The 71,842-nt window shown below is 40.0% G+C and overlaps 4 protein-coding genes and 1 pseudogene across 5 annotated transcripts; 4 read left to right on the top strand and 1 right to left on the bottom strand.

Annotated features, from left to right (window-relative positions):
• LOC118454055 (sodium/glucose cotransporter 1-like) overlaps positions 1-763 on the top strand; it is a 2,999-nt pseudogene extending 2,236 nt beyond the window's left edge.
• A 10,500-nt stretch (positions 764-11,263) lies between these two features.
• Positions 11,264-32,334, top strand: LOC102781846 (sodium/glucose cotransporter 1-like). The gene is made up of 15 exons (XM_087844468.1): positions 11,264-11,410; positions 12,168-12,239; positions 15,300-15,404; positions 15,591-15,650; positions 15,742-15,846; positions 15,940-16,045; positions 16,465-16,545; positions 16,636-16,844; positions 25,666-25,801; positions 25,919-26,026; positions 26,109-26,259; positions 26,346-26,514; positions 27,551-27,766; positions 29,960-30,065; positions 32,123-32,334. Exons 1-15 carry the CDS (start codon positions 11,264-11,266, stop codon positions 32,332-32,334), a joined length of 1,983 nt encoding a protein of 660 aa, XP_087700594.1.
• A 1,880-nt stretch (positions 32,335-34,214) lies between these two features.
• Positions 34,215-42,946, top strand: LOC102788716 (sodium/glucose cotransporter 1-like). The gene is made up of 15 exons (XM_087844467.1): positions 34,215-34,387; positions 35,179-35,250; positions 35,529-35,633; positions 35,791-35,850; positions 35,994-36,098; positions 36,188-36,293; positions 36,741-36,821; positions 36,922-37,130; positions 39,416-39,551; positions 39,692-39,799; positions 39,889-40,039; positions 40,123-40,291; positions 41,010-41,225; positions 42,470-42,575; positions 42,672-42,946. Exons 1-15 carry the CDS (start codon positions 34,241-34,243, stop codon positions 42,881-42,883), a joined length of 1,983 nt encoding a protein of 660 aa, XP_087700593.1. The 5' UTR covers positions 34,215-34,240; the 3' UTR covers positions 42,884-42,946.
• Positions 42,947-46,807: 3,861 nt separating this feature from the next.
• rnf208 (ring finger protein 208) lies at positions 46,808-65,038 on the top strand. 2 transcript variants are annotated; one of them, XM_087843645.1, is made up of 2 exons: positions 46,808-47,623; positions 62,870-65,038. In XM_087843645.1, the coding sequence occupies exon 2, from the start codon at positions 63,893-63,895 to the stop codon at positions 64,667-64,669; it is 777 nt and encodes a 258-aa protein (XP_087699771.1). In that variant the 5' UTR covers positions 46,808-47,623; positions 62,870-63,892; the 3' UTR covers positions 64,670-65,038. The 2 variants fall into 2 exon arrangements, with proteins under 2 accessions (XP_087699771.1, XP_006788854.1); XM_006788791.3 differs by having other exon boundaries at positions 46,808-47,627.
• Positions 65,039-66,893: 1,855 nt separating this feature from the next.
• LOC118454060 (uncharacterized) lies at positions 66,894-70,440 on the bottom strand. The gene is made up of 6 exons (XM_035907031.2): positions 69,768-70,440; positions 68,081-68,242; positions 67,665-67,839; positions 67,454-67,536; positions 67,246-67,343; positions 66,894-67,045 (listed from the first exon to the last, which is right to left on the bottom strand). The coding sequence occupies exons 1-6, from the start codon at positions 70,377-70,379 to the stop codon at positions 66,964-66,966; spliced, it is 1,212 nt and encodes a 403-aa protein (XP_035762924.2). The 5' UTR covers positions 70,380-70,440; the 3' UTR covers positions 66,894-66,963.
• Between the last annotated feature and the right edge of the window lie 1,402 nt (positions 70,441-71,842).

Below are 71,842 nucleotides of genomic sequence, written 5' to 3'. Positions count from 1 at the left end.
ATATAAGTAGATATTTCTAAGCATAAATGACAACCAACATTACAAAACCTAACAACAGTGTCATAGTACAATAACAAGTGTTATCGTACTTGAGAAGACTATGCCCAGTCATGGTACGATAATACTTGTTATCGTACCATGACTGGACATAAAGTCTTCACAAGGCCATGTGACTACACATGGCCTTGTGAACACACACACACACACACACACACACACACACACACACACACACACACACACAATCTCTGAATTTCTTCATTGCTGGTTTAAACGTGCTGACTTGTTGTAGTCAATTGCCCGTGGACTATGATAACCATGAATTGGCCTTATGTTGCTTTTTAGTAACAACACATCCACAATTGAAAGTTTTACAGAAGGAGTAGTTACATAATTAATTATTAATAATTAATAATTATTATTGTGTTTCCAATAAATAAATAATATATTTTATCCAAGGTGGACTGATCTACACAGACACTTTACAGACCATCTTTGTGGTTATTGGATCATTCCTTTTCATGGGCTTTGGTAATATTTTACTTACAATTTATTTGTTGGACAGTTTAAAAAAAGGTGGGTGGTGGTGATTCTCCTCAGCTTTCCATGAAGTGAAGGGCAATGAAAACTTCAAGAGACTGTAGATGCATGTAATGTCAGTGCAAACTGCTATGAGCCCCTGCCAGACTCCTTCCATATCTTCAGGGATCCAGTTACAGGAGACCTCCCATTGCCTGGCATGGTGATCGGACTCATTATTTAGGCTACCTGGTACTGGTGTACTGATCAGGTGAGTAAAGAAATAAACAGAAGCACTGGGCAGCTCAGGTGCAGTTTTTAGCAATCATTTACAATTAGTCTGTTGTCATAACCAGAGACTCAAACAACTGATTTACAGATTAACTCATTAACATATACACATTAATGACCCCTCATATTGATTTTTGAAGCATACTCAACAAGCAGTCTACAATGGGAGGATAACTATGCTTTTAGTTTAGTAAGATTTTCTTGCAAAGCTGCAAAATTAACAAGGACTTCTTTACCAAGTTTCATGAGGAACACTCAATAGCAGCTTTCTGACTTCACACAAAACTACAAAAAACAGTAAGCCATTTTCTGATGGGAAGTTTATCAAAGATTGTTGATGGGCTCTGATCTGCTAGCAGGCCCATAGAAAAAAAGAACGGGCAAGAACACTGAATCATAGACAGTTAGTTGGACTTTGAAGCACGTGAAACTGAACATGGTGACATAGGCTTCCACACAGCTGTCAGGTGGCTAAGTCTGCGTAAAGTGCTAAAAAAGAGTATGGGAGCAGAAACTCAAGCATTTTGTGAGGAGAAAGGCAATTGTATTTCAGATCTCTCATATGACAAATGCAAGGCAGATCTTCCGGGGTTTTTTTTTTTTTACTGATGTGCACTAATAAATGAACTAAATAGCAAACTACAAGACCAGAATCTAATATGTGAATTGCACACCCTGTGATGACGTTTATGAGAATGTTGCAATTTATTTCAAACCAGTTGGAGAGCAGCATTCGTACTCACATGTCAACAGTGAAAGAAATTGTACCATCCGTTGATCGCCTCAGCTGGTACTCATCCATGTTTGGAACCTTGCATGTTAACTTTTTAAGGTGATTTGAAGACTTCAAATTAGTTAAGAGTGAAATGCACATGATTTTGTCTCCCTCCACTTGCATTTAATTTATACTACATCCAGTGATGTTCAGCTTGAACTCACTGACCTGCAGTCTGATTCACTGCTGGCAAAGCATTTCAAGTCAGTATGCTGACAAAGTGTAAAATATATACTCAAGTTTTATCCCACACATTCATGTTTTTACACACTGGATTATTCATAGAGTAAATAAAGGATGTATGTTAGTTACACAAACTGGTAAAAGCTTTTGTGACCATGTATCCAAAAGTTGTATTTCATCAAATACAACATTGTATAACAATAATACTTTTGTTATGTATCTATTAATATATGCATTCATCAGCCTATCTAATTCCTGTTTGTCCTTTTTATTTTTTTGTTTTCAGGTGGCTTTATAGGGACTCATAATTGGGGGTGTATTGGCTTGATTACCAAGTTTATTTATGGGACAGAGTAATATATACAGTATCTCACAAAAGTGAGTACTCCCCCAAATTTGTGTAAATATTTTGTTATATCATTTCATGGGACAACATTGAAGATATGAAACTTTGATACAATGTAAAGTGTCAGGGGCTGGGTCTGTCACCCAGTGTTTTCAGCTTGCTTTGAGTTCTTATGTTATTTTTGGAGATCATGTTGAGTTAATAGGATTATTATTTGTTTGCCTTGAGTTTAGTTTAGCATGCTTCCCCTAGGTTGTCTGTGTTAGTCTCATGTATATGTTGTCTGCGTGTTTCATTTTGTCAAGCCAGTGTTGTCATGTCTATGTCTCTCCATGTTTCCTGTTTTATTGCGAAAGTCTTGTGTTTCTTTGTTCACTGTGTTTAGTTTTACCCTTCTCCTGTGATGTCATTAGTTTCATTTGTGTCAGCTGTTTCCCTGTGTGTTTCCACTTCCCCTGATCACCTCCTGTGTGTATTTAAGTCCTCTCACTTCCTTTGTTTGGTGTCAGGTTGTCTGTTTTCCTACCCTCCACTTCAGGTTTTCATGATTCTGCTCAGGTTGTGTTCATGTTCTTTACATTTTCTTGCACATTTCTGGGCAGAATCATGTTCATGTCTGTTTTTCATTGTTACCTCAGTCTCGTCACAGTTTTCACGGTTATTTAGTTTTCCCATTTTAGGTTTTTCAGTTTAGTTGTCGCTCCTGTTCCACGTTTGCTTGAGTTTGTTTATTTTTACCAGCCATAATAAATGGCTAGCTTTCGTTTAAAACTTGTACTACACTGTACAACAGTGTAAATTTGCTGTCCCCTCTAAATAACTGAACACACAACCATTACTGCCTAAACCGCTGTCAACAAAAGTGAGTACACCCATAAGGGAAAATGTCCAAATTGTGCCCAGTTAGCCATTTTCCCTCCCTGGTGTCATGTGACACGTTAGTCTTACAAGGTCTCAGGTGTAAATGGGGAACAGGTGTGTTGAATTTGGTGTTATTGCTCTCACACACTCTCATACTGGTCACTGGAAGTTTAACATGGCACATGATGGCAAAGAATTCTCTGAGGATCTGAAAAAAAAGAATGGTTACTCTACACTAGAAAAAGTTGCATTTCCTGCGAAAATGCAGTGTGAATGCTGTGTAGTGGAATCTGCTGAAAACAGCTGAAAAGCAGAATTATCTCCTGAAAAGAGGTGTAGAAGCAGAAGTGCTTGCTGAAGATGGCTGTATGTGAAAGGGTACACTGAAGAGTGTCAAGAAAGCAGAGTGCATGCAAGCAGGGAAGATGTGTGGCAACTGTCACAGGTAGGATTCAAACCTTTGCCCCGGGTCTCACAGCAGCTGCTCAACCCTCTGAGCTAAATGAGTTCTGGTCCCAAACAAAGATATGAGAGAAAAACATGTGCACTGTGGAGCAGAAGCTGAAATTTGCTGAAAAGAGGTGAAGAAACTGAAATTTGTGCTGAAAACAAGTGAAAACCTGAACTTTTAGCTGAAAAGGGGTGAAGGAGCTGACATTTTTACTGAAAAGAGTTGAAAGTCTAAACTTTCTGCTGAAAAGAGCTGAAGAAGCTGAAATTTCATTTAAATGAAACTGCTGATCCAAACAACCAATGATTTATGAAGGAAAATCGTGAAAATTATCAAGGGTGCCCAAACTTTTGCATACCACTGTATTATTACATATTAGACTTAAAACACGTTCTAAAATGTCTGAAGATCATTTGGGCCAAGTATGAATTTTCTTCTTTATCTTAATGGTAAATTTGAAATATTTTGTGAATGAAGCTGCAGGTTAGCCTTCACTTGTAATGAACAATCCAGCACTGTGATCTGTGATCATCTTTGGGCTCTTGTTTGTGTATTCTGAACCATTATTACATTTAGCTTTCATTGCAGTGATCACCAAGATATATTTATATATTTAAAAAAAAAAGTGTATAAAATCACTATTCACATCAGACAAAAACACTTCAAAAGTTTATCCTAAAATAATGTATCATAACGTTTCTTCTACCTCCATCTTTTCCATTGTAGAACTCGCTCATAGAGTAACACTCTGATGCCATATCTTTTTCTTATATCTTCTCTGGCCTTCAGGCAATATAAAAAAGACAATATAAAAGCAATAAAAACTTAAACTAAGCAAAAAGTAACTACATTAATAACTTTATTATGCCAACATAAAAAAAAGGTTGCCGAGTTTGGTGAGTCGTGAGATCAAACGTAGGGTGTTGCTTTTTGGGAACCACACATATAGGATATGTTTACTGGTCTCTTCACAACCAAACTTACTGCAAGCTAAGAGAAGAGAATGACAGCCGAACGACGTTAAGAAGGATCCATCAACCATCACCATTTTATTTTAACACAACCTGTTCTTCACTGTGAAGGTTCTCAGTCATCCAGGTCATCGTAGTCAAAGGAGCTTGCAAAGAAAAGCGTCTGGACTTCTTTAAGTTACTTGAAGACGTTTCACCTCTCATCCGAGAAGCTTCTTCAGTTCTAAGGTCAAATGGTGGGGAGTCCCTTAGGCAGTATCATTACGAAAGTGTAGCATACATTTTCATTGATATGCAGATGACAACCCGCTTTACATCTATCCATGAAGCCAGATGACACACAATAATTAGCTAAACTGCAGGAATGTCTTATAGACATAAAGATCTAGAAGACTCTAAATTCAGTTCAATGAGATGATTTATTAAAGTACAGATTTCTGAGGTTTGACCATGATGGCCCAGAACAGCAGAACAGAATCCCAGCAGTGATCAAGATTAAGGCAGGACTTAATTGTGGCAGGGAGATTTGACCTACAGGGAATGGATCACATGAACATTAGCAGTAATACATGGCACAGGGCAAGGCATAACATACATAAGCACCATTTTAGTAAAAAACTGCAGAAAGGATCTGTTTAGCAAGAGAATGCATCTGAGACAAGGCTGGAGGGCCACCAGAGGCCCTCCAGCCTTGGAGGGTGGAGAGAAACGGAAATAACATGTGAGGTCAGATTAGAGCTAAGATAGAGAAGAGGGATATTTGTTAGGATCGGAGCTGATATATAATATGAGAGAGACAGAGATTGCAAAGATAAGCCTGAAAGTTGACAAAGGAAACAGGAGAGCTAGGAGGGCAGAAAGGAGAGCCCGCATTAAGGCTTAAGGTCACTGGAGGCCATTCGGCAGCAGAAAGGTGAGGGAAGATAAGAAGAACAAGACAAGCGGGGACAGGAGAGAAGCCTGCATTAAGGCTCAGGGCCACTGATGGCCAACAGAACAGTGGGGCTGTGAAAGGCTGAAAGTTGCAGATATAGAAAAGGACATGTCATTCAAAATATTGAGGACGTATGACAACCCTTCCAAGACCATATTTAATGGCAGAAGGTAGTTGCACTGGAAAGTGAGGAAGAATAATCTTTTTTTGTTTCTTCCTTTTAAGATGGTGAGAAGGATCCAAACTTCTTGAAGAAAGCAGTAATGTGCTTCTGTGGCCTGGAAACCAAGAAAGCTCCTAAACTGACTAAAGAAGAGGAGGAAGAGCTGAAGAAGAAGCTGACAGACACCCAGTGGCGCCCTGGGCAAACACTCCCTCTGACCCCCCCCCACACACACGCACACACAAAACATATTAAGGATTGTACATTAACATAAAACTGTTGTACACACACACACACACACACACACAGACACATATGAAGAGAGAGAGAGAGTATGCATAGTATGCAAATGGCCACCAAACAGCCATCATAATTCGTCATACAATGAGAACAGGACAAATCAACAATTGACAATGACTAATTAATATTAAAATCTGTAACATAATGTATTGTTTGGAGTTTAGTCTGTTACTGTTACTGTTTTTACCATTTCTTTTTGGAGCAACTGTAATCCACATTTCCCAATTTCCTTAGGGATTAATAAAGTATTCTGATTCTGATTGTTTCAGGATGACCTGCCATTATCCAATGACACATCTGCTTACCTGTATCTTTTGCTCGTTTCTCCTCTTCTTTTCTCTTTTTTCTAAACTGAGCACCTGATGGCTTTGAACTTTTCTTGTCCATCTTCCATCGGTTTTAATTTTGCACTCCAGTATGAACACAAATCCCCCAACTCTTGGATCACCACAACATAACCTAACAGACCTACACCTTAGTTCACAGATTCGCTTTGTCTAGGGTGTATTTCTGGGATTTCACACAACCCAAGGTTCAAATCATGAATACATAATGGACTTGGATTTACATCATTATAAATGAAATGCGCTCTATTTGGAAACAGCCGCCCCCCTCCCCTTTCGACGGCTTGTGTGTGAGACTTTAAATCATCAAACTGTAAATTTTAAATTGTTATTGTTCCCTTTACCCCGAGTCCTAAAGTGTATATTTATTTTCCTACTCTTCTTATATATATTGTTTGTTTACTTGCACTGCTGTAACTGGAGCCTTGTCTCTCTATATACTGTATGTAGCGGAGATGACAATAAAGTTTACTTTGACTTCAGCAGCGAGCAGGTGCACTGAGGGCTCTCGCGCTCACTTTTCGTGTATAGAATTTCTAAAAAACATCGGTGCAAATTATAAGTCTGTATCATAATGTCTGGTGTTTTCGTGTTTGTTGGTTTGTTTTTTATTTTGTTTTACTTTGCGAGATGGTTATTAGATACATGTTGCTTGCTGATAGTACTTGCTCCTTTTTACAGAGGTTCACTTCATAGATCATATCCCTAAGTTGACTTTGTGACGGAGATCAGCGCAAAACTACAAAGTAAGAGATATTTATTTTGTTCTGCATAAGTCTCCCTCTTTTTTAGGGCTTTATTTTTACGTACAAAATTATATTTATGTTCTTTTAATGGAAAAAGATGAAGATCTGTCTTTGATGTTTTGAGAGAGATCGATAGATCTATCACTCAATTTATAAAAACATTTTTGGAATTGGATAAGCATTAGAAAACAAATAGATGGATGGTTACACTCTTATGTGAAGGCTGTGTGCAGGCAGGAAATGGTGGACCCAAAATGCAGATGCTCGGAGGCACAACGTGAACTCTAAACAGCTTTAATGCTGAACTCAAAGTAACAAACTTCCAAAATACAAACATTAATGCAGGCAGGAAAACCCAAAACCCACAGCATGGGTGAGGGTAGATAAGAGTAGATCACGACACGGACACAGAGAAACACAGGGCTTAAATACACAGAGAGAGCAATCAGGGAATGGGTAACAGGAGGGAAACACAGCTGGGGCAAATCAGGCCTAACGAGACAAAGGAAGCAAATGACATGACACACCCACTTTCAAAAAACAGGAAATATAACACAGAGACGCGAACTTGACAAGGGAATACAGCTGACAGGGGAGACAGAGCAACTAGAGAACACAGAGACAGAAACCATAAGACAGAACTCTAACAAAGAAACCAAAGACTAGAAATGATAAATAAACTCAAAATCCTGGGTCAACGACCCAGGCATCTTAACATACACATTTACACTTAAATAAGAAACTTTTTTTTTGCTGCTACAGCTTTATGTTAGCCTGCTGTTATCAGAGAATGATAAGATGAAGGATTTGTATGCTTTACTTGACTGTTTTATTGCACTTATCAGAAGGTAAAACACCTGTAGGTAAACAATGTTGTGAACAAAGACCCTTTCTGATTTTCTTATTGTAATATTTATCAGACTCTCATATTTCAGAACATCAAACACATTTTTTTTATATTCAAATACAAATAAACATAAAAATGTTTAATTCATTAACCAGATTTATTAAACATCCAAGTTCAATATCACAAGCCACGACCAGGCCTCATTACACCTGCTACACCTTCTGAATCAAGAAATCACTGAAACAGAACCCGTCTGACAAAATGAAGCAGTCTAAAAGATCTCAAACATCACGCCACGTGAAAGAAACTGAAAAACAGATCAGAAGCACAGTAACTGACATCTATCAGTCTGTCAATTGGCAGGCTGGACTCAAAGACAGGACTCTGACAACAGGGTAAATTAAGCTTTTTAGAAGATAAACTATTTACAGCAGGAATTAATCCACAGTCTATTCACCAGATCTAGCTCTAACTATAAACTTTAACAAAAAGAAAAGTTTTAAGTCTAATTTTGAAAGTAGGGAGGGTGTCTGTCTCCTGAATCCAAACTGAGAGCTGATTACACAAAAACCTTCTGAGCTGTCCCACCATCTCTATCCACACTGGCCTCCAGCCAAGCCACCAGGCTGTTACTGTAGAGACACGGCAGACGTTGCCGGCTTACAGCCAATCCTCCTGAGGTGGTCCATCACTGCCGAAGTTGACCCGTAGTCAAGTTCCATCTCTGACGCTGGTGTGCTTGGTTTCAATGTAACTTTATTCTTTCATGAGTTATTTACAAGTTTCTGACCACTTATAAAACATGTTCAATGTGCTGCCCATTGTGTTGGATTGTCAATGCAACCCTCTTCTCCCACTCTTCACACACTGATTGCAACACTGCAGGAGAAATGCCAGCACAGGCATCCAGTATCCGTAGTTTCAGGTGCTGCACATCTCGTATCTTTACACCATAGACAATTGCCTTCAGATGACGCCAAAGATAAAAGTCTAAGGGGGTCAGATCGGGAGACCTTGGGGGCCATTCAACTGGCCCACGACGATCAATCCACTTTCCAGGCAACTGTTCATCTAGGAATGCTCGGACATAAAGAGGGAAACACATCATCATGTAGCAATTTCAAATATCCAGTGGCTTTGAGGTTTCCATTGATGAAGAATGGACCCACTTTTGTTGTACCCCATATACCACACCAAACCATCACTTTTATTGTTCCAACAGTCTTGGAGGGATCCATCCAATGTGGATTAGTGTCGGACCAATAGCGGTGGCTTTGTTTGTTAACTTCAAAATTCACATAAAAGTTTGCCTCATCACTGAACAAAATCTTCTGCGTGAACTGAGGGTCCTGTTCCAATTTTTGTTTTGCCCATTCTGCAAATTCTGTGCGCCGATCTGGATCATCCTCGTTGAGATGCTGCAGTAGCTGGAGTTTGTAAGGGTGCCATTTGTGAGTAGCTAATATCCGCCGAAGGGATGTTCGACTAATGCCACTCTCCAGTGACATGCGGCGAGTGCTACGCTGTGGGCTCTTGCTGAATGAAGCTAGGACAGCCACTGATGTTTCTTCATTAGTGACAGTTTTCTTGTGTCCACATTTTGGCAAATCCAACACTGAACCAGTTTCACGAAACTTAGCAAGCAGTTTGCTAACTGTAGCATGGGAGATGGGTGGTCTCGTAGGGTGTCTTGCATTGAAATCTGCTGCAATGACCCGGTTACTGCGTTCACCAGATATCAACACAATTTCGATCCGCTTCTCACGTGTTAACCTCTTGGACATGTCAATGGCTGTGACCAAAGAGAAACTTGTAAATAACTCATGAAATAATAAAGTTACATTGAAACCAAGCACACCATTGTTTTTCTTGTGGCATTACCAATAAGTTTGATGTGTCACATGGCCCTCTTCCTATTGAAAAAACAAAAGTTGTATCCAAGATGGCCGACTTCTAAATGGCCACCATGGTCACCACCCATCTTGAGGAGTTTGCCCCCTCACATATACTAATGTGTCACAAACAGGACTTTAATATCACCAACCATTCCCATATTATTATGGTGTATCCATATAATTGGCCCACCCTGTACTTCTCATTTTTCCCAACACTGATCATAGCAAAGAGGGGAAATACCTCCAACTATGTGTTATCCCACATTATCTGAATGATATCGACCTTCAAAATAAATAAGACATTCGTTTAATAAGCAGAGATCATATAGACCAACTGAACATGATTTATGGGGATAAAAAATTCAATTAATAAGCCATTTGATTTGGCAATTGGACTCCAATGACCCAACACAGCAGAACAGAATAACTGTTTATATTCATGGACTAGAGGAGCAAGCATTGAGTTTGGCAGTATGAGAAAGAGGAAGTGATGTAAAGAATGCAACTGCAACTGAACACACTGGAATACAAACAAATGAGTGATAACAGATCTTTCCTAATTGAACTCAAGCTTAAGCTTCATTTATTGCAACGGTGACACTGAGCTTTTGAGAACAAAAAGCTCTTTGTCAAATGTTTTTAAAGGTGGCCTGGATTATATCTATGCTTAAAAAATATAAGGGATTATTTAGCATTGCTCGCTTGAGATGCTGTGCAACAGAACTTTATGGCTACGACATTCTCCCGTTTACAGCTGCACACTGACTATTTTTCGCACCAGAAAAATGTCCAGCATGTAACAGTAGCACATTTATTGGTATCAGGTGATTTTTGCGTGCACATGTAATGATCTCTAAGCAAACAGTAAACAGCAAACAGCTTTCTTAAAGCGAAATGAATGAGATTTATGAAGCTGAACTCCAACTCTGCTCAGGTTTTCCTATCTGCACTTGTAAAATAATTTCACATGGGTTCAGATTTGTGTGCGAATTGGAGCATGTATTTATGAGTGCTCAATAGTTAAACACAAATCATTCTACAGATTTATAAATCTTGTTTATGCTTGTGGATCATATCATAACTAACTGAAACTAATTTAAATCCATAATCAAACATTGTCCTTGATGTGCAAATTATGAGTGTGACAAGTTATCAGTGAATGTGTTTAATAGCAATGCTTATTTTACTGATGGGCATAGGTGTCAAAATCCAAACAGATTGGACTGGATCAATTGGACTGAATTAAATTTTAGCTATAAGTCATTGCAATGCAAATATTTCCTGTAGGTTTTTGTTTTTACAAACCCTGGTGTATTTACTTGAGGTATTCCCTTGTAGGGTTTATAATTAACAATGTTATTTGGTAAACAGTTACACATTTTAACACATTTTTCAGGTCAACATTCTTGAATCAGTAACGTTCATATGTGCATCCACCTTCAGCCAACTGGAGTATGTGTTAATGTCTTAGACAAACCCACTCTTTGTTTTCCCTTCTTTTACATCTACACTATCTACGCCTCCTGCTTTCATCTCCCTCTCACATGCACACCAAAGGTTATAAAGGTAATTGCTTTCTGTAAACGCTTCAAACAGAGCCGACTCAAACAACACTGCTGTTGTCTGCCTCAGCTAAAATGTCTCAAGATTATTCTTATTTTGGATTCTCTTATATAAACAGAAATGCAGAAAATGATGCAAAAAACACCACGGCTCTTAATAATGCTGCAGATATCTCTGTTATTGTGGTGTACTTCCTGGTCGTCTTGGCAGTTGGAGTTTGGGTAAGTTTTGCAATCACTTTTAAAACCAATTTCTCTGCAATTCCTCAAAAATTTTATAAACTGTTTACAGCTAAGAAGATTTAGTATAGTTTGTATGTTAATGTGTCCTAATGTGTCTTACAACCCTGATTCTAAAAAAGTCAGGACACTGTGTAAAACGTAAATGAAAGCTAAATGTAATGATTTGAAAATCTCATAAATGCATATTTTATTTCTAGTGGAAATTTCAAATTAACCTGAAAAAACATGCATCATTAAAAAAAAAAAATCCTAATTATGAATTGGATGGAGGAATTTTGTCCCATTTTTGTCTAATAATGTAGGATTCTACCTGCTCAACACTCCTGGGTGTTCCTCTTATTTTTGCCTAAATGGTTTGAGTTAGTGAAAGGTCTGGATTAAGGCCAGGGCAGATCAGTCTTTTCTACATCGAAGATATCCTGTTGTGATAGATGCAATGAGCATTGTCTTGCTGGATAATACAATGTTCTCACTGAAAAAGATGTCATCTGGATGGGAGCATATGTTGCTCTAGAATCTGCACATACAACACCTTGCAGCATTAAAGGTTCCTTTACAGATGTGCAAGCTGCAACGGCATAGGAAGTAAGACACCCTCATACCGTCGAGTGACTGAGTGCTGTTAACAAGCCATGTTTTTCTTCTCCTCTTTAGTCTGGATGTCTTTGTTCCTTCAATGTAGTCTGTTACAGTTTTGCGGATGGATTTTCTAAAACGTGCTTTTGTCCTGTTACAGTCTATGGTCCACACTAACAGATCCACTGTAGGTGGCTTCTTCCTTGCAGGGAGGAGTATGGTATGGTGGCCGGTGAGTATCTTTATATTTAGAATTAGATGCTTTACAGTATTCTTCCTGCATTTAGAGCCATTAACATTTTTTTTATTGCTGTGTAATAAAATGTGATGTAAGCTATCATAAAAGAAGCATTTTATGGCACGGTGGTGGTTATCATGGTCATGTCACAGCGAGAACGTCCCCAGGTTCAAATCTTGGCATGCAATTTAGGATAGCTGATCATTCTACTTGGACCATGGATGTGAGATAGATAATGTGCTGTATGAATATGTGGTTAAAATATGACTGCAAGTCTAAAGCATGTTGAATGCACGGGTAGGGCTGGGCGATATGGCCTAAAATTCATATCGCGATATAATTTGAAGCATGTGCGGTAACAATATATATTGTGATATATTCTTTTCTTCTGTATAACGTATTTTCCACACTATAAGGCACACTTAAAATCCTTTCATTTTCTCAAAAATCGAGAGTGTGCCTTATGTATGAATTCTGGTTGTGCTTACTGACCTCGAACAGATTTTGGCGTGCAGAAAGGCTGCTGTAGTGAGGAGCTTCACGGAGTAATCTGGGTCCAAAACTCCATCGTCTTCAGGTCCCAAAGTCAAACGAACACTGAGAGTTAAAAACGGTCTAAATTCTTTAATCTGTAATAAAATCATCAGCGTTGCTGCTTTATCGGGTGCAACAATTAAGTTTAACATCCAGGCATTCATGAAAACAGAATTTATTAAATTTAATGGAGTTAGAAGTTAGCAGGAAGTTAGCCCGCTAGTTTCCACCTAAACATGACATACCATGTTCTGACTGAGAGATTTTTGAAACGAAGTAAAACGTACAGCTCTGCTATCACTTCCGACATAAATAAAGACAGAAAACTAAACAGCAGTGGTGTTTGCAGGGTTACTGAAGTTGGACTACCTGGTATATAATGTTGTGCTACGTGACTGCTAGCGACATAGCTATGTTAGCATAACATTAGCACAGTGAAGCTGGAGGATGAGCGCTAACTTTTTCTCCACTCGATAAAAGTTAACGTGAGGGATTCTGGTGGTTAGGGACAAATGCAATCGCATAGCAGGATGCTGTACACGGGGCAAACTTCAGTCAGGAGAATAACTGAGATTATTCATCCACAATACGAGGTTAGTTATTAATATACTGCAACAACATGGGAATAGAGCAGCTGCGAGAGAATTCAACATTAATGAATCAATGATACGGAAGTGGAGGAAGCGCAGTTTTTGTCTTTGCCCATATTTCAAAAGTGCTTCATCTCTTTGCTATGACCGTCGGCATAATTTGCAGATGATAATGGTTGTAGCCGCTGCGATGCTTTCAACCAAAACAGGCGTAGCTTGATGACATCATCAACATGCACTATCGCGATAGAGCGTCAAAATCTCTATCGTTGGCCAAATTTATATCGTTTCTATCGTATATCGTTTATATCGCCCACCCCTATGCACGGGGTTTTTCCCAGGCACCTGGTTTCATCTCATAACCATAAAAAATGCATGTTAGGTTCATTAGTGATTCTATACTGACCGTGGATGTGAGGTTGATAAATGTGATGCATGATTGGGTTTGGTTACTAGTCTAGTTTGGAATGGAGATTAAGAACAGTAACGTCCCATATAAATATGATTTATGGAGTTATTTGAGGTTAACAAACTATCTTAATTACTTCTGAGTAATCAAATGTTTAAATCATTTAATATTTACACAATATACTGAGAATATGGGCTAGCATAAAAAGTAGGGGTGGGAGTCGATTAAAAAAATTAATCTAATTAATTAGAGGCTTTGTAATTAATCTTGATTAATCACATTTAATCGCACAAGAAGTGCAAATGTTTTTTAATTTTAAAGGGTTTTAGTGGATGACAGAAGAAATATTAGACATTGACATGAATATTGTCAACTGAAGCTCTTTTAATTTATGGGAAAAAAGGATTTAAACTGTATTTAAATGCAAAACAGAAAAAATAATAATATCCTTGGCCAAAACTGGACACACTTAAAAGTAGAGTTATTTTAAGTACTTTAAGTACATTTTTCAAAAAGGTGTTGTCTTTAAATAATAATAATAACAATTTCAACATAAAGTGGAGTTTTAATTCTTTAAAAAAAAATAAGGCAGAAAGGAGGATTATTTGACCAGCTTCACCTTTAAACTCTGAGTAACCTTAACCAACATTATTTTGTACATTAGGCTAAAACAGTGTGGTCATCGAACATTTTAGTGCAAAAAATAACAAACTCACTGGACTCACAATACCTCCATGCTTATTTACTGTCAACCTCTATCAGCCAGTTACTTAGAAAAAACTAGCCTGTTTACTTTTTCAGAGCTCAAAGCAGTTCTCTTTTTTGTTACAATGTAACCTGGAAGTGAGAACATTCTCTCACATGGGATAGAAGAGGCAGGACTTATCAAATACTTGCAGGCCAGGACTGGGTTCATCCCTGCTCGACCTGACCACCAGTCTGTCTCACTGATGGTGATTTTCTGCTCTGTACAAACTCAGGGCCCTGTTACACAGGGCTTCCTTATCTGAATCTGGAGCACAATTTCTAACGCCACTGATAGTGGTCTACAGTCCAGCGATCCATTTTGCGAGAGAATTTGTACATTTGTCCGATGTTGACTTACTAATTTTGGTCCCGAAACCAGTCATTTCATCAATTTTGGGCTGCTGACACCTTTTGTTGGTAGTCGAACTGCTAGCGCTAACAGCTCCCACGGTTTCTGTGCTCGCTGCAACATGTTTTTGCATTTAGATGGTACCGTAAGGTTGAAGTGCTTCGGTGGTATGCAAAGTCCCTTTTGCGCTTTCTTCTGATTCTTCCATTTTTGTAACCGTGTGCATCAGTGTAATTGGTATACAAGGAAATCGTGCATTGGTAAAAGTTCCCCTTTGATTCCACTTTGAAATTAATTAATCGCAATTCACAAGTTAAATTCCCACCACTAATAAAAAGCATAACCAAGTTGATTCTTGAATGAATTCTTAAGTCTCCTAAATTTACAAATGGACCTACTGACAGATTGAACTGTGCTCTCCACAGATCGGAGCATCGCTGTTTGCCAGCAATATTGGCAGTGTCCATTTCGTAGGAATTGCTGGTACTGGCGCAGCTGCAGGAATAGCCATTGGTGGATTTGAATGGAATGTGAGTAACTGTTCCTGAGCCACTGATCCATTATCGCTTGTTATATAGAAGAATTTCTCACCTCTGATACTGTATCAGTTCATGTCAGCTCATAGTTTATTGATTTTTATGAGCGCTCCATTGTGCAGAGGAAAAAAGGATGAAAGTAAACAGGGTTCCTGATTATTGCATATTTGTGTGTTTCAGGCTCTTTTTGCGATTGTTATCCTGGGATGGATCTTTGTGCCCATCTACATTAGAGCTGGGGTAAACAAAAGCCCTCATATATATATATATTTATTTACCCTTTCTAAATAAGCAATGATTAATGAGTAAAATCTCATGTGGGTGTATTTAGATCATCACCATGCCTGAGTACCTGAAGAAGAGATTCGGAGGACAGCGCATTTGCATTTATCTCTCTCTTCTCTCCCTTGTCTTATATGTCTTCACCAAAATTTCAGTAAGTTCCTGAAAGAAAAGCAGATAATATTTCTATTGTACCTGTTTTGGATGATCCTAAATGAAATCCCACTTTTTTTCCCTCCCCATTCAGGCAGACATTTTCTCGGGTGCAATTTTCATCCAGCAGGCCTTTGGGTTGAATATCTACCTCGCTGTTATTGCACTTCTGGCGATTACGGCACTGTACACTGTCACAGGTTTGTACACGGGGAAAAAAATCATTTCCTATTTTACTGAACTTACAAACAGACATTTTCCTCATAAACTACCCAAGAAGTAATATATAGGCCGTATATGGAGATGTAGACACACGCCACACGCGCACACACACACACACACATACACACACACACAATCGCTCTCTTTCTTCATTGTTGGTTTATCTTTGCTGAGTTGCTGTGGTTGATTGCCCATGGACTATGATAAGCCTGAATTGGCCTTCTGTTGCTGTTTTGTAACAACACATCCACAATTACAAGTTTTAAAGAATGAGTAGTTACATAATGACATGATGAGTTTATTGAAGAGGACTTTTTATGTATATTAATGCTGATAAAATCTCAAGTGATTAAGTGAAGATTTTCACAGACTGATAACATCATATATTTTATTCCAGGTGGACTGGCAGCAGTGATCTACACGGACACTTTACAAACCTTTATCATGCTTATTGGATCATTCATTCTGATGGGCTTTGGTAATATGAAATATTTGAAATGAAAGTATTTGTTGGAAAGTTACAAAATAAATAATAATGTTGATCTAACTTGCACATGATTTTCGTCAGCTTTTAATGAAGTGAAGGGATATGAAAACTTTGAGAAACTCTACATGCAAGCAATCCCCTCAATCACGGGTAACATCAGTGCAAACTGCTATGAGCCCCGGCCAGACTCCTTCCATCTCTTCAGGGATCCAGTTACAGGAGACCTCCCATGGCCTGGTCTCGTGTTTGGACTCACTATTCAGTGCATCTGGTACTTTTGCACTGATCAGGTGAGTTAAGCAAATAAGCATTGGGCAGCTCAACTGCAGTTTTTAGCAACCAGTCTGTAGTGAAAAACCGAGACAAATTCAACTGATTGCCTCGGTGTGTTCATATATTCATACTAAATTCTACTATTTCTATATGAACAGATCAATTGAAAGAAATTCATGTTCAAGGTGTTGAAAATGCAGATAGATTCTTGGGTCCATCTATGAGTAAACAGGGTGAAGCAGAAATGAGGAGGACCTGGGTTGCATGAATAGGAATCATAAAGGCAGAATGACAGACAAGCACTGAGATTTAAAGTATGCAGAGAGGGGAGTAGCAAGGATAGTATGGCGTTATTTTTGTGCCACTATTCTGAGCGCATGTAAAAAAAAATTGAGCGCACATAAAAAGATTTTGCAAGTGCAGGTGATGCATTTTGGGGAGAAATTTATTTTGAGCGAAGAAAAGCTAAATTTGAGTGAACAAAATTCATTGCTGCGTGCAAGAAATGCATTTCAGTGTTTGCTATTGTCCACACACACACACACAATAGCAGCCACTCTCGCTAGGTTTTTGCATCATCGCAATGTGTTGCTCGCACTCTCAACATTTCTGCCCGTGCGCGTTCAAATCTTTCTGTACACCATTATATTTGTGCCACAAAACCAGCCAATCACAGACTTGGATGCAAAAAAATCTGATTGGCTGTTTTGGTCTGGAACCTGGAAATGGAACCTGGGAATCAGCTGGAAATGACGAAATGCAATATCCCAGAATGCATTTCGTCCAAAACTCAAACGAGGCAGTGGTGGAGCAACACAGAGTTTGAAATATTACTCTTTCTGATCACAAAATAAACTTTTAAGATATTTTCAATCGAGAATTGTGCTGTGTAAACTTCAAATATCTGCTCGATTTATCAAGACATCACATATTTGCATAAGTGCTCTAATGTTTTCGGAGATGCCTGTTACCCACTAGCTGACCGCAGAGCTGGACTGGCCATTGGGCATACCAGTGCGAACGTTGTTCCTCTCACACGCTCCTGCACACCAAATCTGGAACTACTGTCCATCATGTGTCGTCCTTTTTATCTATCTCGAGAGTTTACATCGGTCATTATAAGTGCCGTTTATATTCCACCACAAGCGGACACGGTCGCCGCCTTATGCGAGCTGCATGAGGCACTCACACAGCTCCAGACACAACACCGGGACGAGGCGCTTATTGTGACGGGGGACTTTAATAGTGCCAACCTCAAATGCACAGCGCCGAACTTTCATCAACATATCACCTGCCCCACCAGAGGTGAAAAGACACTGGACCACTGCTACACTACGGTCAAGGACGGCTACAAGGCACAATCTCGCCCTCCATTTGGCAAATCTGACCACGCCGCCATCTTCCTCATGCCAAAATACAAACAAAGGCGGAAACAGGAAGTTCCGGTTCAGAGGAAGGTTGTGCGCTGGACGGACCAATTGGTGGCCGCGTTACAGGACGCACCAGACGACGCAGACTGGGACATCGCACCGCTGCCTACAACATGGGACTCACGACGGGGGACATGGACCCATACAAAGCCGCGTCATATGACGTGTGGAAGGCGGTGAAAGAGGCGAAGCAGCGCTACGGGAGGAAACTAGAGTCACAGCTCCAACAGAGTGACTCTACACAGCAAATCCAGCATGTCCAAATTAACACTGTCAGATTTGATTTCAACACTATTAAAGTGTCTATATGGGTCCACACCAGAGAGTGTTAATTTAACTCTTTTTGGAGAGTTGGTACGTTAACTCTGATTTAGTGTTAAACACCAAATCTGTCTGGAGTTGATAATTTAACACTTGGTGTTAAGAGTTTATATATTAACTCTCAAAGAGTATTTTAGTTTAACTACGTAAGAGTTATCTTCTAATTAATTCTAAAAAGCGAGAATTTTACTGTTCTGAACTTCTAGAAATTTCTTTTGGAAATAAACATTTACTAAAAAGATGCAATGGTTTTTGAAAAACATTTATTCTGAACTGTGCACCACAATTTCAAAACATTTTCTGAAAGATGTAACAGTGTACATGTTCTCACTTTCATTAGAATTTTGTTTATCAAAGGTCTGACATAGGTGAGCTGGTAAATGCAAATAACAGCCTTCTCATCACTTATTTTAATAAATACAAAATACAATATACATGTCCTTCATTCATCACTTTGTGGAACTTCAACGCACTTCTGCTCTCCCCCATATTCCATCTTCACAAGCATATCCTATGTGGCGATTGAATAAAATTAGTTGACACTAATTAATGGCACAAATCAATTGCAGCACAGTAAAAAAAAAAAAAAAGGAATCCTTTTTGAGACATTACTTGTGTAAAGTATTTTCCCAAAAGACAAGGACACAGGCAACAGGTAATACTGAACTAAATGTAAAACCTCAACCTTTTTCATTTTTACCTAAACCGTGTGCACAAAACTCTGGAGGGATCTAAACGCTAACGTAGAACCCAGTCAGGACATCTGCTACTGCTGTTTGCTCGTTTTTTTATGGGAGATCATTTTCAGGCTTCAAGTAGCACCATTATACCAACATTTCACATTCTAGACATTGTTTTAGGTGTATTTGACCAAAAAATTTAACTGAAAATTCACATGCAAGCTTTTTTTCAAGGCTGTGGTATTTGCCCGCAAACAATACCTTTCAGCTAGCTAAAACAGAATATTATGCTATCAGCGAGCAACATGGCTAATGCCTTTCACACAGCTTTGTCTCAACTCCAAAGAGCCACAGGAGTAAAAGCTAATAATAATAATTGAAACAATCTTTGAAAAAATGACTTACCAAGCATGGCAAACAACTCAAATATGTAGAGCAAAATGTTTTGAAACGGCTTCACTTCAGCTTCGATTGGAGCCGTGCTGGGGGCGGAGTCTGTGAATTTACTCTATTAGTGTCGTATCCCCTGTAGGAGTTCAGAGTTAAGAGGTCAAGAGTTAATGTTTCCATTGTAACACCTCCAGATTTGAAATAGAAACACTCATTTTTAACACTCGATTTTAACTACTATCATTTTACACCTCAGAGTTACATTAAAAGAATGTGACTCTACTTAGAGTAAAATTAACTCTAAGACTACTAACACCAAAACATTTAACACTTTTGAATTTGCTGTGTAGGAGCCTGTGGCGGGGACTAAGGACAATAACGGATTATAAAGCACCAACAACCGGTATGACGAACGCGGACATGACTCTGGCAGACGAGCTGAACACTTTCTATGCTCGCTTCGAGGCTGCAGCTAAGGACTCCAACAATGCTAGTGCTAGCGGCGCTAACGGCTGCAGACAGGAAGATACTGCCAACACCGAAAACATGCTCGTCATCTCCGAGCATGTCGTGAGAAGAGCCTTCAAGAGAGTGAACACCAGGAAAGCAGCAGGAACCAGACGGCATACCAGGTCGTATCCTCAGAGACTGCGCATACCAGCTAGCTCCTGCTTCAGAGATGTTGAATATCTCAGCTTCACTGAGATATTCAACATCTCTTTATCTCAGTCGGTGATCCCCACATGCTTCAAAGAGTCCATCATTGTTCCTGTCCCGAAGAAACCCCACCCTGCTTCTCTCAATGACTATCGCCCTGTAGCTCTCACCTCAGTAGTGATGAAGTGCTTTGAACGCCTGGTCAGAGACTTCATAATTTCTTCACTACCAGACACACTGGACCCACTACAGTTCGCTTACCGTCCAAATCGTTCCACAGACGATGCCATCTCTCATCTCCTCCACACATCACTTACTCACTTGGACACTAGAAGGGGGAATTATGTTAAAATGCTCTTCATAGACTACAGCTCTGCATTTAATGCCATAATTCCCTCCACACTCACCACTAAACTGGAGCACCTGGGACTCAGCTCATCTATTTGTCAGTGGATCTCCAACTTCCTAACTGGCAGACCACAGGCAGTAAGGATGGGCGGACATGTCTGAGCCTCCACCACTCTCAGCACTGGAGCCCCCCAGGGGTGTGTTCTGAGCCCCCTGCTGTACTCTTTGTACACATATGACTGTGTGGCCACTACCAGCTCCACCACCATCATCAAGTTTGCTGACGACACCGTCGTGGTGGGCCTGATCTCTGACAACAACGAGGCGGCCTACCTGAAGGAGATTAGGAATCTGGAAAACTGGTGCCAGAGGAACAACCTCCTTCTAAACATCAGTAAGACAAAGGAGTTGATAGTGGACTTCAGCACTAAGCAGGAGAGGAACTACCAGACCCCCGTCATCAACGAGTGCCCAGTGGAGAGAGTAGACAACTTCAAATACCTCGGAGTTCACATCACGCAGGACCTGTCATGGTCCTGTCACATCAACACCGTGGTGAAAAAGGCCCGACAGCGTCTCTACCACCTCAGACGCTTGAGAGACTTCCAACTGCCCTCCAAGGTGCTCAGGAACTTTTACTCGTGCACCATAGAAAGCATCCTGACGGGAAACATCTTAACCTGGTTCGGGAACAGCACCATGCAGGACAGACGAGCTCTACAGAGGGTTGTGCGATCAGCTGAGCGCACCATCCGCTCCGAGCTCCCTGACCTGCACTCAATCTACAGCAGGCGGTGCTGGACCAAGGCCAGGAAGATCGTGAAGGACCTCAGCCATCCCAACAATGGACTGTTCTCTCTGTTGAGGTCAGGAAAGCGATTCCGCTCCCTGAAGACCGACACAGAGAGACTGAGGAGGAGCTTCTTCCCGCAGGCGATACGGTCTCTCAATCACACCACCACACAGTACTGACCCACACATATAGTTCTTACACACACACTGGACATTCTGGACATTGTTTTCACTTCATCACTTAAGCATATTTGCACTGCACAAGACACTTAATAATGTGGACTGCACAACACTGGACATTATATCTCTTCATTTCCATTTAATACTTGTACAGCTGCTGTTATTGTGTGTATATATATATATATATATATTTCTCATACATTCTTATATATTTCTATACTGTGTATTGTGTATTTTGTTGTACAGTTATTTTATTTTCAACTTTAATTTATATATTGTATCTTATTCTTTCCCAGTTAAATTTACCCTTCATTCTAATTTGTGTTGTACAGTTATCTAATTTTTAACTTTAATTTTTATATTTTATTTTATTCCTTCCTAGTTAAATTTACCCTTTTTAATTTTTCATATTTATTTCCTATCTTATTCATAGCCTTTTCTTTTTTCTTTAGGTCACGAGCAGTTGTGTAAGCATTTCACTGCATATCGTACTGTGTATGACTGTGTATGTGACAAATAAAATTTGAATTTGAATTTGATTTGAAGGTGATACAAATCATACATATATACCAACAAGACAGTGTACATCACTGTCACAACAGCGTTTGTTTTAGTTCAAAGGCTTTATGGTTTTTCCTATAATACCTGGTGGTGTAGTCGGCTGATTTTTTGTCAGTTCAGCCTTATAGATTATGTTTAACCCGAGTGACCACCCGGTCAGCTACTGGGTAACAGGCATCTCTGAAAACATTAAAGCACTTATGCAAATATGTGTTGTCTTCAGATGTCAATCAGATTTTTTGCATCCAAGTCTGTGATTGGCTGGTTTTGTGGCACAAATATAACGGTGTAAAGAAAGAGTTGAACGCGCACGGGCAGAAATGTTGAGAGTGCGAGCAACACATTGCGAGCAAGTGCAAATGCAAAAACTGAGCGAGAGGGGCTGCTATTGTGTGTGTGTGTGTGTGTGTGTGGATAATAGCAAACACTGAAATACATTTCTTGCACGCAGCAATGAATTTTGTTCACTCAAATTTAGATTTTCTTCGCTCAAAATAAATTTATCCTCAAAATGCATCACCTGCACCTGCAAATATTTTTTACGTGTGCTCAGAATAGTGGCACAAAAATAATGCCATAGGAGAGGGCAGGGAAAAATGGCTGGACAAGAGCAAGGATGTCAGGACTGAGTCTGATGTGGGAAGTGGATGTAAAGAATAGAATAGAAAAGCAGGTAGATGAGTCATTATAGATCTTCCCTATTAATCTTGTGTGTAAAGTTATCTCACTAACAAAAGATTATTTGAAAGAACTGATCCATGATTTATTAAGACACAGAATTCAATTAAGTTATTTGGCAATTAAACTCAGACGACCCATCATACCAGATTACAAATCCAGAGATGATTTAAATTAAAACAAGAGTTCACAAAAGAAAAACATAAGAGCCTGGGAAGATCAGTTTTGTATATTATAAAGCACATTAAAATTAGCAGCTACATGACCAAAGGAACAGAATATTGTCACGGGAGTGGAACGGACTCAGGCGCAGACGGAGGTAGCACGGTTCAACGACACTTTATTAATCACACTGGTGCGCTATATACACGTGAAGGGGTGGGGGGAAACACCAGGGTCCCGGGGATCAACAGGCTGGGGACACACACTTCTTCGCACTCGCTCTGCTCCTCGTCCAAACAGTCTCCACACAAGCAGCTCACTCTCACTCACGGGGTCCAGGGGTCACAGAAGGGCTGATCCAGGTAAACCTATTTACACAGACGAGGGTAAGTCGAAGGCAAACACGGGAACAGTAGAATTGCAAGAAGCCAGGCAATACTAACGAGAGTTACTCAATATTCCAGCGACGAATAGCTCAGAGCCCCAGCCTTAAGAAGAGCCAGAGAACTGCAATCGCTTGAGATCAGCTGCAGGTGCGTGGCCAAGGGCAGGAGCCCAATCAGAGCTCCGCCCAGGCAGACAGGTAGGAGAGAGAGAGCGAGAGAAAAACAACAACACTTGTGGCCACACTGGGCTGGCCGGGGAGGCACAGGGACCATGACAAATATAGTCAATTGATGAAAAGGTCCAGATAGCAAACAGGAAAAAGGGAAGCAGGACAGAAAATGAGCCTGCGATAAAAGCTTAAGGGCCATCAGAGGCCAGAAGAGAGTGATATGAACCTGCAATAAGATTTGTGGGTTGACAGAGGTGAGTAGGAAGAAAAAGGCCTGCAATAAGGCTGGAACGCTGTTGGAGGCCAGGCCAGAGCCTGCATTAAGGCTGCAATGTTACAGAGGTCAGGAAAGGAGGAGAGAGAGAATTTTGGCTCAAGGCCTGTCAGAGGCCAGAAGAGAGTGTGAGCCTGCGATAAGACTTAAGGGCCATCAGATGACCAGACCAGACCAGGATGGAAAGCAGAAAATCTCCAAAAGGCTGAGAGTTCAGGAAAGAAGAGAGAGCCTACAATATCGCTCAAGGGCCAATAGAGGCCAGGAGGAAGAGCACAGAACCTGCAAAAAGCTGAGAATTGACAATGGTCAGGAGATACAAGAGAGTCTGCAATAATGCTGGAAAACCATTTGAGGCAAGGAGAGCAGAGAGAGAGCCTACAAAAGAGATTGTAGACTAATGAAGACCAGAGAACAAAGTACTTGTAAACAGTAATAGAAATTTGAATAAAGGTGGGAAAAGGCTAAAACTCGCTGTATGTCTTCTTACCAAGAATTTAACATTTGAGTGACTTTAACATGAGGAGCAGAAACCACAGATAAAGAAGACGTGGATGAAGAGAGAAAACACATGGATATAGCATGATGCTGGAATTTAAGAAGAATAGACTACTGCTGATCATAACAAGACAAGGAACAAAGCCTTGTGAAGCTGCTGAAGCACCACCTGCCTAGCCTAGAGGTAGCAACCTTACTCAGAGCGGAAAGAGTGGTGCGGCTGGTCAAATAGAATAGGGTGGTTTTGCTCCATGATGAGCACTCCTTGTCTTGCACTTAGGGCCCCATCATCAACCGTAGACCCTCAACCCAACTTCAGAGACCACCGAGGAATCTCCAAAGCCAATTCAACGACAGCGTCACCTCCCCCAACAATTCAAAGATTTTGACATGGATCATGACATGACATGGGGTTTTGGAGACAGCTAACCACCTAGTTGGGGGATCTCATAAGCTGATGAGGTAGGCCCTCGTTGATGCAAGTTCCCAGCAGAAACATGCTTACTGTATGATTCGGGGTGAAAGGTCTAGTACCTGGGGAGCAGGTGTGGGCCTTCAACCTGGAGAGAAAGATAAGCATTTCTCCTAAACTGATGAGCCAGTGCGTTGGACTCTGCAATGTGTATGACAGACCTCCAGATGTGGTTTACATGGTGTGGCTGGTCGAATAGAAAAGGGTGGTTGTGCTCCATCGTGACTCTCATGCACTCTGGGCCCCAGCACTAACCCTAGACTCTCAACCCAACTTGAGAGACCACTGAGGAATCTTCTAATCTGACTCAACGACAGTGTCACCTCCCCCAACATCTCAAAGATTTTGACACAAACATGTGGGTTGTTGGGGACAGCTAACCACCCAGGTGAGGGCTGTGTGGAGTGTGGGAGTGTCTAAATCTAATTTCCCATCATGCCTCTGGAACACTGTGTTTCATACTGAATTGAAGAAATTTATGTTTACTGTTATGTAGCTGTTATAGTTTGTTCCATGCTGCAGGTCTGTTTAGACTTAGAATATATATATATAAAGAGATGTATATGTTATAAGTTATGCACAGTGATAGTAACCTGCTGGAAGCACAGTGTTAGTATGCTTTTTAAATGCAGAATAAAAGAGCACAGCCTTTGGAGTTGTAGGGTTTACAGCAGTATTTGAAGATTCAGTGCCTCCTTGTGAGTTTCTTGCTGTCTGATTTCTCAGCTTGTTGCAATATTGTGAAATTACAATACTTCACATTGAATCTGGCTCTATGAGTAAATGTATTTTGTTGCTTACCACCACTGAATTGTACTACAATTGTTTCCTAATTGTAGGTGATTGTGCAGCGCTGCCTCTCTGCCAAGAGTCTCTCTCACGTGAAAGGAGGTTGTATCCTATGTGGTTACCTGAAGATACTGCCCATGTTCCTCATGGTTTTCCCCGGGATGATTAGCAGGATCCTGTACACAGGTGAGTGTAGTGTGTGGTTTTAAGAGTCTGTTCTATGCAACTTATGTAGCAAGCTTACTGGTATATTTAAAGTTGTGATAAACTGAAATACTGTGGATTTTCTTGCCTTTAATCTAGATGTGGTAGCATGTGTGGATCCAGATGAATGTGAAAAACACTGTGGGACCAGGGTGGGCTGCAGCAACATTGCGTATCCGAAACTGGTCGTTGAACTCATGCCTAATGGTTGGTGACCTTTGTCTTATTAACTTTTAATAATTGCAGATTTTTTTATATTTCTACTTTTTAATCTGTTACTCTATTTCAGGCTTGCGAGGTCTTATGCTGTCTGTGATGCTGGCCTCTTTGATGAGCTCCCTTACCTCTATCTTCAACAGTGCCAGTACTCTCTTCACCATGGACATCTACACTAAGATCCGTCGCTCTGCTAGTGAGAAGGAACTTATGATTGCTGGCAGGTAAAACACATTTTTGTTGTTGTGTCTGATGGAATGATTGTCTAAAGTGTTGAATACTGATTGCATTTTTTTTCAACTATGTACAGACTGTTTATCTTGGCCCTGATTGGTGTGAGCATAGCATGGATTCCTGTGGTGCAAGCAGCCCAAAGTGGTCAGCTTTTTGTCTACACTCAATCCATCACCAGTTACCTTGCCCCACCTGTTGCAGCTGTCTTCTTGCTTGCCATTTTTTGCAAACGTGTCAATGAGACTGTGAGTTGCCTCCTTGATTCAATGTTTGCTTGCCTTTTTCATGAAATAAAAAAGAAATCTGTTCTTCAGTGCGGTTTTGCGCAGTGAAAGAATCCTTCACATACCTCTGGGATTTAGTCAGGAAAATGTTATCAAGAGCAAAGCTTTTGTCATTTGACACTTTAAGAAAAACAGTTTACGTTTTTGCTGAGTTTTAGGGATAAATGATTAAACCAATCCGTAAGTCTGTAGAGAAAAATAAGCCAAGTAGTTCATAGCTTGGCTCAGTAGATGGACTGGGAATAACATAGAGCTGTCAGAGTGCTTCTTGGCAAAGTAGTTATTTCCACCCACAACCACTGAAAAAGTTCAATTATTAATAAGTTGTTTAATTATTACAAAATTTCCACATCATGATTGAAATGTAAAACCAACAGATTAAAATGCAACATTGCTGTAAGCGCTAGGCCACCACGAACTATTCATCCCCGTGGTATCTTAGCAGACACTTACTACTTAAAACTCAGCAAGTCAGAAGGATTGTGAGCCCCTGCTTTCAAAGTCTAATTAAATTGCAAAATTTAATTGTCTTATAGTTATCTCTGGTTTCCATATAAATAATCACTAATCAGCTTGCGTAACATCCCAGTAGGTCCTGACCACAAAATAGTATTACACTTGGGCAAAAGTGGTAAATATTCCTTCATGAACTGTCCAACTACTTTTTGTAGACACATTTTTTATATTTTGGATCTGTATATATTAAACACAGGATGCAACAAGAGTTACAAATGCCGGTATGTTAATATACTGTAAGAATCATGATTCCAGCTTCCTGTTTAATATGCATCCAAATGTAGCGCTGATTCAATCTCCCTTTTAGCAAGAAGCATTTATCCAAAAATATTTCTTCAAATACAATATTATATACATATATATGTTGCTATCTATTACTATTTTACTATATTGTATTTATTTACCATTTTTAAAACCTTTAAACTTTTTAAAAGTATTTCGATATAAAGTAATATTTGTCCTTTTTTCTTTCTTTCCACAGGGTGCATTTTATGGCCTCATAATTGGGCTGTGTATGGGCTTGAGCAGGATGATTACTGAGTTTATTTATGGGACAGGTAGCTGTGCTATCCCCAGTAACTGTCCCACTATCATATGTGGAGTTCACTACCTTTACTTTGGGCTCATTCTGTTTGTCATCTCCGGCATCATCATGCTGGCAGTGTCTCTCATGACCAAACCTATTGACGACAAACATGTAAGTTTTTAATTTAAGACACCAAAATACCAATGCACCCATATATTTTTCTCTGTTGCTCCATTCATGCTGATGACACCCTACCATATACTTTCTCCACATCTACAACACCTCCTGACCTCTCAAGATCCTGTCTGACACTCTCTTCACCTCTACAGCAGTATACATATACTCTTACAGGGCTCTACACTAACTTTTTGCTTTTTGCCAGTTGCACCAGCACCAAAGTTAGGCACACCCAAATATTTAAACCGCATTGCTTAACACCACAGTTTTAGATGTGCACTTTTTTTTCTTTTTTTTTTTGGGGGGGGGGATTGCTGTCCATACAGACAATATTGATTTGTAAATGATTAACTAACAATCTTGTCAACACAAAGTTCTTTATTTGGAGCACAGTTGTACAAGAAAGATAAGTTACTGAAAAAGTGCTTGTGCTTAAAGTGCATTGGCATTCTTTGGTAATATTGTAAACAAAATTAAACTTAATCATCACATCGGCCTCCTCTGACGACCTGTTTGCTGCTGCCTGCCGCTGAAAGGCTGTGGGGAGAGGGGACACTTGGGCAGTGCATTTATCACAGCATATAATGTGTTTTCTGGATATATGTATTTTTTCAGCATTTAGATACTGATGGCTCCGTGTCAGAGCACTGACTATGAATTTCAGACGGATCAGGCCTTAACAAAAGAGTTGTCAATCGTTCTTTTCATCTTTTCTTATTACCCACAGCTACATCCACTTCTGTCGGGCCTAGGCTACTCACTAGGGCTGGGTATCATCACCATTTTCTATAATCCATTCAATTCAATTCAACTTTGCCGCAGACAGTCAGAAATATTATAATTCTGATCCTTTATCAGTGCTGATACATGTGTGACTTCATCAGAATTGTGAGCATCACAGCAGATGCCTTTGTGTCAAAGTAACTGAGAATAAAACACAGAAAAAATGAAGGAGATTTTCCTGGCCTGGCTTTTTATAACAAAAAACTTAAAAGAAAACTTACATTTAAAATTATTCTGCAATATTCTGCAATTTTACATAATTTTAAAAAGTTTAAATTTCTTCAGTATTGACCAGCAGAAGTTAGGCTTTGTCCGAGGTCATTTAAGTAAAGTAAAAATTTAAAAAAAGACAGCGGCCGACAGCGCTGTAAACAACGGTAGACTGGTGGGTAATAAGCAAATGAATAATACCGAAAACAGAGACTTGAGATGAGAAACTGTTCTTGAAGTACAGAGAGAGAGAGAGAGAGCTGTGCATGAAGTGTGATTTTATCGTGGTGGAAGAAAAAAAAACTGAAAAAGTAAGAGGGAATTAATGACGACATTTATCAAATGTGAATCGTAGTTTGGATCGTCTTTTGCTGCTGGTTCAGTGAATTTTGGATGGAGAGAGACAAAACCTGTAGCTCTGTGTACCTGCTCTCATTTGCTGTTTGGTGGTTGTTGAAATAGTTTTGTGAGCTTTAACCTGAGATTCTGGTGTTTCTGGCAAAATACGTTTATATTTAAAAGTCGATTCAGATTTAATAAATCGATATCGCTTTATTCAAGCAACTCACCTCTCTCTATCCGCCTGCACTTTCAAACGTACTCGCGAAAGGCTAAAGGAATATCTAGACCAATCAGAGAGGTCCCGCCCCTGACTATCCCTGATTGGTTTAGACCACGACAGAGGCATAATGTGTGTCTGTTGTTGACCACACAGAGACTTTCAGAGTTGCAGAGTCTTTTTTTTCCACTCAAACAGTTGGTCGCACCAGCGACCTAAGATTTTTTTTTAGTCGTACCATTGAAATTGGTCGCACTCTAGAGTTTGAATCCATCTCCAGTGCTCTTGGCCTTGCTTTTATTTCATCTACTCTTTTGCACACAATACATCTACCTTCTTCATTATATCCGCCAGCTCTCTCCCTTTACCAGCCATAGTTGTAACCAGCCTACATTTAATGTTGCCTCTACACTCCTGCTTTTTTTCTTCTATCTTGCTGCCTCCTAACACACCCTCCCTCTGTCCTCATCCTCCAGCTTCCACCAGACTGATCTAGTATGGGGATTTAACCTGCTTTAACCTTCATATCTGCTGAGTCTCCTTGTTAAACTGTGTTTAATCAGTTATTAAGAAGTAAAATAAAATGATACATTTTCTGATAATATTTTTCACCACATTTTGTGCTGTTTGACTAGTTGTATCGACTGTGCTGGAGCCTGAGGAACTGTACAGAGGAGAGGGTCGATCTTGAGATGGATGATTGGACTGATAACCAAGATTCCAACAGTGTGGACTCAGACGGTAATGAGCTAACATACGCAGCAGAGTAAAATATAGCACAGTAAATATGCATTCATATTAGGGCTGCCACAAACGATTATTTTGATAGTCGACTAGTCACCGATTATTTTTGCCATTAGTCGACTAATCAGATCATGCATCCATTGGACGTAAAACGTACAGCTTATTGCAGCGGTCCCCAACCCCCGGGCCTCGGACCGGTACCGGCCCGTGAGTTGTTTGGTACCGGGCCGCGAGAGTTGAGGCTCAGGTGTGAAATGTATAGTTTTCAGGGTTTTTATCGGTTTTCAGTGTTATTTTGTTATCGTTTTTATCGTTTACTCAGTTTTCCTTGGTCTTTTCACGTGTGTTATGAATAAATTTTCTTTTTTTCGGTACCCGTGCTAGTTTTATTTTGTTGTATCTATCCGCGACACCTTAAAGGCCGGTCCATGAAAATATTGTCGGGCATAAACCGGTCCGTGGCGCAAAAAAGGTTGGGGACCGCTGGCTTATTGCACCAGCATCTGCTCTTATATAACTATCATTAGCTTACAGCTTTAAGTGTTTAAGGTATGTGCTAACTAAAAATAAGGACAAGATGATAGTTTATTAAATGTTAATGACATTTGCAGATTGTTTAGGTGAAGTTTAATAAACTCTTTGCTATCTAAAATATAACGGGACACCGGAGTATATTCTCTACCATCTCACACTTCTGATAATCAGTTGTCTGCTTGACGTTTGTTCAGCTGTGTAAAAACTATAACTTTAATCTCAGCCAAACCGATTTACTCAGGAATAAATAAAATACTAAAAAAAAGCCAAACAATAACATTTTTAAGTTATCTAAGTGACTTATATATATTTAACCTGAGTAGTGAAAGATGGCGGTGGGTTTGAAAACGATTTGCCGGGAGTCCGGTGTTCTCACGGGCTCTAATGAGCCTTGCCCCCGGCTCGCTATCGAGCTGGTGAGACGTCTGTTACTTACGTCGGAGCGCAAAACGTCGGATTGCTTTTGAAAATATGTGGTGTCTTGATAAACTGAGCAGGTATTTGAGGTTTACACAGCTACATTCTCGCCTGAAAATATGTTAAACATTTATTTTGTGACCCAGAAAGAATAATAAGAGTAATATTAAAACTAACTAGCTGCTGCCATTGTTGGAAACTGAGCTGGGCTGCGCTATGAATTGGGACACAGCTTCTTCTTCTTCGGGGTTTAATGGCAGCTGGCATCCTTGTACATGCAGTGCTGCCATCTTCTGTTTCAGTCCGTTATTACACTCTTAAATCCTACTACTTATTCCTGCGTCTTTTGGGATCTTACAAAGCTTCAAACGACGCGTCGACTATTAAATTAGTCGTCGATGATTTTAATAGTCGACATAATCGTGACTAGTCAACTAATCGTGGCAGCCCTAATTCATATGTAATCCGTTCATGTGTTAGGCCTGTTGTTGTTGCGTTGTGTTCTGGCGTTAAAGTAAGAGGCTGGAGACAGCACTGGGTCTTTGGCTATTTACTGCAGCGGTCCCCAACCCCCGCCCCCCGGTACCGGTCCGTGAGTCGTTTTTATCGTTTATTCGGTTTTCCTTGGTCTTTTCACGTGTGTTATGAATAAATTTTCTTTTTTTCGGTACCGGTACTAGTTTTATTTTGTTGTATTTATCCGCGACACCTTAAAAGCCGGTCCATGAAAATATTGTCGGGCATAAACCGGTCCGTGGCGCAAAAAAGGTTGGGGACCGCTGCTTTACTGCACATCTGCAACACCGAAATAAGGGTCTGATCTGTGTGTGTCACGCGCCTGCCAGTACACCGCTCCTCCGGCCATGCTGAAAGAAGCTGTGACCGGGGCACACATGCACGCGCCTACGTCACCACGCAGCGCACACACACACACGAACGCACACAGACTCAGATCACACAGGTAGGAGATTGAGATGCAAAATGAAATATTTAATTTAAAAAATGGGTGTTTTGGGTGAAACTGACAAGTATTTAACACATGTTACGCATACATATAAACAAATACATGCAAACTTTCATTTTTCTTGTTTCTTCTTTTGCAGAGGATGATGAGCCTGGCTTCTTGAAGAAAGCGGTGATGTGCTTCTGCGGCCTGGAAACCAAAAAAGCCCCCAAGCTGACTAAAGAAGAGGAGGAAGAGCTGAAAAGGAAGCTGACAGACACCTCAGAGGTGCCTCTGTGGAGGAACGTAGTCAATGTCAACGCCGTCATCCTTCTGTGTGTGGCTGTGTTCTGTCATGCCTATTTTGGCTAAAAGTCAGCTGATTTCAACTGCTCGCTGACTCTCTAATTTATACAAATTTAACAGACTGCTCAGTAGGCCTCAGCCCTAAAACCCTGTTTAAACCTTATATGTTTAGAGCACTGTGTTTTTCTTTATCACTTCCTGGTATTTAAAAGTTTAAGTGAACCAGTAGACAGTAATATATTAATACATATTAGACTTAAAAATGTTGAAGAAGTGCATAAATATTTACACATTTGTATGCTATTTATCGTTCTAAAATGTCTGAAGATCATTTGGGCTAAGTATGAATTTTCTTCTTTATCTTAATGGTAAATTTGAAATATTTTGTGAATGAAGCTGCAGGTTAGCCTTTACTTGTAAAGAACAATCCAGCACTATGATTTGTGATCATCTTTGGGCTCTTGTTTGTGTATTCTGAACCATTATTCCATTTAGCTTTCATTGCAGTGGTCACCAGGACATAAAAACCTTGTATGAGTAACTACAATAATAACTTTATTATGCTGATGCCATAAAAAAGGTCGCTGAGTTTGGTGAATCATACGATCATGGAATGCAGGGTGTTGCTTTTTGGGAACCACACCTACACCACACCTGTGTCTTCACAACCAAATAATTACTACAAGCTAAGAGCAAGCTGGGAGCATTACACGTGAGAACAGAGCCTTGAACACTATCATGTAGTTTGTTTATCAGGTGTCAAGCAAAGTAACTGGAAACAAAGCATAAGGAAAGAAACTTTAACACAACCTGTTCTTCACCTGTCAGAGCTCAGTGACATCTGGCTCATAAAGCTGTTACTGTAGGGACACCTAGTGGCAGCTGATAGTACTTGCATCTTTAGTCACCTCATAATATTGTTTGCTTGTGCTGCATCTATTTATTCCTGCTCTGTCCACTCTGATACTGTAATATTGTGAATTTCCCAACTGCTAGAATAACAAAGACTGTCTTATCCAAATGATATTAACATGCAAAGTTTCACAACATCAACTGTATCCACCCATTGACTTTAACATACATACATAAAAATCATACATATCACCCTCTGATGTGTTTCCTTTGTTGTTTTGGTGTTGCTGTTTGGTTTGGCTGAACATCACAGGTAACATTTTTAATTCTGACATTGGTTCTCATGTATTTTTCAGTCTGTTACAGACCTCCTCAAACAGCAGTGAGACTAATAAATAACCTAGAAAGGGGAAATAAAACATATTTTATCAATATTATTTCCTGTGCGTATTAGTTGTCATAGACTTGCAGTAAGTGAGAAAAAAATATTTCCTTGTTTCCTTGACATGAGTGAGACAAGTTTTCAGTGGCAGTGTTTGACGGCTATTCTTGTTTTACTTATCAACAAAGCTGTCACAATCAGTTTATCAGTGACACAGCAAATGGTTATAGTTTAACAGAGCTGTCATGTACACACTTGCAGCAACCTAAACTGGATTATACTTTATTAAATTTGAGCTATAACCCACTGCGATACAAATACTACCTGTTAGGTTTTTGTATCTCAAGTATCTTCACTTGAGGTATTTCCTTGTAGGTTTATAATTAATAATATTATTTGCTAAACAGTTACATATTTTAACACATTCATTTTTAAACCAACATTTGTGAAACCGTAAGATTTACATGCCAATCTGTTCATGCATCCACTTCCAACTAGTATGTGTTTTAATGATTTAGATGATTAAATCATGATCAATGATTAAATCCACTCTTTATTACCCTCCTTTACATCTATGCCTCCTTCTTTGACACACTATCTCTCCAACACACACACAGAGACACACACACACACACACACACACACACACCAAAGGTTATAAAGGTAATCGCTTTGTGTAAATGCTTCAGACAAACAGGGGCAGCTCGAGCAACACTGCCGTTGTCCATCACAGCCAAAATGTCACAAGATTATTCGTATTATGGATTTTCCTACATAAAGAGAAATGCAGAAAACAACACAGGCAACACGGTGGCCCTTAAAAATGCGGCAGATATCTCCGTTATTGTGGTCTACTTTCTGGTTGTCCTGGGGGTCGGAGTAGTGGTAAGTTTTACAATCCTTCACCTGATCATTCGTTAAATCCCCTGTCTCTGCAGCTCCCTAACATTTTTATAGCTTTAAGTTGTTTTGAGTTATTAAATTTTCTGTTAATAGTAATAATGAATTACATTGCCAAAGAAAAAAATAGCATTTCTTTTTATGTTAATTTGAGAGGCAACTTACTAAATAACAAAGGTGTCATTCTTTACTAATAATCATTTTGCACAATTGACACAATCATTTTTCTCAGCAACCTGGTACACAATAGCTTTCCACAGAAGATCGCAGACACATATTTCGCATTTCATAATGTTTATCTATCTTTTACTGTGATATCTTTAAGTTGTGTGAAATCACCCACAATTTTAAACATAAGAATTATACCATATGAACAAAATTAATGAGCCACGTAGCCATCACACCTACAGGAGCTGGCAGGCCATGGAAATACATCCTATGAAGCGCCCAGTTTACTCTGATGTTAGTGCCACAGGAGGGACATTCATCAGGACTCAAACTGTAACCCAAGCTCTGTAACTTTACATGGTCTGTTATTTTGTTGCTGAGTTGTTGGTAAATGTAATACCTAGGAGGGAAGACACTTAAGGGACTAGTTGCAACAGTGGTATTCAAGTGGTGCTTGATTTCATACACCTGTGGCAATGGAACTGAAAACTTAAGCGGTGTGGCCTGATACTTTTGTCCATATATTGTATGTGATGCTTATAAACAGATTATCAGAGTGTTGCTATTTTGTACAGATTTAATCATTTTCAAAAATTGTTCTATTACAGGCTATGATCCGCACCAACCGATCCACTGTAGGTGGCTTCTTCCTTGCAGGGAGGAGTATGGTTTGGTGGCCGGTGAGTATCTTTCCTTGGAAGGCTCCTTTACTTTCTAATCCATCTGAAGTAATAAATTCTTATTGCTTAGTTCTAATAGATGGAATGTAATGTGATTAAGGGTGTCATAATAGAAGATTTTTATGAATTGTCATATTTTTATTAGAGCAATCAAGTGTGTAAAACCATTTAGTACTTATTTAGTATGCTGAGTATATGACCTTTCAAAAAAAAACCATGATGGATTCTGATTGAATTTTAAAAGGAGCTACTGACAGATTTAACTGTGCTCTCCACAGATCGGAGCATCGCTGTTTGCCAGCAATATTGGCAGTGGCCACTTTGTAGGAATCGCTGGTACTGGCGCAGCTGCAGGAATAGCCATTGGTGGATTTGAATGGAATGTGAGTAACTGTTCTTGAGTCAGTTATATCACTTCTCATGTAGTTCTTGTCCCTGATACTCTATCAGTTATCTTTGTCAGGTCAACTGAGCTACGGCCTGAAGAGGATGAAATGATAAAGGATATCTGATTATTTCTTCTATGTTTGTGTTTTTCAGGCTCTTGTTGTGGTTGTCATTCTGGGATGGCTCTTTGTGCCCATCTACATTAAAGCTGGGGTAAACAGAATACTACTGCTACACACTGGCCTGAAAGCTCCCTATATGTATTAATTCCTCTATCCAAATGGGCATTCATAATCACTGTGTTTATCTACAGTGTGAGTAATGAGTAAAATCTCATCTCTTGTCGATGTATTTAGATCGTCACCATGCCTGAGTACTTGAAGAAGAGGTTCGGAGGACAGCGCATTCGCATTTATCTCTCTGTTCTCTCCCTCTTCTTGTATGTCTTCACCAAAATCTCAGTGAGTCCCTCCAAGAGATGCAGAACACACTGTTCCATTTGTGGATGATCTTGAATAAAATCCTGCATTTTTTACCCTTCCCCATATAGGCAGACATGTTCTCGGGTGCAATTTTCATCCAGCAGGCGCTTGGGTTGAACATCTACGTCGCTGTTATTGCACTTCTAGCGATTACGGCACTGTACACTGTCACAGGTTTGTACACGGCAGAAATACACTTCCTTTTCTATGGAACTTATAGATTGACATTTTCCTCAGAAAACTACCCAAGAAGTGTTATCTACAAAAATTATATTATGACCGGGGTAAAGTCTTCCCAAGCCCATATGTGGTGATGTAGACACACGCCACATACACACAATCTCTTTCTTTCCTCATTGCTGGTTTATCTTTGCTGAGTTGCTGTGGTTAATTGCCCATGGACTATGATAAGCCTGAATTGGCCTTCTGTTGCTGTTTTGTAACAACACATCCACAATTACAAGTCTTACAGAATGAGTAGTTACATAATGATATGATGAGTTGATTTTTGTTCTTTCAAACAAGTGTAGTCTGTTAGTTGTGATAAAATGTCAATTTTAGGTGAAAATGTTTACAGATTTATAACATTGACATAACATCAATAATCCTATTTTATCTCAGGTGGACTGGCAGCAGTGATCTACACAGACACTTTACAGACCATCATCATGGTTATTGGATCATTCATTCTCATGGGCTTTGGTAATATGACACTTATCATATATCACATATCTGTTTGAAAGGTTGTTTTTTTTTGTTTGTTTTTTTTTAAAAAGTCTAATTTCCATATGATTTTCCTTAGCTTTCCATGAGGTGGGAGGCTATGTAAACTTTGAGAAACTCTACATGCAAGCTATCCCCTCAGTCACGGGTAACATCAGTGCAAACTGCTATGAGCCCCGGCCAGACTCCTTCCATATCTTCAGAAATGCAGTTACAGGAGACCTCCCATGGCCTGGTCTCGTGTTTGGACTCACCATTCAGGCTACCTGGTACTGGTGTACTGATCAGGTGAGCAAAGAAATGAGCACTGGGCAGCTCAACTGCAGTTTTTAGCAACCAGTCTGTAGTGAAAAACTGAGACACGTTCAACTGATTGCCTCGGTGTGTTCACATATTCATACTAGACTCAATTTCTATGCGGAGAGATAATTTGGAAGAAATTCATGTTCAAGGTGTTGAAAATGCAGATGGAGTCTTGGATCAAGCTGGGCACGTCAATAGTTTTTAGCAATCATTCACAACAAATGGGTGGTCATAAACACTGACTCAGCCAACTGATTTACTCACATGCATGTTCATGCACATTCATGCCCGTTCATACAGGTTTTAAAAAAAAAACAATATTCAAAAAACAGTCTGCAGTGAGAGGATAACTATGCTTTTAGTTTAGACGCTGGATCTCAGCGAGAGCCTGACACCAATTCATGTGACATAGAGCACACACGAACAAAACATTATGGTATATCTATTTTCCATTACAGAAGAAGATGATTTGCTTCTTTGGTTTACTCAGCAAACATTTTGAGTTCAACCACAAAGACTGAAAGTGGTTTGAAATCCATGACAACCACTTACCCACCCAGTCTATCATTCAGCCAAGTCCCCCTTATGCTCAGAATCAATTGGCCAGGCTGTTGATTTAAGCTTGATTTACAGTACTGTATTACTACAGCCTGACGTTCAGCTTTCTAGAAATGTTCATACACGTTGCGCAAATGCAGACATCAACAACTATGATAGGTCTGCATGGTAGTAATATGCCATGTAAATAGGGTATATCAATTAGCATAAGGATAATACATCTGCTAAACCAAATAGAGTGCAATTGTATCTAGTTTGCTCACAATCCTAACACGAACAACATATGTTGTGTTTTTAATTTTCATAGCTCTGACAATTCGTGTTTCAAGTTCAAATAAAAGCCATGATCGTTCCAAATTTAGTTGTTTTTTTTTCCCACACCAGCTCATAAGTGCAAATGTAAAAATATAGTGTCAGCCACTTGTATAGGCTTTGCGGTCAATTAATGCAGGGCTATGAACAGGTGTACACACAGAAGAGACTGGCAACGTGGCAACCAGACATTGTAACAAGTCAATGAAATTCAGTATTCTCAAGCAACAATGAGTAAACTAACTATTGGCAACGCAAGCAGGTCAGCTGAAGGCTTATCAGGGGGCTTTTAGGACAAGCTGATAATAATACCACCTAGAAGTAATAAGCATCACTAACATCACTCTGAGACCATATTTTTCTGATTTTGGAGATGTTGCACAAATGCAAGAACCACTACACTGCAGTACCTGCAGCGGACCCAAGTTAACTGTCTGTTGGGATCTCTGGATCTGTTTCCTGGTGTTTTGGACTTTTTGAATCAATACTGTATTTTTTTTTGAGAAAAGGGTTCTTAATTTATGTCTGGATTTAGTGATTATACTACTGTTGTTTTATACATAAGAGTGTTAGCCAGACAACAGGATCCTGGAATATATGCAAGCAAACTGCTTCCAAACAGGAAGCAACATGCATCAATAGAGAGCCAATGACTTCAAGAGAAAAAGAACAATACACTGGTGACCCAAAGTGGTTGGATCTTAAATTAAACTTTTAGCATCTTTAAGGTGAGCACTCCAACAGCTTCAGTATTTATAAAGCTGATAAGTTAAATTTCAAAAGGTAAAGAACATCACAGTGCACTCTGTAACATCCCTGGCAATACAAATTAAACAAGTAAATAGCAATGCATAATAAATGCTGGAGAAATTGGTTTATGTTTTGTGTGTCTGAAAGGTGTATCCTGTGTGGATACAGATAAATTAAACAAGCCCATAAAAACCCATGTTTTCATGATAGTTGATGATATCGAAATTATAAGCTTTTATTTAACACCATGCGCACAAAGCCTGCTCCAATGTGACTGGACAAGTCTAGAAAGCAGATAAAAGCTTCTAGTACCCAAAGTATTTTCCATGACCACATATTCTACATATTATTTTCTAAAAATGAGTCTTGTTGAAGCTTATGCTCTTGAACGTTCATAGATGTTCCTCTACATGTATAAACTATACTTTATAATTTGGAAACATATCATATGATTTGTGAAATCTTAGTTTGAATGTAAAAGACATTACTATTCTACAAGTATATTTTGCATCGAATCTCAATGAACTAGAAATAACAACTATCACCACGTTTAAAAGTACAGTAAATGTGCGTAAAATTGTGATACCTGAGTAAATGTATTTAGTTGCTTATGACCACTGAACTGTACTCCAATTGTTTCCTAATTGTAGGTGATTGTGCAGCGCTGCCTCTCTGCCAAGAGTCTCTCTCACGTTAAAGCAGGTTGTATCCTATGTGGTTACCTGAAGCTGCTGCCCATGTTCCTCATGGTTTTCCCCGGGATGATTAGCAGGATCCTGTACACAGGTGAGTGTGGTTACATGTGTGTTACATGTAATTTATGTAGCAAGCTTATTGGTTAATTACACAAATTAATTACAAATTAATTACACAAAATTATTCAGTGCTGACCTCACGCACTGTGGATTTTCTTGCCTTTAATCTAGATGTGATAGCATGTGTGGATCCAGCTGAATGTGAAAAATACTGTGGGACCGCGGTGGGCTGCAGCAACATCGCTTATCCGAAACTGGTCGTCGAACTCATGCCTGATGGTTGGTGACCTTTGTCTTAGGAGCTGTTAATAATAACTCCAGGCTTCTTTGCTTATCTTTCCTTTTCTTGATCTGTTACTCTATTTCAGGCTTGCGAGGTCTTATGCTGTCTGTGATGCTGGCCTCTTTGATGAGCTCCCTTACCTCTATCTTCAACAGTGCCAGTACTCTCTTCACCATGGACATCTACACTAAGATCCGTCGCTCTGCTAGTGAGAAGGAACTTATGATTGCTGGCAGGTAAAACACATTTTCGTCGCTGTGTCTGATATAATCATCGTCTAAATTGTTGAATACTGATTGGATTTGTTTAAAATGTCTAGAGTTTTTATCTTGGTCCTGATTGGTGTGAGCATAGCATGGATTCCTGTGGTGCAAGCAGCCCAAAGTGGTCAGCTCTTCGACTACATCCAGTCCATCACCAGCTTCCTAACTCCACCTGTCGCAGCTGTCTTCTTGCTTGCCATCTTCTGCAAACGTGTCAATGAGACTGTGAGTTGCCTCCTTTAATTCAATGTTCTTTTTTTTTTCTTTTTTAAATCAGATTTTCAGTGTGGTTTTGTGCACTGACATTATTTTTCTCTACCTCTCTATACCTCTGAGATTTATTGAAAAATAACATTTGTTTCCATTCTTGCTGTGGGTTAAATGAGATGATTGGTACAAATCTCATGTCTGTACAGGAAATAAGCTGGAGCCAAGAGCTGGTTAGCTTATGTTAGCTTAGTATATGGACTGGAAATAAAGGAAAGCCTTTAGAGTGCTTTTTGTCAGAGCCGCTCTACACACAAGCCAGTTATCCTTGTGTATCATTTCTGAAATTTCCTGCTTAAAAACCTGAAAGTCAGAAAGCTTGTGAGGCCAAACTTTGATGCTCATTCACAACTAAATTACTGAGTTCTGAGGTCATCCAATTGTCACTTCTGGTGTGTGCAGACCTTAAGAATACCAGCATTTTGGGGAGAATCAGTTTTAGGTCAGTAATTTTCTGCCTGGTTCTATTTTAGTCCAAAAGTGTTGCAAGTGTTAGTAGGAGCATGTCATGGTGATAGCTTCCTAATTTTTGTGCAGCAAAGAGTGGTGTTAACGTGATCAAATGTACAGCAAGAAGGATCTATCCAAAATCATTCCCTTAAATACAATATTGTGGTAATATCACTCACTTTACTTGATTTAGACTGACCTTTGTTCTTTTTCTTTCTTTCTCCAGGGGGCCTTTTTTGGACTGGTAATTGGACTGGTTATTGGCTTGACGAGGATGATTGCTGAGTTTGTTTATGGGACAGGTAGCTGTGCTTCCCCCAGTAACTGTCCCACTATCATATGTGGCGTTCACTACCTTTACTTTGGGATCCTCCTGTTTGTCATCTCCTGCGTCATCATTCTGGCAGTGTCTCTCATGACCAAACCTATCGATGACAAACATGTAAGTGATAAATTATTATTATTATTATTATGTAAATTAGGGGAGAGCATTTACTCCAACATAACTATCAAGTTTTTGATGATTGTTGCCAAAGCTCACCTGCCCACAGCACTTTAGGCAGCAATAGATCAGCCAATAAGCAGTCACTTGGTTTGCAGTGACACATTTTGGTTTGCTTCGAGTTTACTATTATTATAGTGAGAATAAATCTGTGAGAATAAAAATTAAGCCGTCATATTCTTACACATACACACGTCATTGCTACTAAAAACACCAGTAAAAACAGTAACTATTCTTAATGGGCTGTAACAAACACCAAGAAGCTTGTATAAGAGCAAGAAGGCTAATTGTCTAATTCTAGGCACTTACATGTTACAACAAATGTTTTACAGAACATTTATGTTCTGTAAATCTTTTGTGTCAGTGCGTTTACTCACTCAAAACGATTACAGAACTTTGCATTAACCCCTTAAAGGGAGCAGCTGAAAGAAGAAGACACACTCTTAAATTGAGAACCCCAATGATCAGATGAGTGAGGACTTGGCAATGATGTGGAGGAAGAACTCCCTTTTTAATAGGACAGCAGAACCAAGATCAGGGAGTGGCAGTCAGCAGCTCAGGGGTAAGAGGAAAGAAAAGGCATGAAAGAAGAATGTACAACCAGGATAAAGTACAAACTACAAGAAAGAGCAGACAAAGGTTAATGCCGTACAACGGCAACATAAGAACAACTGAGGAGTAAAAAGAGGAGTGCAGCTAATAACCACAGGCAACTAGCTATTTAAACGGCAGCATCTACACATGAGAAACTGCTTAAGTCCTTACTGGTGGCCTTCACATCTCCTCAAGCTGCCACGCCTAACTGCAGAGGACAAAGTATTGTTGTTGACATCATTTAGGCATTACAAAAAAATTGTATGTTTGGCTGATGGTAAGAAGATATGTGCAAATTCCCATTTTGTATCTTATTATATTAATATTTATTGACTATATTATTACTTCAATGCAAACAAACTAAACATGTGATCTATGCAGCATCTTTGATGTTTCTACAGCGCAAAAACGTACTGCAGTCTGAATAGTAATTTCGTAATAACAAAGTGAGTCATCACCAGTCTCTACAACCACATAGCCATCTAGTCAAGTCTTTGCATGAACCAACATTTAGTAAGCTATTAAGAAGAAACCCCAAAATAAAATGACAAATAATCTATTTCTGACCACGTGCTTTGTCGTTTGACTAGCTGTACCGACTGTGCTGGAGCCTGAGAAACCGCACGGAGGAGAGGGTTGACCTTGAGATGGATGATTGGGCTGATAACCAAGATTCCAGCAGTGAGGACTCAGACGGTAAGGAGCTCTCGTACCCAGCATACATACAGAGTAAATATGCATTCATGCACAGATACATGCAAACTTTCATTTTTCTTGTTTCTTCTTTTGCAGAGGATGATGAGCCTGGCTTCTGTAAGAAGGCGGTGATGAGCTTCTGTGGCCTGGAAACCAAGAAAGCCCCCAAGCTGACTAAAGAAGAGGAGGAAGAGCTGAAGAAGAAGCTGACAGACACCTCAGAGGTGCCTCTGTGGAGGAACGTGGTCAATGCCAACGCCATCATCCTTCTGTGTGTGTGCGTGTTCTGTCATGGCTATTTTGGCTAAGAGTCAGCTGATTTCAAGTGCTCTCTGACTCTCTAATTTATACAAATATAACACACCACTCACTAGCCCTCAACACTCTAAAACACAATCATGCACTTGTAAACTATATTACAATGTTTAGCCTTTGATGTAAAATATATTTTTATGAAGTACTGTGCTTTTCATTAACTCGTCCTGGTAGATCGCACTGTAATATATGAACACATATTGCACTTACTGTAAAACATGTTAAAGTTGTGTATATTCATATTTGCATGCTACCCATTGTCCCCATGAGTTTTCTTCCTCGTCTTAACAGAAACTTTTAAACAGCTCACGACAGGAGCTGCAGGTTTGCATCCACCTGTAGAGACCACTCTCACGCAGTAAGCGTTGTGTAAATGTGTGGTTTCATTTGCAACACATATTAACCACAACACGATAAAATGAGCTGCAGCACACGCTTGTAATCTATTTAATTAATGATTAATCTGTTCAAAGCCAATCTCCAACTAAAGGAATTGTAAAAACGTCATGAGTGTCTTTTGTACTTTCGAGTTTACACAAGAGTGGGGAGAAGGGGAAGAGAGCATGTCTGTTTTAAAATTCAGGATGCTGTCTTCTGTCAGTGAAGAAGGGAAACAAAATAATATACAATACACCAGCAAGCGATCTGTTATATAAAACCAACAAAGCACAGCATGGGAGACACTTTAAAATTCCTCGAATTACAGTGTGTGCTACCTCATTCCACTTAAGCTCTGTTTCCTGATTATGTGTGCTCAAAGTCCATTAGTGCTGTCACTTCTTAAATCCACACACCTTACTCTGTGTTGTTTTAGGTGTTAATGAATAAAAGCATCTCAGGGATGAAGGGCTGAGAATCACTCAATAGTCATGGCTGACTAACTCTACTGCCCTCTAATGGTTTATTCTTGTTTCTGTTAAACTAAATGTAAATTATTTGTTTTCTGATTGTTGTAAAATTTTTCTACTCTAACTGAGGATGAGTTTCATTTGTATTGCTCGGTAAACAAATGTTAAATTTCAAACAAACATGTAGTACTATTTTTGAATTTACTAGAAGGCCTGTGAGTCATTCCCATTAACTCTATCTTATCAGTAACTCTGTGGTTAATGTGCACTGATTGCAGATCACCAGCATATGAACGGTTGAATCATTTATGATTGCTTGGACCTTCAGGCTTTGTTCCCTTAACGTTTATATCTTTTACCTCCAGCTTACTCTTCACCAGGTGTATATTACTTTATAGCTCCCTACAACTAATCTCTGGCAGATGCAAACGGTAACTAAGCCTAAAAAACCCGAAAACAAACCAACAACCTGAGACAAAATATATGCTTATCTCACTCCCCCTGGGGAGAAGAGTTTTGTTTTGTTTTTTTCATTTTATTGCTAGTGTGCAAACACTGTCTGTAGATCAGCTTCATTGCCTGTCTGTGACGAGGAACTGGAAGTGTCTGACATTATTTCGAAGCTGCAAACAAAAGATTGAGTGTATTGTGATATGCAGCATTGTATGACACTGTGCCTCTGTTTAAGGAAAAGAAGAAAAAGCTTAAATGAAATAAATTATCTTCAGTGTGTTCAGCCTGATGTCCATTTAAAATAAGGGGGAAAGGGCTTGTGATAACAAATGCTTAATAGCACTGTGAGCCCTTGAGGACTGAATGTGCAGCACAAGACTTACACAAGTTGTGCGATTAAGTAACTATGCAGCGACTTTGATGAGACGGGAGCCTAAAGGTCCCTCACAGTGCCACCTTAATGCAATAAAAGGCACTGGTTATGACTCTCTATAAATCAGTACCTAACTGATACTGAGGACGACAAAATGTCTCCCAATAAGCTTCACAAAGCTACTAAATGATTACGTCTGGTTATGGAATCTTTACAGATTTATAACAGGAAGCTATATCTGTGACCAACACTCAAATGATACAGAGTGAAAACGGCACATATTTGTTGTTCTGTAAAGATACCAATCAGCGTTTGACACAGGAGGAAGAACACAGGAGAAGACAAAGGTGGCTTAGACACAGGCGCCATCTAGTGGCAGAAGATTGGGGTTGGGGTTTAACATGACATATGTGATATTACACCTCCAGTTTAATTCTGTAATTGGTGTGGCACTGGCTGTATTCGCACCCAACACTCATTTGACTGTAAACTGACACCAGTGGAAGTGCTTTCTAATGAGTTTGGTGTGTGTGCTGGATGATATCCTACTTTCTAAATAGAACTACAAAATCATCAGGAGAAACAATTTTCATCTTTCATGCTTATATAAAATTATTTCAGTTCTGAGTTACCAAACAAATCAGAGCTATTGTACCAGGAACGACATCATTTCACGCCCACCTCTTCTTATGTATTTGAAAAACAAGTAAATTTAACTGTGAATTTCAATTTTTGTATTTGTGCACCTATGCCTTATAACAATCATCATTTCAGCTCATAAACAAACCAAACATTACTGTAGCATGGGCATGCACTAGTAAATAAAAATAACCGAGGAGCTAATTAATTGATAAGATATAATTACTTAGTAGCTATTAAAATAAATTACCTCGCTCTCTCATTGGTGCTGGTAACAGCGTGTATTGCGCAATATTTTTTGACACGTGTGTAATGGAAAATCAGACATTTCATCAAGCAGCCAGCTTACCTTCAGCTTCAGATATTAATCAGCAGATAGTTTAACTTTAGCCTTGAGCGCTCTCCAGACATCCTGTCTAGCCCTCAGCAGAAAGCCACAGATTTCACATGCACTCTCTCCAGCTCCGTATAAAGCCAGGTGATTCATGGCCTCTAAGGTAAGGTAAGGTACGGGGAGAAGGCCTCCTTTTTTTCCTACAGCATGCTGCCCTCAGGGAGACAATGCTACATAAAAAAAAGTCTGCTGAAAATATCTTCAAGTTAGTCACTGAACTGTTTCGGTTCACATTTTGGTCAGTTTTATGCAGCAGCATTGATTTACTGTAGTCAGCAGTTGAAGACTTATTTTATTCTGCAGTTGTACTGCAGTTTTTAGACTTTTAAAATCCAGCTATTAAATGTGACTGTCTTTGTGAATGGTGTAGTCCTGTAGCAGGCGCCATGAATGTTGGAAATTCTGCATGATTTGAAACATGAATCGTTACCTGAGGCAAATGCTACAAAATATGCTAAGAGGGAGCTAATTGGTATGCAGAGTTGTCATTGTACGTCAAATATATTATGCATTTGATTCCCACATTATGTAAGCAAACCCCTATTGCTTTAATAGAAAATTCACATGCTGTCTTTTCCTACTTTGATCTGAGGATTATCTATTGGTCAGCATGAAAGCTTGAGCAGATAGAAACTTATTATGCAACATCCCTGCTTATGTGGGTCCAGGGCTTAGGATAGTGCATTTAAGTTTTTGAGTGAATTTACAGAAAAATCCGCAGTCTCAGATTTAGCTTTGAAAAAATCAAATTAAAAGTCTTAAAGAAGAATTAATACAAATAACATCTCCCTGCTCCAGTTTGTGTTTATAGAGCCTGTAAACTGACGTGCAGTGACTGATTTGTTTTTCCAGAGTTTCCAGTCAGGTACGCAGTAAATCAGTGGGTCAGGTTGTCTTTTGTTTTCTCATCTCGTGTATCAGCTGTACTCTGTAGATTACAGATCAGTTTATACCAGCTTCCTGTGCCCAGCTGGTGCACTGAACCATTCATTTGAGTCTGTGCATGTAAAGTATGATTCATAGCTTCTGGTGCTTTCATATCTGAAAAGGCCGCGTGTGCGCCTGTGTGTAAATATGCGTTTGTGTGCTTAGATGGGGGTATGAGAGTGGGGGTGGGAGTGTGGTTCTGCTCCTCATTGGCTGATTTTTTTTCTCTCTGACAACCAGAAAACGTGATGCTGGCTGCAGAGGCACTGCAGTGTGTGCTGCAGCGAGAGAGTGAACAAGAGGAAAAGAGAGGCCTGTGTGTGTGTGTGTGTGTGTGTGTGTGTGTGTGTGTGTGTGTGTGTGTCTGAAAGAGAGAGAGAGAGAAAAGGGGGTAGGCAGGCAAAATAAGCCACATGCATAAGGAGGGAGCCAGAAGCACAGAGAGAGAGTGTATATGTGTGAAAACACTGCGCATGTGTGACTGTGAGGTGCACTGACGGGAGCAGACGGAGGAGGAGAAAGAGCAGCGATGAACGGCAGTGGAGCCAAGAGGAGAGAGAACAGCAGGGGAGACGGAAGGGAGGAGAAGTGAGGTTTACCTGAAAATCAGAAGAAAGGAAGGAAGAAAGAAAGGGAAGGAGACATATGAGAGTCACAGCACAGAAGCTTATATCAGTGCACAGAATGAGCTGTATCATCTGAAGGAGGAAGAGGAAAAAAGGGATGGAGAAAAGGATACCGGAGGGAGACGTTCGGCCACAGCTCATAGGAGAAGAAACAGGGTTAGTGGAGTGAAGGACGAAAGGTTCCAGAGAAACGAAACAAGGGATGTGGAGGTCGATGAAAGCAGCCCAGAGACGTGATGTATCCACCTAGCAGCAGCTTCCTCCATCTTACTTCCCCGTTGATGCCTCCCTTCGCTGCTGCTAGTCGCTGATGCTTCTAGAAGAAGACTGAGAGGAGAGAGAGCGTCCTCCCTCGAACAAAGAGACCACACGGTTTGGTTTTACCTTCACGGAACGAAAGATATCACAGCAAAAACAGAAAGACAGGAACGTGGTGGCGAGACAGGACTGAAACAAGACAACTGCGTAGACAGGTAGGTGAGGCTCGGTGTATGCTTCATGGTGAAGACGCTCAGGTTTTTGCTCTGTGTTGCTCCTCGGATTATCTGTGTGACCTGTACATTTAGGCTCTGAGAGGTGTGGCTCGTGTATGTTGCGTTCATAGCAACATACACACTTTTTGTTTTTTGTCTTTGTGCTTGAATGAAATAGACAGGCTTTGTTTTATTTTTTTTATTTATTTTTTTGCTTTGTTACATTAAGCTGGGATTTGTGTGAGTGTTGCATCATGGCCATCCGTTCTGCAGACACACACACCCACCTGGATGTATGAATGGAGACACACGTGTGTGTCTGCAGAATGGGACCTGCACCTGCCTGCGTATTTATCTGCACGGAGCACAAACAAACATTGTCTGGAAACTGTGAACAGAGCCTGAGCATGTGTGAGTTTGCGTGTTAACAGTATATTCAGGTTTTCCTGTCTCTGGTTTTGACATTTGACAGACCTCTGCGTGGATGGACAACGGGGGCAGGACAGGAGGAGGGAGGGTAGTGGTAGCAGGGATGGGGCAGGAACGCACTGTTCTGTAGCTGTCAGCATCTCCGTATTGGCCATACATTGGCGCCGCAGTGAGAAAGCGGTACACCACCATGCTGTGATTGCATAACTGCTGCTCCCGAACGCACCCCTCCCACATGCAACCAGCACACTGAAGCGAGCCCATCTCACACAGTCCGAACATTTTGGCCAACGCACATTAGTCCCTCCGGAGCATCATCAGTGCCATCAGCCTTAAACATGTGCCGAGACAGCCTCTTTAAAGAGAAAAAAAAATCAATTGCCTCAGTCAATCGAGCCACTGTTGTTGAAGAGCTTACACCCCCCCCCTAATAATTCTTGTATAAGGTCTGTGTGAGGCATGAGACATTCAGGTTGTTGCTTTTATTTTGCTGCCTGTGTGCGGCTCTGCCATGTTGCTGTGGGAGCTACACAGATGAGAACAAAGAGCACTTGGCTGTAATAAATTGTGAGGGAAAATGGCCGATGTCTGCCATGAATGGCAGCGTGCTTAATTATTAAAAACAACACCTCGCCGCTCATGCACTGAGCACTCTGTGCCCATCTAAAAACACAAACATCAGACTGCATTCAGCCAGTCAGTCAGCTGACTGTAAACATGACAGATGGATGGTTACAAACATGTGCCTAAAAATCCAGCAAATAACAGAAAGATGTATTTAAATGCTGTCATTTAAATTTTATTAGCTTGACAGCACTTTATTGGATTATCAATGAATGAGTGTCCAAAGCCAGGAAATTAGACATCTATATGTCGCATATAATGGGGTTGAAATAATAAGAAAAACAGAAATGTAAACAGGAGAAAAGCTCAGTTGTCTTTATAAATTAGCAACCACAATTTGATTCCAATTGTAAAATAAACCACAGGAGTAACTCATCCTTTCGAATCAGCAACTCCATGATTTGCAGAGAAAAGCTGCAGCCAGCAAACATACAGTAAATCTGGGGATTTGCCCTCAGTGCCCGCTAAGGTCACCACACGTTATGCAATCAAAATAGAGCACAATATTTCACACGGGTCCGACTGGAAAGTTTGTTTGTTTGGCTTTTTTTTACCAGCCGGGGTACGAATGTGGATGCAAATTTCAACATAGCTGGCATACTTGACATACTACTGGTATGAGGTGTCGGGGCACAATGACCCAATCCTCTGCTCTCTCCATCCGGACAGATATATGGGAGACAGAAACGGTGACGGACAGATTTTCACTGAGAAAATGAGACAGACAGACATGGAGACTCGCGCATCGTCTCTATGACTCATTCAGAACATGGTGCCCTTCTCCTGCACTCCGATGTGCACAGGTGGAATCTATCCACTGTGATCAGGAGGACCAGAGCAGAGCGCTACGTAAATGTGTGTTAATAAATCCACCACTAAGTATACGAGACGTTTAAAAATCCTAATTTTAGCGGCAGTTATCAGCCAGTTATCTGGTTTGTTTGTGTGTCCAGGAATGTAAAGGGTGGTGCCCTGTACGTGATGGGGAGTATGCTGGTGAGAATGTGCTGTGTGTGTGTGTGTGTGTGTGTGTGTGTGTGTGTGTGTGTGTGTGTGTGTGTGTGTGTGTGTGTGTGTGTGTGTGTGTGTGTGTGTACTTGTTTTCATGACATCTTAGGACAATTTTATGATAACACACTCACAAAATGAGGACGCTCAGAAAAATGAGGACATTTTTGAGGTCCTCATTTTTCTGAGCCTTCTAAAGTGTTCTAGAGGCTCCCAACATGCTCCCAAACCAAAAATCTCGAAAGTCCTGAAACATCACAATTTTATGAAAAAGTGTGTTTAAGTGTGTTTAGCGTTTTTCCTCATTTTCAGTTTTCGCACCTACTGGCCAGTTTTGGAACTTAACACACTTTAAACACACTTTCAGTGACGTCACTCTGCGAGTCCTCATATTGTAGGTGTGTCAGACACAATAACACATTTGACCCAGGTTATACCCTTCTGGGGCTTAGCGGACACATGCGTGGACAGCACCTTTTAGCTCTTATGTCCACAGTCGTATTCAATGTTGAAATGGAGGTGAACTTTATTTGAATCATTCGTGGAATAATAACAGATAAGATTTGAGGCTTCTAAAAATTGTTCGTTCAAACCTTGCCAATTAAACAATCATTCTAACACATATCAAAAACTTTTCCCATTTTTATACATTTTAGGGTGAGCTATAAGCAAGGGTAACAACAGTTAAATCAGGCAAATCTTGACAAAAATGAAGGTTTTTAGATTCAGTTATCAGTGCCTGCACATCTTGGTTTTTTTTGTTGTTGACAAAATGTCTCGAAATATAAAGTTTCAACATTTGTCTAATTATATTACTATTAATTAATGAGTCTTACTTCTCAAGATCAATGCACAAATTTTCTGACCTTCACTATGCAGAATGATGTGTGTGCAGATTTTGACCCTTGAAGAGTTTATATTAATCTGCATTAATATAATTGCATCTGCAATCTGCAGTTGAACTTGGAGATTCCTGCCGCTGTCATCTGATTCAGTATGATCATCAGGCTCAGTCTCGACTCTGTGTATCTACAAGAATTGATGAAAAAAGTCAACACTTCATTATATTTTAAATTCAACTTACCTTATACTTTTTACAATATAGTATAAAATGCATATTGCTTCTTTAAAAACTAATAACACACTATTAAAAACTGCAGAATGCACAATTCCAGCTTCATTTAGTAATTAAATTAGTAAATAAAAGTGAGTAATTAAGTCACTTAATTAACTAAGCAACTGTAAATGTCACAGTATGCAGCAGTACAATTCAATTTCAATTCAATTTTATTTATATAGCGCCAAATCACAAAAAAAAAGTCGCCTCAAGGCCCTTCATAGGTACAGAGAAAAACCCAACAATCATATGACCACCTATGAGCAAGCACTTTGGCAACAGTGGGAAGGAAAAACTCCCTTTTAACAGGAAGAAACCTCTGGCAGAACCAGGCTCAGGGAGGGGCGGCCATCTGTTGCAACCAGTTGGGGTGAGAGAAGGAAAACAGGATGAAAGACATGCTGTGGAAGAGAGACAGAGGTTAATAACAGATATGATTCAATGCAGAGAGGTCTATTAACACATACTGAGTTATAAAGGTGACTGGAAAGGAAAAACTCAATGCATCATGGGAATTCCCAGCAGCCTACGTCTATTGCAGCATAACTAAGGGAGGATTCAGGGTCACCTGGTCCAGCCCTAACTATATGCTTTAGCAAAAAGGAAAGTTTTAAGCCTAATCTTGAAAGTAGAGATAGTGTCTGTCTCCTGAATCCAGGCTGCCGGGGGATTCCCATGATGCACTGAGTTTTTTCCTTTCCAGTCACCTTTCTCACTCACTATGTGTTAATAGACCTCTCTGCACTGAATCATACTTATTAGTTATTAATCCACAGCATGTCTTATTAATCCACAGCATGGCTTACAAAAGTATTCGGCCCCCTTGAACTTTCCCACATTTTGTCACATTACAGCCACAAACATGAATCAATTTTATTGGAATTCCACGTGAAAGACCAATACAAAGTGGTGTACACGTGAGAAGTGGAACGAAAATCATACATGATTCCAAACATTTTTTACAAATAAATAACTGAAAACTGGGGTGTGCGTAATTATTCAGCCCCCCGAGTCAATACTTTGTAGAACCACCTTTTGCTGCAATTGGATTCCATTAAAATTGATTCATGTTTGTGGCAGTAATGTGACAAAATGTGGAAAAGGGGGACGAATACATTTGCAAGCCACTGTAAGTACACAGAGAGATAATGAGGGGATGAGGAACAGCTGGGACAAATCAGACCTAACAAGACAAGGGGAAACAAAACTAGACACACTGGATATAGGAAAAGGACTTTCACAATAAAACAGACATAACAAGGGTAATCTAATAAACAAATGAACTTAGCTAACCTAAAGAACTTATAAATAAACATCGACATCCAAACAAACTAAAACTTAAAACGCTGGGTCAACAGACCCAGGAAAGTGACAGTAAAATCATTTATTATACACATTATACTTATTTTCTTAAATTGCTTATCTATTATCTGTATTTTCACCTGGGGGTCTAGGGGTGCTGCTCTTCTTTTCATAACAAATTAGGACATGTTTATGATAACACACTGACAATATCAAGACAAATTTGGCCTTACTCCATCAGTGAACAGCATGCCCATGCTAACTTAAACTAGACCAGCAAGCTAACCACATGTGTACCAAGTGTTACTTAACAATAGGTACCAAACAAATTAACGGAACGAAATTAACTGTAACAGCAGTTTGCAAAACATTGTGACAGTTCTCAAGTGTTCCTACCTCAAATACAGCACGTGTTGCTGTGTTTTTGATGTTAAATGGACGAGGAGAGTCCGTGGCTGGTGAGAGGATGCAGCATTTTGTCAGTGGAGCATAGAACGACGTCTGTGATTGGTCAACAAGTGAGTAAAGCTGCATCTGATTGTTCGAAAGCCTCAACCAAAGAGCTGCTGGTCACGGCAAGATACCAACTCGCTTGAGCTCTGCGTGAACGGCACATCCGGGACCTTCAGCACTCAGGAGAGATTTATCTTGACGTATGTATTTACCTTTGATATCCATGATTCGACGCACACTTCGCAAGGTAAAGTTGTATGTTTAACAAGCTAATTAACGTTAGTTAAACGGAATTAAAACAATGCACAATCGATTTGAACAAACTGAAAGTGGTGAATGATGATAAATGTTAAAAAATTACTTAAGATTTATCTTCAACAATAGATATTAGAAGTTAAATTTAACTGTTCTTAAATTCCCACTGGAGTTAAAGGGACCTGCGGCCTAGCATGTGCTCTGCATCTTCAACTGCAGAAACAGTCAGCCTAAGCTCTTTTTAAGTGTAGCTAACTGCAACACACATTTTTTTCAACACAAGATATGTTTGGGGGGATTTAAATGATAATATTAATGTTTTCGTATTTAGCACAAATCAATAGTATTATAGTTATTCGCTCACGGTCTGGGTTTCTGGCCCAGCGTTTCTGACTTTAATTCTAAAGTTTTTGAGTTTCTTATGTTTGGTGGTGGGTTAGCTGACTTTGGCATAACGTTATTAACATCGTTTTAAGGAATTTATGTTAGGGCTGTATATTACCACGTTTGTATTTTCATGCCATGTTTCCTGTTTTATTTTGAAAGAGTCTGTTGTGTTCAGTTCATTAATCTCACTTCCCTGTTGTGTCAATAGAATCATTTGTGCGAGCTACTACCCTGCTGTCCCTCCATCCTGTCTCAACCTCCAACAGGAAAATAGAAGTCCTCATATGGTAGGACCAGTGATTGTAGTGTGTGTTACATTGTCCTCATATTGTTTTAAGCTGTGAAGGACATGAGTGTGTTTAAGTAGAAGTCCTCATATGGTAGGACCAGTGATTGTAGTGTGTGTGTTACACTGTCCTCATATTGTTGGGTAGCAGAACTGTACGGTGTTAAGTTTCTATAGAATCTGGTATAAGGAAGTCAGATCCTTCTGTAATAATATTCACTGATACAAATATGATCTGTAGTTAATTATCTAGTCGGGATTTACAGTACAGAATGTTTCTGACGTTATATTGTTGTCTTTTGTTGCAGACACCAAGTGCTGAGGTCCTGTCTCAACCTCCTTCAGACCAATTGGTGAGTGACATACCCACTTCATTCTTCCAACAGGTTACACATTATTTTTTTGTATTTGGTATCAAGTATATGTGTCAGTTGGGCCTAGTGCATAAATGAAATGCACTTTGATTGTATTAAAACAATCAGTTTGAGTCAAAGTTAACCAAAATCAACATTAGCATTAGGAGAAAGTAATTGTCTATACCATTTGTTAGTCCAAACTTTCCCTTAAAGCATCAGCTTGATCTTTATTCTGACTACATTTGATATTTTTGTCCTTTTACACATGTTTTTGTCCATTTAACCTCCCACTGATCAGTTTACATGATTTAATTTCTGGGGAAATAGATGGCTTTACATCAGTGTTGGGTTTAGAGCTTTTATTGACAACAGCAGGAGAAGTAAGAAGTCAGGAACATGAACTCTACATGTGTTCAGTCGTCATGTCCTCATATTGTTTTAAGCTGTGAAGGACATGAGTGTGTTTCAGTTGCCTTCCTCATGTGGTGGGACCAGTGATTGTAATGTGTGTTACATTGTCCTCATATTGTTTTAAGCTGTGAAGGACATGAGTGTGTTTAAGTAGAAGTCCTCATATGGTAGGACCAGTGATTGTAGTGTGTGTGTTACACTGTCCTCATATTGTTGGGTAGCAGAACTGTACAGTGTTAAGTTTCTATAGAATCTGGTATAAGGAAGTCAGATCCTTCTGTAATAATGTTCACTCATACAAATATGATCTGTAGTTAATTATCTAGTCGGGTAGCAGAACTGAATGTTTCTGACATTATATTGTTGTCTTTTGTTGCAGACACCAAGTGCTGAGGTCCTGTCTCAACTTTGTACAGACCAATTGGTGAGTGACATACCCACTTCATTCTTCCAACAGGTTACACATTATTTTTTTGTATTTGGTATCAAGTATATGTGTCAGTTGGGCCTAGTGCATAAATGAAATGCACTTTGATTGTATTAAAACAATCAGTTTGAGTCAAAGTTAACCAAAATCAACATTAGCATTAGGAGAAAGTAATTGTCTATACCATTTGTTAGTCCAAACTTTCCCTTAAAGCATCAGCTTGATCTTTATTCTGACTACATTTGATATTTTTGTCCTTTTACACATGTTTTTGTCCATTTAACCTCCCACTGATCAGTTTACATGATTTAATTTCTGGGGAAATAGATGGCTTTACATCAGTGTTGGGTTTAGAGCTTTTATTGACAACAGCAGGAGAAGTAAGAAGTCAGGAACATGAACTCTACATGTGTTCAGTCGTCATGTCCTCATATTGTTTTAAGCTGTGAAGGACATGAGTGTGTTTCAGTTGCCTTCCTCATGTGGTGGGACCAGTGATTGTAATGTGTGTTACATTGTCCTCATATTGTTTTAAGCTGTGAAGGACATGAGTGTGTTTAAGTAGAAGTCCTCATATGGTAGGACCAGTGATTGTAGTGTGTGTGTTACACTGTCCTCATATTGTTGGGTAGCAGAACTGTACAGTGTTAAGTTTCTATAGAATCTGGTATAAGGAAGTCAGATCCTTCTGTAATAATGTTCACTCATACAAATATGATCTGTAGTTAATTATCTAGTCGGGTAGCAGAACTGAATGTTTCTGACATTATATTGTTGTCTTTTGTTGCAGACACCAAGTGCTGAGGTCCTGTCTCAACTTTGTACAGACCAATTGGTGAGTGACATACCCACTTCATTCTTCCAACAGGTTACACATTATTTTTTTGTATTTGGTATCAAGTATATGTGTCAGTTGGGCCTAGTGCATAAATGAAATGCACTTTGATTGTATTAAAACAATCAGTTTGAGTCAAAGTTAACCAAAATCAACATTAGCATTAGGAGAAAGTAATTGTCTATACCATTTGTTAGTCCAAACTTTCCCTTAAAGCATCAGCTTGATCTTTATTCTGACTACATTTGATATTTTTGTCCTTTTACACATGTTTTTGTCCATTTAACCTCCCACTGATCAGTTTACATGATTTAATTTCTGGGGAAATAGATGGCTTTACATCAGTGTTGGGTTTAGAGCTTTTATTGACAACAGCAGGAGAAGTAAGAAGTCAGGAACATGAACTCTACATGTGTTCAGTCGTCATGTCCTCATATTGTTTTAAGCTGTGAAGGACATGAGTGTGTTTCAGTTGCCTTCCTCATGTGGTGGGACCAGTGATTGTAATGTGTGTTACATTGTCCTCATATTGTTTTAAGCTGTGAAGGACATGAGTGTGTTTAAGTAGAAGTCCTCATATGGTAGGACCAGTGATTGTAGTGTGTGTGTTACACTGTCCTCATATTGTTGGGTAGCAGAACTGTACAGTGTTAAGTTTCTATATAATCTGGTATAAGGAAGTCAGATCCTTCTGTAATAATGTTCACTCATACAAATATGATCTGTAGTTAATTATCTAGTCGGGTAGCAGAACTGAATGTTTCTGACATTATATTGTTGTCTTTTGTTGCAGACACCAAGTGCTGAGGTCCTGTCTCAACTTTGTACAGACCAATTGGTGAGTGACATACCCACTTCATTCTTCCAACAGGTTACACATTATTTTTTTGTATTTGGTATCAAGTATATGTGTCAGTTGGGCCTAGTGCATAAATGAAATGCACTTTGATTGTATTAAAACAATCAGTTTGAGTCAAAGTTAACCAAAATCAACATTAGTATTAGGAGAAAGTAATTGTCTATACCATTTGTTAGTCCAAACTTTCCCTTAAAGCATCAGCTTGATCTTTATTCTGACTACATTTGATATTTTTGTCCTTTTACACATGTTTTTGTCCATTTAACCTCCCGCTGATCAGTTTACATGATTTAATTTCTGGGGAAATAGATGGCTTTACATCAGTGTTGGGTTTAGAGCTTTTATTGACAACAGCAGGAGAAGTAAGAAGTCAGGAACATGAACTCTACATGTGTTCAGTCGTCATGTCCTCATATTGTTTTAAGCTGTGAAGGACATGAGTGTGTTTCAGTTGCCTTCCTCATGTGGTGGGACCAGTGATTGTAATGTGTGTTACATTGTCCTCATATTGTTTTAAGCTGTGAAGGACATGAGTGTGTTTAAGTAGAAGTCCTCATATGGTAGGACCAGTGATTGTAGTGTGTGTGTTACACTGTCCTCATATTGTTGGGTAGCAGAACTGTACAGTGTTAAGTTTCTATAGAATCTGGTATAAGGAAGTCAGATCCTTCTGTAATAATGTTCACTCATACAAATATGATCTGTAGTTAATTATCTAGTCGGGTAGCAGAACTGAATGTTTCTGACATTATATTGTTGTCTTTTGTTGCAGACACCAAGTGCTGAGGTCCTGTCTCAACTTTGTACAGACCAATTGGTGAGTGACATACCCACTTCATTCTTCCAACAGGTTACACATTATATTTTTGTATTTGGTATCAAGTATATGTGTCAGTTGGGCCTAGTGCATAAATGAAATGCACTTTGATTGTATTAAAACAATCAGTTTGAGTCAAAGTTAACCAAAATCAACATTAGCATTAGGAGAAAGTAATTGTCTATACCATTTGTTAGTCCAAACTTTCCCTTAAAGCATCAGCTTGATCTTTATTCTGACTACATTTGATATTTTTGTCCTTTTACACATGTTTTTGTCCATTTAACCTCCCACTGATCAGTTTACATGATTTAATTTCTGGGGAAATAGATGGCTTTACATCAGTGTTGGGTTTAGAGCTTTTATTGACAACAGCAGGAGAAGTAAGAAGTCAGGAACATGAACTCTACATGTGTTCAGTCGTCATGTCCTCATATTGTTTTAAGCTGTGAAGGACACGAGTGTGTTTAAGTAGAAGTCCTCATATGGTAGGACCAGTGATTGTAGTGTGTGTGTTACATTGTCCTCATATTGTTTTAAGCTGTGAAGGACATGAGGACATGGGCCCTCTGACCACCACCAGTAGGCAACGGGTGAAGTGTCTTGCCCAAGGACACAATGACCAAGACTGTCGGAGCCGGGGCTCGAACCGGCAATCTTCCGATTACAACTCTTGAGCCCCTTAGCCCCTTAATTTTAGAATTACACACTGCCCAACGCTGACTTTTCCTACAATGCAGAGAAAAAAGCAAACAGACCTATTGCATGCATTGATTCTCATATTTCACTGTTACTTTTCAAAGGCTCAAGGACCAAGTATTCTGGGGTTCCAAGCCACACGCTTTACTCAGCTGCCCTGGACAACATGAAGGGCACCTCTGCCTCAATCACCCTGGACAACAAAAACATTAGCAACACTTCACCAAGAAGGGGTAAACGCACCCAAATACAAAATGTTTTAGCTGAATATACTTGTGATCAAAGGACAAGTTTATTGTTTTCAGACATGACACTATTGAGAGCTTTTATCATAAATCCTTTCATCTCATTTGATTCCCAGCAGAACACAGCACTTCAAATGGTTCATTCCAAGCATCCTTAAAGGAGCAATAAGCAATATCTTTTCACTGCTAGGTGTGCTGTTGTGCACTGCCTGTAAACCAAACCAAAGTCTATGGCTGGAGATCAACACAGAGAGAGGGATTATGACTTCATGCTGTACTCCAGATGTAATTACTCCTCTAGTTCTTCACATAGCCATTTTTAATTCCTTCAACCTAAGTATGATGAATTGTGCTTATTGCTCCTTTAAAGTGCTCCAGTAGAAAGTAAGGTTTAAGAACATTTTGCATTCACATTAAGATATTTTCTTTTGTTTCCATTTATGACAGCTGGGAAGGTGAGAATCAAGTGGACAAATGATGAAGTGAAGGTTGCTGAGCGGCACGTTTCACTTCATAACAAGCTGCAAAGTACCAGGTAAAAAGGAATGTGACTGCTGCCTCCAAGCAGAGCCGGCAGCTCTGAAAGGCAGAGACTGGGTTCTCATAAGGTACTACATCCACAACAGGATCATAGCATTAAAAGAAAGATGCAAGAAAAAAAGAAACAAGCAAGAGAGATACTTTGTTACTTCCACAGTTATGTCAGTATTGCAGTTTTCTGTATTGCATTGTTCTTACTCATAAATCTGTGTTTTATGCTGGGTGCTTTTTGCAATTAAATGATAAGAAAGGCAGATAATGTTCCACGTTTTTATTCACATGAACATTCACTACAAAATGAATTAATGCATTACAATATTAAGACTTAAAAAGTAGACTGACCACATTTGACCTATGTCTTTTTTTAAGTCTCTACACAGCTCAGATTTACTGTTTTATTAACACATAAATGTCTGATATTTCTGTCAGAAGTTACCCGACTGGTGAGCATTACTATTGTGCATCCATGCCTATTATATTGTAATCTCAAAAGGAGCCAAGCTAAAAATACAGAACCTACCCTTACCTGGTCCTTATAAGTCATGTATACTTGAAAATTATGTGTTTCCATGGGCTTCACAATTCACCTAAACATGAAATATCAGTGTGTGACCTTATGGTACTCATAAGTCACATAAACCTGACAGTGTCCTCACAAGTAGCAGTAAATTCAGGTTTGACCAAAATTTAGCCCTAGCCAAAATCTCAACAGATGGGCGTGTTCCTGGAAGCATGGGTCAAACCTTTTGTGATTCCCATGCCTCTAGGACCTTCGGAAAGGCACGTTCCCATTTGTCACATTTTTGTCATACGTGCTGATATATCACGAAAACACGTATGTGTGTGTGTGTGTGTGTGTGTGTGTGTGTCAGAAATGTGAATGCAGCTCTGTGTGTCTTCTAATGGTATGAGGAATGTGCAGCTGAGGCAGCCTCCTCTAACATCTCTGTGGTCAGCTCTCCTTTTCCTCCTCGTGCTTGTGATGATGAGGCCAAATGCCTGCCATGATTTCATTAGTGTAATAATTCCTGTGCAGGAAGATCCAGCTATGTACACACACAAACACACACAAACAGTGTCAAAGCTGTGTAGGGCAGTTTGCACTGTTAATATGGTGTCTTGGTAGAAGATGAGCTCCTTACATAACCGCAGAGAGCTCCGTTGGTTAGGAGGAGGCTGCGCCAAGGCTGGCCCATCAGCAAGCAATCTGCATCCGTTATCAGCCCTTTTCGTAACACTGTCACCAAATTAGAGGGTAATTTTAGCTTCTTCTACTCCCTCAGGCTCAAAGGATTCTTATGCAGTCTAGATACTTTATCAAATTGACCCTTGCCATTGTCAGACAGAGTTATTTTTACAAGCTCTGTCTAGACATGAAAGATCTTTTTTGATTAATAATCATTTGATCCAAATAGAAATTTCAGACTTTTAGATAATGATATTATTTGTGCTGCTGTGGTGCATAGTAGTAGTTGTTGTTGTTGTTTTCAACTTTTTAAGGCTCTACTACAGATTTTGTGTTTTAAGCTACATTTGGTGAAAACGTAGATAAGACTATAAGATTAGAGAAAAAAAAACTTGTCTAAGTAAAATGCAGTCTAAAATGGACAAAACGAGATTTAAAGTAGACCTATTAAATTATTTACTTTTGCTCATACAGTATATATGCTACATTAGTGTCTATTCATGTCAAACATAGCTGAAGTTTTAAATAATAAGTACAAATGATCCCTGTGAATGATGAGCTCAGGGCTCAGGCTGCTGTGAACTTTTGTTTCAGGTTGTTTTTCTGTTAGTGGCTCTGTATAATGTCAAAGAAAGGGCACATTCTAAATATGGTCATGTTAAGCACACTGCTTTCACTGCTAGCAAATCAGCTCCACCCACCTGCTGCTGGAGAGGGGCAGAGGGGCCACCAGTCAAAAGAAGGGCCTAAAGTGACAGCGGCATTAAAGTGAAGCCCAGATGGTTCATTTCGGCACCTTCTTTTTTGCTTTCTTTTGATAAATATATGTATATAATGCCTCCGCACAACAACACTCATTCCAAGGTGCTTTGTATTATAAGACGAAGACGCTGCAGTATTAGAGAAAGAGTCCCACTAACTTGGTGACAGTAGGGAGGAATGATATCTGATAGAAGCTAGCTCATGGAGGTACATCTGCTTTAACTGGGGTGGGTGGGTAAGAGCACAGAGAGAGACAGAGGATCAGTGAATAATAAAGAATAATAATAAAGAAGGATTATTTTAAACTTTGAATCATGTAAAGCTACTGTCACAACATCCAAACATTAAAACATGAAGCTGGAAATTAGCAAAGCATCAGAGACATGATCGAAGAATAAAGTATAGAAAGCAAAAAACTTGGTCTTTGTACCTGACCTTAAATATACTGAATCCATGAAATAAGTTTGATATCTAGTTTGATATCTAGTAGAAAAATTGTACAAATATTTTCTCTTTAACAAAGGTTTTATGCCAATTATTAAACGAATTGTGAAATCGGTTAAACGTGTCCCACAGCATTAACATCGTCTAAAAGTAGGCGCAAATAAAAGTCTGTAAACTATATCATATACATTCTTGTTGTTTATCTCTTTGAGATATCCCACGTAACTATTTTTTGAAAGAATCAAGGATTTTAAATGAAAATGAGATGGCACTTTGTCTTAATTGCCAACACCACCGAGCCATGTGAAATGTACAAATTTTATTAATGTCGATTGTGTGCGCAAGAGGATGAGAAAGGCTGTTTTTGGGAGGAGTGTTGTGGCATTGCAGTGTTGGATGATGGTGTAATTGTGAATGATGTTTGCCCACACCTATGCCTGTGTGCAAGTATGACAAGAGATTAATAGAGAGCAGGTAAATGGGAGAAACAAAGCCTAAAATGACTTGCTGCAGAGTAATGAGCTAAAGACTTCCGCCATCTGCGTACATCTTCCTCATTCAGCGTGAATCTGCAGCAGGGGTTGGGGGCAGGAAACCACTGAGAAGTGAATAGATAAACAACCCAGAAATAGAAACCAGGACCTGCACTGTGCTCTCTCTCTCTGTCTTTTTTTTCCTCCTCGCCATGTAGGTCACCTCCTCTGCTCATTTTTTTCCCTCTCTCTCTAATGAATCATCACCGCTGACAGCCACGCGGAGAATGAAAGATGTGTCATCCTCCCTCTTCTGCTTTTCGACAGCTTTTGTTTTGGTCAAGCTAAAAAAAAAATCGGTGCATTTGTTCTTTCTCGCAAAAAACCCACACGCGGTATGACACAAGCTCCCCATTGCTTGATTGTAACCTGTTCCCACGCGTGTTGGAGTCGGACTGACGCAGCTCAGATGATGGCTGGGTGTTGACAGGAAGCAGGAGGAGTGACAAGAGTAGGCCTGAAACTTGTGGCACAATCACCTGCTCTAACCACACGGTGTAGCAAGCTGTGACTTAAAATACATGTCAGTTACATTTACTGGGGGTGGGGTTGCACCCAGTTCCCAGCACCGTTTACTTTATGTAGAAGATATAGGTACACGGCTAGTGTTTTTGAAGGCTGCGAGAAGATTTTAGAGGTGATTGCTTTGCTTGGGGTGGCACAAATGTTCAGTTTATCTTTAAACTTGTCATGTAAGCCTAAAATAAGAAGGCAAAAATAAAAAATACATTTGATGAAATCCCCCTGGTCAAGATTATCAGCACTATGTTGAGGCACTTCATGACTCGGTGCTTCTTCAGTCCTTGCTGCAGTGTTAGAACATTTCAGATACATACCAGAACATTAGTGCAGTCTACTACACTGAATGATAGAGGCTCAAAAGAATAAAGAAAGGCATACACTGAGTGGTAACTTTGTTAGGCTCATTCCAGGCCCTGTGTTTGTGATTCTTTCGCCATTGCACATTAGATATCAGCACGATCTTCAGACCTGGCAGCGTGCTGATTGTGTTTAGTCACAGGAAGGCATGCTCCCTGTGCTGTGCCCCAGAGCGTCTGGAAACATGATATTTATCTGTCTTTGTAGCGACTCACCTGAGCCAAATTTCAAGATGCAGAAGGAAGTAGGACCATTTTTTTACCCCTTAATGAACTGTTGTGATATCCTCTGTCATCAGATTCCGGTCGTTCACACGCACATATTTGGCACCATTTTAGAGAAAGCAACCAATGCTAAAACTATTTTCTTTTTCTTTTTCTTTCTGATCACAGGTGGATGGACCAAAGGAATCTGGTTCTTGGACTGAGGCACCAAACTGTTACCACTCTTTCTGCTTAGCTGGGACGACTATCTGAAAGTCCAAATAAACCACCCTACACTCCCACCTCTGAGGAATTCAGGAGCCTTGGAGATTTAAGGAGTCATTGCAACAGCTTTTTTTCTTCTTTTTTTTATGGCACCTTCCAATAAAAGGCCTCCTCGCTACTTCTTATCACTGAGCCAGTTCAATTCAACTTTATTTATATAGCGCCAAATCACAACAACAGTTGCCTCAAGGCGCTTACTGCAAGGGTCACACAGGGTCAGCTGACCAACCTGGACCAAGAATTTATTCTTTCGTTCTCACACACTCAAGTTGATGTGTAACACATCCGCAGCCAAAAACAGGAAGCTAAGCAGTGGGGCTGAGCAAGAAACATATTTAAAGCCTTAGCAGGGCACAGGATATCGTTTCAGACAATACCTCGTGGACCTTTCTGAACTGCCTGTAATCCAACCCTCCACTAAACCTGTACTGTATGTGTACATGTGAGAATCTGTGTGCATATGAGATTATTTATCAGTGTTTATCTCTGTGCTGAGCAGTTCTTGTGAGTGAATAGCCATCAGAGACAGCACAGAACCATCAGCATAAGTGAGTTAAAACAGCAACAACAAAAAAAAAACTACCTTTAAGTAGTCAACACTGGTCCGATACTGTAAGCTGGACTGTTAAGTCATCTGTACATATTAGCTGTGACAGAATAAGAGCTACAGATTGTGGTGCTCTGGCAAAGCTCTCCTATCTGTCTCCACCTCATAAAGACTCAGGCTGACAACAGTGCCCACCAAGGGGAGGGTGTGGGGGATCTCTGAGGGAAACATGGAGGGAACCATCCGTCCCCATGTACCCTCTAATGGCTGACTTCAAAAAAGGAGTCTAATCTTTTTTGCCCTCGCACAGAACCAGGCAGAGTTGTCTAGCGCTGATAAGAGCCATAGCTCCTCTCTTTCCCACCTCCAAAACCGTGCGAATGTCCTGCCTCAGGCGTCAGCCCGTGACCATCCCGATGGACACCGTCAAGATCATCCAGTCTGAGAAGTTTCCCAGAGAGTGTCCTGTGCCCGTCACCCAGCCACGCTATGCCCCGCCCCCCAGAGTGGCGTGGGACGGTGGAGGTGAGGGCGAGATCATCGTCAACCAGGCCTGCAGCGACCTAACTCTGGACATAGCAGGGTCTCCCAGGCCGATGGTGTCCCCCCCGGCCCCTGTGATGCGCAGGGAACAGAGCTTCCTGGCGCAGCGAAAAACCAGTGCCAATGAAATCTGCTACCACCAGTTCCACTACAAGATGGACGACGTCATAGTCAACCAGTACGTGCTACGTTCCTCCTCCACCTCCTCCTCCTCTTCTTCCTCTTCCTCCTCGGGACCCGTAATGCCCTGCGAGCCCCTGGATTGCCCTACCTGCGGCCACACATACAACTTCGCCGGGAAGCGGCCGCGCATCCTCTCCTGCCTGCACTCGGTGTGCGAGGAATGCCTGCAGATCCTCTACGAGTCGTGTCCCAAGTACAAGTTCATCTCCTGCCCCACGTGTCGCCGCGAGACAGTGCTGTTCACTGACTATGGCCTGGCTGCTCTGGCCATCAACACCAGCATCCTGAGCCGCTTGCCCTCTGACCCCAACGGGCCCGTGCAGTGGGGCGGGGACGCCGACCGCAGCTGCTACCAGACTGTGCGTCAGTACTGCCAGTCAGCCTGCACCTGCCAGATTGCCAACCCCTTGTCTTCCTGTGGCATCATGTAGACAAGGACGACACTGCAGGCATGACTTGATGCTGCTTGACCACCGCCACCACCACCACCACTCCTCGTCTATAAGCTCTGCCTGTTCTGCCAATTCCCCCCTTCACTCACACATACAGTAAATAAAGCCCTCCATAGATGTTATCTATATATATTTAATAGCACAGATGGATGCTGTGTGGGACTAATGGATGCCGGTGGTTCAATAAATAGTAAATAAATGTATTTTATGTATGGACTGGAATCCTGTTCACCCTCTCTCGTTTGGTTGGACGTGTTTGTCTTTGTTGACATCTCTTTACATGGGAATGCCTGGGGAGGTCCATCTCCCCCAACCTAGGTGAATAAAGATTATCTAAATGAGAAAAAGTACCTCTGTGTGGCCTGCACTTGTTGGGTGGGAATCATAGGGTACTCACAATACTGACTTTTAAGTAAAAAAAAAAAAGAATGCTAAACGATTTTCTTACAGCATTCAGATGAAAACCCCAAAATTGGATTAAAAAGTGTAAAATGTTTGATAAGCAAGGAAATTTTAAAGGCAGTTTTAGCCCATGAAACCCTTAAATTGAATAGTTAAAGTTTCTAAGTAGTGAAAATCTATTTACTTCAAATCTGAAATAGCTGATTCATTAAGTTCAACAGTCCAACAGCAACTGATGAACAATACATTTGGCAGTTCGTTAAAATCTTCCACATACTGTAATGAGTTGGTTCAAGTCTGTTCTGAGTTTCATAAAAACTTACTGGACGGTTTATTAGGTATACCATGTTAGTACTGGTTTGGACCACCCTTTATTCTTTGTGGTACAGATTCAACAAAGTGGTGTAAACTTTTCTCTGAGATTTTGTTCCATTTAACATGATACCATCACATAGCTGCTAAAAATTTGTCAGCTGCACATCCACGAGCTTTTTATCTCTAAAAGTGTTCTACTGGAATGAGATCAGGAGTCTGGAGGCCAATCCCTTGAGGTGGTCTGAGATTTGGGACATGGCTCATTATCCGGCTGGAAGCAGCCATCAAAAGATAGGTACACCGTGGTCATAAGGGGATGGACAGCAATAATACTCAGGTGGGTTGTATTGTATTTCTGTAACAATACAGAAAAAACACTATTACACCGACACCAAAAGCCTGAACCAGTCATACAAGTGAAGATGGATCCATGTTTTCATGTTGATTATACCAAATTCTGACCCTACCATCTGAGGGTTGTGGAAGAAATCCAGAGTCATCAGACCAGGAAACATTTTTCCAGTGGTCTGTAGTAAATTTGCTTCAAGGTTCCATATGTTGTATGTTCAGAGATGCTCTTTGGCACACCTTGGTATTAATATGTTGTTGTTTATCTTGTCTTCCTATGAGGCCATTCTTGTTTGACTTGTAAAATCAACAGGCCATATCCTTTGGTCAGAGAACTGCTGACCACTGGATATTTTCTCTTTACTCTCTGTAAACTCTGGAGATGTTTGTGCTGAAAAATCCTAGTAGATCAGCACTTTCTGAAATACTCAGACCAGCCTATCTGGCACTAACAACAACACCATGCACGTAAGTCACTTAAATCACCTTTCTTCCCCATTCTTCTGCTGCTTGGTTTGAGCTTCAGCAGGTCGTCTTGACCATGTTTACGTGCCTGAATGCAGTCCGTTGCTGCCATGTGATTAACTGATAAGAAATGAATAAGTTGAGTCTATGAAAAGGTGTAGCTAAGTGGTCACTGAGTGTAACCTTTGAACTCCTGATGATTAAAAATTCTAAATAATAAGAAGGGAAAAAAGCAACATTGTTTAAACTGCACGGTCTAAGGTAGGTTTTCACATTAAGCAGAAACTCTGTGTTATGTAATCATGGTTCTTCTTATAGACATGAACAACATGAACTTTGTGTTGTCAAATTACAAGAAGACAAAACTCTGGAACTTCTGTGAAGTATTTTCATCATTCCTTTATTTGACATTTGCAGTATAGCCTGCTTTGATTGTTAAAAACAGTAACGTAGGACATTTTTGTTGTGCTAATTGTAAATAATGAGAGAACCACTTAACCATTTACTTCCCAGTCAAATAAACAGTATTGAAATTGCCTTTATTTGTCAATATAAATTTTTAAAAAGCAAGTAAACTTTTTATGCAGCACACTGGTGCATAAAGGTATTCATCCCTTTATGCACCAGTGTGCTGCGTAAAAAGTAGTTTTTGAAAGCAGTTAAAGTGCTTGTAGTTTTGCAGAAAAGCCTTTTCTCCTCAGAATCTCTAACATCGAAACATCAACCCAGACACTCTGGTCCATTTATACAGTTTTGTCTTTCCTCTTGAACAGCTGGCTCAGCCTTCGACGGGTCGAGTTTTTCTCAGATGGCTGCATCTGTTGGCTTTAAAAAATTCATTAGAAAGAGATGAAACGAGTCAATGTCAGAAAGTGGAGGTTGCGTTTCATGAAAAAACGAACAAAATGTTCAAGAGGAGCAGATGCATCATCTGAAAATCAACACCAAAAATCTCACCAAAGCCTCCTTATCGATGATCCATGACCTGTGGACCACTGCATCAGTGTATAAATAACACAACTCACCTCCTTTTATATGAAGCATTAAACCCCTCTCTTCTCAAGGACAGGAGTTTTTTCCTCCAGCTCATTATAGGTTTTTTTGTCTCCTCCTCTGTGGATTCCTGAAGAGGAAAAGAAGATTAAGAGTACATTAATAAAATAACATATTTCTTATCACTTATAATTCATGATATACACATGTATTTTTTCTTATTTATTTCTGATGTTCTACCTGATTTTCTTGGTCTTCCTCAAGCTCCTCCAGCAGGTCATGTGTACTCATGTGCTGCCCTCTCCAGCCTGCATTCACTTTTTCTGCAGCAGGAACAAAAATAAGGTTTCATGATCACAGAAAGTACACATTCTATTCAACAAATGGACAGAAATACAACCACAAGAAGTAATCAGGCTTTTTTAAAAACAACAGTAGGATGATAACTCACTTAAATGCATCATGGAAAGAGTTGTATCTGAAGCTGATCTCTGCCGAAAATGTCCGTATTTCCGCTGCTTGGGTTCGCTGCTAACATGCTCTGCGTTTACTGTATCTTCAAGGCTTTGACAAGTGGTTAAGTCCTTCTCTGCAGTTACAGAGTCAGTCTGACAGATGTCAGGAGTCTAAAAGAAAAAAAAGTGAGCTTTTTAAATCATATAGGTCTCCAGATTGCAGGATAATTTGTCATCACTAATCTGACAAACTTGTGTCAGTTTTATTACCTGTTGAAACTGTTACGAGTTCTTAACTGTGAGACATCATAGAGCCTTGAGGGGACTGTTGTTGTGATTTGGCGCTATATACATAAAATTGAATTGGACTGAACTGAATTGAATTCATACATTAAGAAATGAATGACGTTACCTGGCTCACTTTGAAGACTTTGTGTTCCACGAGGACGTCTGCCTCCATCTGTAGCGCTCGGTTTTCCATCTGCTGTCTTGCAATATCTTCTAGCTTCTGACACACCTGCTCCAGGTAGATGAACCCAGGACTCAGTTCTTTTATCTCATTGCAACCAAAGCCCTGCAAATGTCAAAGAGCAAATCAAATGTTAACATAAAAATCCTGCTGTTTTGTTACAAATACACTTCACACATGCAAGGAAATTTTGTGCAGATATTACTTCTGGGAGTGGGAAACTCTTCCATGATTCCCCTTTTTTAAAATTTAGCACCACTATGAAACAGACCTGTTTAAAACATCTCAACACTTTATTTTAAAAAAACCCCAACAACAACTGGATTTTCTGTCCCGCAACCCCCTGCAAACTTGATTACAAGCTGTGAAGCCAACATTTGCACATGCCAGAAGTTTGAGTCAGTACCTTTTATTAAAATAGGTGTCAAAAGATGAAACAGCTGCGGCAGTCATGCTATCAACCTTTTCATTTTACATTATAATGCTTCCTCTTGGCCACGAGGCAGAGTGGCTAACTGCCAGCAGAACTGGCTCTGACAGTTCCTGTCAGAGTTAAACTGATTAGCCTGCAGTTCTGCCGATTAACGAAAATCCCACTTTTTGTGCAAAATGTATGCGATTCTCTGCAAAGTTTTTACATAGCGCCTTCTTAGGGACCTAATTTCACCATGGCTGTGGTGTTTGGAGCTTATTGAGTGTGTTAGCATGTTAAATGAAGCAATATATCATATTACTTTTTCAAGTTATTAAGTTCAGATGAGTTGAGATGAAAACCTAACAATGGAAATCACAACCTGTTTAGTTAGAATATCCACATTCATCTGACTGACACATTCATACGCATCTGATTGCATGTAATTACAAAAGTATATAGTTATGTAGATGTGACTACTTGGCATTAAGTAGCTTCCTTGTATTGCATTACCCAAAGCTATTTAAGCTTGGCTAAACGAATACAAGAACAAACTTATGACACACACCCAGTGGCTAAAAACAAAGCATTGTGAACTAAATGCATTCAAATGGGTCAGGTAATCCAGTTGTTTCTTCACCTTTGTGCACTGTCAGCGTGAACTGGTTTTCACATTTTTTGAGAATTGAATCCATTCATCTCAATCTCGTACACCCAAAATAATTTTCCAAAACAAAGACATTTTTCTGCCCTCTGATTAACGAAATATGTCTCACATTCTGAAAAAAAAAAAAGACCCACAGACTTCTCCCCACATGCCCTATATCCATTCTTCACATGCCTGCTAACTGGGCAGACTGGTTTATGAGCCCATGCGCAGACGACGGTCTTGTGTTTGTTGAAAGAGATCTCGTCTGATTAATGACATGCAAGCCTTACTTTGAATATGAAAGCAGCTTTCTGTGTTGCAACCCTCCAGGAAAAAGTGGAGGGCCTGTTAAACCTCTTGTACAGTCTATCAACCGTTCCTCTAATGTCTGGCTTGTGCCGTGCAAGATGGTACATGTAACCATGACTAAATTATGTCATCCCGAAACTGGCCCCAGAAAAGCACAAACAGAAACCAAAAACAAGATTAAAGTGATAGAGTATTACTATGGAAAAAACACAAAATCTTAAGAGATTTAAAGCTTGGTTCATGATAGAATAGCATCTCACCTCTGATGTCCGCCTGTTACTAATCATAGACTGAGTCCGTCTGCACATTTCTGACATTGGCTGAATGGAAACAGGTGGACTGACTGTCCTTCTTCCATCAAGTTTGTCTGATCTTTGACCTCTTACTAACTCCGATGTGTGCCGTTTGATCGGAAAAGACGTTTGAGGTCGCCGACTGAGCATTTCTTCTGGTGTCAGGGGCTTTGAGTTGCCCTTTGAATACATAGAATCAGTCCTTTGTAACGCTTGCTCTAATTTAAGGTGTGAGGTAGTAGAGTCTTTCTGAGTGCTGCTGGAACATAGAAGCGGGGATGAAGAAGGGCAGCTGGTGGGCTTGGGAGAGGAGAACACAGGAGACAGCGATGTTAATGCTGGAGTGAGATCTTCTCCTTCTATTTCTGTTGAGGCAAAGGACGATGTAGCACGAAAACATGTGTCACAGCTGGCCGTCTCCACTCCAGAGTCCACTGATTCTGAGCGCCCGTTTGTTTCCATCTCTGAGGAAGGCGTTGGAGGGTCTTTAGCATTGCGCTGAAACCACTCTGAGTCGGGACTTGTGTCATCAGTTACCCAAGTCTCCATGAGGTTTCCAAAGCTCTTGTACAGATTCATGCTCGTTTCGTCCCTTGCACCTGTGCTGCCAGGCTGAAAGAGGAAAATAAGTGAGGCACCAGCTCAGACAACCCACGCAGTCATTTGTAGAGATGAACTAGAATTCACAACATGCCTTCTGATTCGCCTGTGCGCCTTCACCACGCCCATCCCGGTCACAGCTTGCAGCTGCATGTTGATACCTGCTCCTTCCTCGCTAATTACTTGGAAAAGAAGGTGACTCAGATGCAATGCAGCTGAAATGTTGCATTTGTCCTCACACCTGTAACAACATCCAGAAAATGACATGAGCAAGCCTCAGCATGGCCACACATCTTCAACCTGAGAATCGTGTGTAATTAGAGGTGAAATAATAATAATAATAACATGCACTGAGCTTCTAAGAAAGTGAGGTAGAAACGAAGGAATGCTGATATTTAAGGTAACTCGTATAAGTGCTGCCATTTATGTTACCCCCACGAGATAAAAGTGGAAACATACTGACGTTCCTCAGTGGATACAAAGAGTCATGGTATGTGAGGGAAAAGCAAAAGAGCTTGACTGATAAATGCTGCTTCGTCACTTCACAAAACTCAGGTTTATCTAATCCCGTAGGCATGCGCAGCACGGACGGTCATGTCTGCTGCATTCCCCAGGTGAGCGGTGACAGCACGGGTCATCTGAGCAAATGCAAAGGCTCCTTCGCAATTCTGGAAACACCGAACAGACATAATGTTCTCACAGTGGTGTTTGTTGTCATCTTGATAAATATTTTCCTTACTCCTTGTGTGTGTAGGTGTGTAGGTGTGTAGGTGTGTGTGTGTATGTGTGTTTTCAAAAATTGGTGTTTCTCACATTGTATTCTGTATTAGTACATTTTGTAATCTAAATGCAGTACTGTGCAAAAGTATTGAGCCACCTCTCATTTCTTTTTATTTTGTGTCCATGAAGCAAGACTTTCTTATCCTTTTTTTTTTTTTTTTTAGCAATTGAGCAATCATTTTCCAGATTTTGGAAGGTCTTTCAAAGTTTTTCTTACTTATTTTTCACTCTGAGGAATAGTTGGTTTGCTTGTCTGTTTGTTTGTTTTTTGTTTGCTTTAATTTGAGAACAAAAAAAGGTAGAACAAGCTAACAACTTAGCAAAAAATAAAATTTTCACCGATTTTTCTTTACATTGTGGTGGACCACTGGAGGGCTCCACTCACACCCAGTTCTCAGGAAGTGTTGTTGCTGTGTTTTGTAGGGGAAAGTATTCAGTTGTGTGGTGATGAGTAATAAACGAGGAGTGTTAATCGAGAGTTCTTGTGTTGCCTGTGTTTACCTCCACATTGGTGACCCCTGACTCGAACATGCTGCAGCCCGATAGTGGCACCAGCTCCGGACTTTTGGCTTTACGATCCCCCGTTGTGGTTCGTGCACGTGGAGGCTCAGTTTGCCCTTCGCAGCATCTCGAACCCTTTGTGCATTGACTCTCCTCCAGGA

The sequence above is a fragment of the Neolamprologus brichardi genome, chromosome 7 (genome assembly GCF_056152115.1).
Source record: "Neolamprologus brichardi isolate AB-2024 chromosome 7, ASM5615211v1, whole genome shotgun sequence".
Taxonomy (NCBI): domain Eukaryota; kingdom Metazoa; phylum Chordata; class Actinopteri; order Cichliformes; family Cichlidae; genus Neolamprologus; species Neolamprologus brichardi.
Note: the sequence above shows the minus strand (reverse complement) of the source record. Positions and strands in the feature narration are given on the sequence as shown.

Excerpts from the sequence above, each read along its gene's own strand:
- LOC102781846 (XM_087844468.1), top strand. The coding sequence starts at position 11,264 with ATGTCTCAAGATTATTCTTATTTTGGATTCTCTTATATAAACAGAAAT. Across the intron at positions 12,240-15,299 it reads GGAGTATGGTATGGTGGCCG|ATCGGAGCATCGCTGTTTGC; the intron begins GTGAGTATCTTT and ends TGCTCTCCACAG. Across the intron at positions 15,651-15,741 it reads CCATCTACATTAGAGCTGGG|ATCATCACCATGCCTGAGTA; the intron begins GTAAACAAAAGC and ends GGGTGTATTTAG.
- LOC102788716 (XM_087844467.1), top strand. The coding sequence starts at position 34,241 with ATGTCACAAGATTATTCGTATTATGGATTTTCCTACATAAAGAGAAAT. Across the intron at positions 35,251-35,528 it reads GGAGTATGGTTTGGTGGCCG|ATCGGAGCATCGCTGTTTGC; the intron begins GTGAGTATCTTT and ends TGCTCTCCACAG. Across the intron at positions 39,800-39,888 it reads CGTCGAACTCATGCCTGATG|GCTTGCGAGGTCTTATGCTG; the intron begins GTTGGTGACCTT and ends ACTCTATTTCAG.
- rnf208 (XM_087843645.1), top strand. The coding sequence starts at position 63,893 with ATGTCCTGCCTCAGGCGTCAGCCCGTGACCATCCCGATGGACACCGTC.
- LOC118454060 (XM_035907031.2), bottom strand. The coding sequence starts at position 70,379 with ATGAATCTGTACAAGAGCTTTGGAAACCTCATGGAGACTTGGGTAACT. Across the intron at positions 67,840-68,080 it reads AAGTCTTCAAAGTGAGCCAG|ACTCCTGACATCTGTCAGAC; the intron begins GTAACGTCATTC and ends TTTTTCTTTTAG. Across the intron at positions 67,537-67,664 it reads TCTTTCCATGATGCATTTAA|AAAAAGTGAATGCAGGCTGG; the intron begins GTGAGTTATCAT and ends TTCCTGCTGCAG.